General features: G+C 37.2%; 4 protein-coding genes across 4 annotated transcripts; 2 read left to right on the plus strand and 2 right to left on the minus strand.

The window, feature by feature from the left end:
- Positions 1-27,425: 27,425 nt before the first annotated feature.
- Positions 27,426-31,896, minus strand: dimt1l (DIM1 dimethyladenosine transferase 1-like). Its single transcript, XM_083905409.1, has 12 exons — positions 31,723-31,896; positions 30,911-30,984; positions 30,535-30,621; positions 29,800-29,861; positions 29,589-29,682; positions 29,455-29,504; positions 29,254-29,377; positions 29,047-29,139; positions 28,897-28,961; positions 28,748-28,811; positions 28,185-28,291; positions 27,426-27,703 (listed from the first exon to the last, which is right to left on the minus strand). Exons 1-12 carry the CDS (start codon positions 31,778-31,780, stop codon positions 27,661-27,663), a joined length of 921 nt encoding a protein of 306 aa, XP_083761535.1. The 5' UTR covers positions 31,781-31,896; the 3' UTR covers positions 27,426-27,660.
- A 643-nt stretch (positions 31,897-32,539) lies between these two features.
- On the minus strand, positions 32,540-34,055 carry cenph (centromere protein H). The gene is made up of 9 exons (XM_083905431.1): positions 33,956-34,055; positions 33,817-33,872; positions 33,678-33,723; positions 33,516-33,584; positions 33,356-33,412; positions 33,169-33,232; positions 32,973-33,024; positions 32,733-32,893; positions 32,540-32,642 (listed from the first exon to the last, which is right to left on the minus strand). Exons 1-9 carry the CDS (start codon positions 34,021-34,023, stop codon positions 32,550-32,552), a joined length of 666 nt encoding a protein of 221 aa, XP_083761557.1. The 5' UTR covers positions 34,024-34,055; the 3' UTR covers positions 32,540-32,549.
- A 792-nt stretch (positions 34,056-34,847) lies between these two features.
- Positions 34,848-38,968, plus strand: LOC310940189 (betaine--homocysteine S-methyltransferase 1-like; the record flags this gene model as incomplete). The annotated part of the gene is made up of 8 exons (XM_083905120.1): positions 34,848-34,868; positions 35,333-35,465; positions 36,328-36,440; positions 36,533-36,724; positions 36,804-36,951; positions 37,025-37,207; positions 38,562-38,790; positions 38,875-38,968. 8 exons carry the CDS (start codon positions 34,848-34,850, stop codon positions 38,966-38,968), a joined length of 1,113 nt encoding a protein of 370 aa, XP_083761246.1.
- A 2,733-nt stretch (positions 38,969-41,701) lies between these two features.
- On the plus strand, positions 41,702-60,669 carry LOC310940089 (junction-mediating and -regulatory protein-like; the record flags this gene model as incomplete). The annotated part of the gene is made up of 10 exons (XM_083905012.1): positions 41,702-42,469; positions 45,189-45,362; positions 52,612-52,762; positions 54,656-54,825; positions 54,908-55,073; positions 56,179-56,351; positions 57,429-57,506; positions 57,930-58,025; positions 58,110-58,608; positions 60,332-60,669. 10 exons carry the CDS (start codon positions 41,702-41,704, stop codon positions 60,667-60,669), a joined length of 2,613 nt encoding a protein of 870 aa, XP_083761138.1.
- Positions 60,670-60,948: the final 279 nt, after the last annotated feature.

Genomic DNA, 60,948 nt, shown 5'->3' on the forward strand with positions numbered 1-60,948 from the left:
AGTATAGTATGTTGTTTTTGTCCAATTTTGGACCAAATTTTTTTTCTCCAAAAATGGTCACATTTTGGAGACATAGTATAGTATAGGATACTACATAGTATAGTGTGACGTTTTTGTCAAGTTTAGGACCAAAAAAACGTTTTTCAAAAAAATGGTCAGATTTTGGACGACATAGTATAGTATGTTGTTTTTGTCCAATTTTGGACCAAATCTTTTTTTCTCTAAAAATGGTCACATTTTGGAGACATAGTATAGTATAAGGTACTACATAGTATAGTGTGACGTTTTTGTCAAGTTTAGGACCAAAAAAACGTTTTTCAAAAAAATGGTCAGATTTTGGACGACATAGTATAGTATGTCGTTTTTGTCCAATTTTGGACCAAATCTTTTTTCTCCAAAAATGGTCACATTTTGGAGACATAGTATAGTATAAGGTACTACATAGTTTAGTGTGACGTTTTTGTCAAGTTTAGGACCAAAAAAACGTTTTTCAAAAAAATGGTCAGATTTTGGACGACATAGTATAGTATGTCGTTTTTGTCCAATTTTGGACCAAATTTTTTTTCTCTAAAAATGGTCACATTTTGGAGACATAGTATAGTATAACGTACTACATAGTATAGTGTGACGTTTTTGTCAAGTTTAGGACCAAAAAAAGTTTTTCAAAAAAATGGTCAGATTTTGGACGACATAGTAAAGTATGTCGTTTTTGTCCAATTTTGGACCAAATCTTTTTTTCTCCGAAAATGGTCACATTTTGGAAACATAGTATAGTATGAAGTACTACATAGTATAGTGTGACGTTTTTGTCAAGTTAAGGACCAAAAAAAGTTTTTCAAAAAAATGGTCAGATTTTGGACGACATAGTATAGTATGTCGTTTTTGTCCAATTTTGGACCACATTTTTTTTCTCCAAAAATGGTCACATTTTGGAGACATAGTATAGTATAAGGTACTACATAGTATAGTGCGACGTTTTTGTCAAGTTTAGGACCAAAAAAACGTTTTTCAAAAAAATGGTCAGATTTTGGACGACATAGTATAGTATGTCGTTTTTGTCAAATTTTGGACCAAATTTTTTTTCTCTAAAAATGGTCACATTTTGGAGACATAGTATAGTATAACGTACTACATAGTATAGTGTGACGATTTTGTCAAGTTTAGGACCAAAAAAACGTTTTTCAAAAAAATGGTCAGTTTTTGGACGACATAGTATAGTATGTCGTTTTTGTCCAATTTTGGACCAAATTTTTTTTCTCTAAAAATGGTCACATTTTGGAGACATAGTATAGTATAACGTACTACATAGTATAGTGTGACGATTTTGTCAAGTTTAGGACCAAAAAAACGTTTTTCAAAAAAATGGTCAGTTTTTGGACGACATAGTATAGTATGTCGTTTTTGTCCAATTTTGGACCAAATTTTTTTTCTCCAAAAATGGTCACATTTTGGAGACATAGTATAGTATAAGGTACTACATAGTATAGTGTGACGTTTTTGTCAAGTTTAGGACCAAAAAAACGTTTTTCAAAAAAATGGTCAGTTTTTGGACGACATAGTATAGTATGTCGTTTTTGTCCAATTTTGGACCAAATTTTTTTTCTCCAAAAATGGTCACATTTTGGAGACATAGTATAGCATGAAGTACTACATAGTATAGTGTGACGTTTTTGTCAAGTTTAGGACCAAAAAAACGTTTTTCAAAAAAATGGTCAGATTTTGGACGACATAGTATAGTATGTCGTTTTTGTCCAATTTTGGACCAAATTTTTTTTCTCTAAAAATTGTCACATTTTGGAGACATGGTATAGTATAACGTACTACATAGTATAGTGTGACGATTTTGTCAAGTTTAGGACCAAAAAAAGTTTGTCAAAAAAATGGTCAGTTTTTGGACGACATAGTATAGTATGTCGTTTTTGTCCAATTTTGGACCAAATTTTTTTTCTCCAAAAAAGGTCACATTTTGGAGACATAGTATAGTATGAAGTACTACATAGTATAGTGTGACGTTTTTGTCAAGTTTAGGACCAAAAAAACGTTTTTCAAAAAAATGGTCAGATTTTGGACGACATAGTATAGTATGTTGTTTTTGTCCAATTTTGGACCAAATTTTTTTTCTCCAAAAATGGTCACATTTTGGAGACATAGTATAGTATAGGATACTACATAGTATAGTGTGACGTTTTTGTCAAGTTTAGGACCAAAAAAACGTTTTTCAAAAAAATGGTCAGATTTTGGACGACATAGTATAGTATGTTGTTTTTGTCCAATTTTGGACCAAATCTTTTTTTCTCTAAAAATGGTCACATTTTGGAGACATAGTATAGTATAAGGTACTACATAGTATAGTGTGACGTTTTTGTCAAGTTTAGGACCAAAAAAACGTTTTTCAAAAAAATGGTCAGATTTTGGACGACATAGTATAGTATGTCGTTTTTGTCCAATTTTGGACCAAATCTTTTTTCTCCAAAAATGGTCACATTTTGGAGACATAGTATAGTATAAGGTACTACATAGTTTAGTGTGACGTTTTTGTCAAGTTTAGGACCAAAAAAACGTTTTTCAAAAAAATGGTCAGATTTTGGACGACATAGTATAGTATGTCGTTTTTGTCCAATTTTGGACCAAATTTTTTTTCTCTAAAAATGGTCACATTTTGGAGACATAGTATAGTATAACGTACTACATAGTATAGTGTGACGTTTTTGTCAAGTTTAGGACCAAAAAAAGTTTTTCAAAAAAATGGTCAGATTTTGGACGACATAGTAAAGTATGTCGTTTTTGTCCAATTTTGGACCAAATCTTTTTTTCTCCGAAAATGGTCACATTTTGGAAACATAGTATAGTATGAAGTACTACATAGTATAGTGTGACGTTTTTGTCAAGTTTAGGACCAAAAAAAGTTTTTCAAAAAAATGGTCAGATTTTGGACGACATAGTATAGTATGTCGTTTTTGTCCAATTTTGGACCACATTTTTTTTCTCCAAAAATGGTCACATTTTGGAGACATAGTATAGTATAAGGTACTACATAGTATAGTGCGACGTTTTTGTCAAGTTTAGGACCAAAAAAACGTTTTTCAAAAAAATGGTCAGATTTTGGACGACATAGTATAGTATGTCGTTTTTGTCCAATTTTGGACCAAATTTTTTTTCTCTAAAAATGGTCACATTTTGGAGACATAGTATAGTATAACGTACTACATAGTATAGTGTGACGATTTTGTCAAGTTTAGGACCAAAAAAACGTTTTTCAAAAAAATGGTCAGTTTTTGGACGACATAGTATAGTATGTCGTTTTTGTCCAATTTTGGACCAAATCTTTTTTCTCCAAAAATGGTCACATTTTGGAGACATAGTATAGTATAAGGTACTACATAGTTTAGTGTGACGTTTTTGTCAAGTTTAGGACCAAAAAACGTTTTTCAAAAAAATGGTCAGATTTTGGACGACATAGTATAGTATGTCGTTTTTGTCCAATTTTGGACCAATTTTTTTTTCTCCAAAAATGGTCACATTTTGGAGACATAGTATAGTTTAAGGTACTACATAGTATAGTGTGACGTTTTTGTCAAGTTTAGGACCAAAAAAACGTTTTTCAAAAAAATGGTCAGATTTTGGACGACATAGTATAGTATGTCGTTTTTGTCCAATTTTGGACCAAATCTTTTTTTCTCTAAAAATGGTCACATTTTGGAGACATAGTATAGTATAAGGTACTACATAGTATAGTGTGACGTTTTTCTCAAGTTTAGGACCAAAAAAACGTTTTTCAAAAAAATGGTCAGATTTTGGACGACATAGTATAGTATGTCGTTTTTGTCCAATTTTGGACCAAATTTTTTTTCTCTAAAAATGGTCACATTTTGGAGACATAGTATAGTATAACGTACTACATAGTATAGTGTGACGTTTTTGTCAAGTTTAGGACCAAAAAAAGTTTTTCAAAAAAATGGTCAGATTTTGGACGACATAGTAAAGTATGTCGTTTTTGTCCAATTTTGGACCAAATCTTTTTTTCTCCGAAAATGGTCACATTTTGGAAACATAGTATAGTATGAAGTACTACATAGTATAGTGTGACGTTTTTGTCAAGTTTAGGACCAAAAAAAGTTTGTCAAAAAAATGGTCAGATTTTGGACGACATAGTATAGTATGACGTTTTGTCCAATTTTGGACCACATTTTTTTTCTCCAAAAATGGTCACATTTTGGAGACATAGTATAGTATAAGGTACTACATAGTATAGTGCGACGTTTTTGTCAAGTTTAGGACCAAAAAAACGTTTTTCAAAAAAATGGTCAGATTTTGGACGACATAGTATAGTATGTCGTTTTTGTCAAATTTTGGACCAAATTTTTTTTCTCTAAAAATTGTCACATTTTGGAGACATAGTATAGTATAACGTACTACATAGTATAGTGTGACGTTTTTGTCAAGTTTAGGACCAAAAAAACGTTTTTCAAAAAAATGGTCAGATTTTGGACGACATAGTATAGTATGTCGTTTTTGTCCAATTTTGGACCAAATTTTTTTTTGTCTAAAAATGGTCACATTTTGGAGACATAGTATAGTATAACGTACTACATAGTATAGTGTGACGTTTTTGTCAAGTTTAGGACCAAAAAGACGTTTTTCAAAAAAATGGTCAGATTTTGGACGACATAGTATAGTATGACTGTTTGATCTACTGACTTCCAGCAGCTTGTATAGCTTAGTGGTTTAGTTGACGGATTTTGATGTGAACAGCTGGGGTTCAAGTCCCTGTAAAGGCAGGTTTCCAACACTGTGGGCAAGGGCCTCAATATAATAAAGTGTAAGCTTAATGCCACGTAATAATGAAATGTTGGACCTCAAAATTGGGACCACAGTATGACGTTTTTGGACGACTATGATGTTTTTGACCAACTTTGGATGACATAGTATAGTATGACGTTTTTGTCCAATTTTGGACCAAAATTTTTTTCTCTAAAAATGGTCACATTTTGGAGACATAGTATAGTATAAGGTACTACATAGTATAGTGTGACGTTTTTGTCACGTTTAGGACCAAAAAAACGTTTTTCAATAAAATGGTCAGATTTTGGACGACATAGTATAGTATGTCGTTTTTGTCCAATTTTGGACCAAATCTTTTTTTCTCCAAAAATGGTCACATTTTGGAGACATAGTATAGTATAAGGTACTACATAGTATAGTGTGACGTTTTTGTCAAGATTAGGACCAAAAAAACGTTTTTCAAAAAAATGGTCAGTTTTGGGACGACATAGTATAGTATGTCGTTTTTGTCCAATTTTGGACCAAATTTTTTTTCTCCAAAAATGGTCACATTTTGGAGACATAGTATAGTATAAGGTACAACATAGTTTAGTGTGACGTTTTTCTCAAGTTTAGGACCCAAAAAACGTTTTAAAAAAAATGGTCAGATTTTGGACGACATAGTATAGTATGTCGTTTTTGTCCAATTTTGGACCAAATTTTTTTTCTCCAAAAATGGTCACATTTTGGAGACATAGTATAGTTTAGGGTACTACATAGTATAGTGTGACGTTTTTGTCAAGTTTAGGACCAAAAAAACGTTTTTCAAAAAAATGGTCAGATTTTGGACGACATAGTATAGTATGTCGTTTTTGTCCAATTTTGGACCAAATCTTTTTTTCTCTAAAAATGGTCACATTTTGGAGACATAGTATAGTATAAGGTACTACATAGTATAGTGTGACGTTTTTTCTCAAGTTTAGGACCAAAAAAAGTTTTTCAAAAAAATGGTCAGATTTTGGACGACATAGTATAGTATGTCGTTTTTGTCCAATTTTGGACCAAATTCTTTTTTCTCTAAAAATGGTCACATTTTGGAGACATAGTATAGTTTAAGGTACTACATAGTATAGTGTGACGTTTTTGTCAAGTTTAGGACCAAAAAAACGTTTTTCAAAAAAATGGTCAGATTTTGGCCGACATAGTATAGTATGTCGTTTTTGTCCAATTTTGGACCAAATTTTTTTAATCCAAAAATGGTCACATTTTGGAGACATAGTATAGTATAAGGTACTACATAGTATAGTGTGACGTTTTTGTCAAGTTTAGGACCAAAAAAAAGTTTTTCAAAAAAATGGTCAGATTTTGGCCGACATAGTACAGTATGTCGTTTTTGTCCAATTTTGGACCAAATTTTTTTTCTCCAAAAATGGTCACATTTTGGAGACATAGTATAGTATAAGGTACTACATAGTTTAGTGTGACGTTTTTGTCAAGTTTAGGACCAAAAAAACGTTTTTCAAAAAAATGGTCAGATTTTGGACGACATAGTATAGTATGTCGTTTTTGTCCAATTTTGGACCAAATTTTTTTCTCTAAAAATGGTCACATTTTGGAGACATAGTATAATATAAGGTACTACATAGTATAGTGTGACGTTTTTGTCAAGTTTAGGACCAAAAAAACGTTTTTCAAAAAAATGGTCAGATTTTGGACGACATAGTATAGTATGACTGTTTGATCTACTAACTTCCAGCAGCTTGTATAGCTTAGTGGTTTAGTTGATGGATTTTGATGTGAACAGCTGGGGTTCAAGTCCCGGCAAAGGCAGGTTTCCAACACTGTGGGCAAGGGCCTCAATATAAAAAGTGTAAGCTTAATGCCACGTAATGATGAAATGTTGGACCTCAAAATTGGGACTACAGTATGATGTTTTTGGACGACTATGATGTTTTTGACCAACTTTGGATGACATAGTATAGTATGACGTTTTTGTCCAATTTTGGACCAAATTTTTTTTCTCTAAAATTGGTCACATTTTGGAGACATGGTATAGTATAAGGTACTATATAGTATAGTATGTCGTTTTTGTCCAATTTTGGACCAAATTTTTTTTCTCTAAAAATGGTCACATTTTGGAGACATAGTATAGTATAACGTACTACATAGTATAGTGTGACGATTTTGTCAAGTTTAGGACCAAAAAAAGTTTTTAAAAAAAATGGTCAGTTTTTGGACGACATAGTATAGTACAGGGGTCACCAACGTGGTGCCCGCGGGCACCTGGTAGCCCGCGGGCAGCCAATACGGTGCCCGCGGGCTCACTTCACTTCACCTCACTTGCATGTATCCGTATGATCTGTCAGTAAAATATCTTTGATATTGTTTATAAAAACTGGTAATCGTTAGGAGTAAGCACTGGAAGGAATGTGTATGCAGTTGAATGCATAATATTAATCATTTAAATGGTAAACAAACAAAAACATTTTATATGGTAGCCCTCCATATTATTTTTTACCCTTAAGGTAGCTCTCTGACTCAAAAAGGTTGGTGACCCCTGGTATAGTATGTCGTTTTTGTCCAATTTTGGACCAAATTTCTTTTTCTCCAAAAATGGTCACATTTTGGAGACATAGTATAGTATAGGGTACTACATAGTATAGTGTGACGTTTTTGTCAAGTTTAGGACCAAAAAAACGTTTTTCAAAAAAATGGTCAGATTTTGGACAACATAGTATAGTATGTCGTTTTTGTCCAATTTTGGACCAAATTTTTTTTCTCTAAAAATGGTCACATTTTGGAGACATAGTATAGCATAAGGTACTACATAGTATAGTGTGACGTTTTTGTCAAGTTTAGGACCAAAAAAACGTCTTTCAAAAAAATGGTCAGATTTTGGACGACATAGTATAGTATGTCGTTTTTTCCAATTTTGGACCAAATTTTTTTTCTCTAAAAATGGTCACATTTTGGAGACATAGTATAGTATAACGTACTACATAGTATAGTGTGACGATTTTGTCAAGTTTAGGACCAAAAAAAAGTTTTTCAAAAAAATGGTCAGTTTTTGGACGACATAGTATAGTATGTCGTTTTTGTCCAATTTTGGACCAAATCTTTTTTCTCCAAAAATGGTCACATTTTGGAGACATAGTATAGTATAAGGTACTACATAGTATAGTGTGACGTTTTTGTCAAGTTTAGGACCAAAAAAACGTTTTTCAAAAAAATGGTCAGATTTTGGACGACATAGTATAGTATGTCGTTTTTGTCCAATTTTGGACCAAATTTTTTTTCTCCAAAAATGGTCACATTTTGGAGACATAGTATAGTATAAGGTACTACATAGTTTAGTGTGACGTTTTTGTCAAGTTTAGGACCAAAAAAACGTTTTTCAAAAAAATGGTCAGATTTTGGACGACATAGTATAGTATGTCGTTTTTGTCCAATTTTGGACCAAATTTTTTTTCTCTAAAAATGGTCACATTTTGGAGACATAGTATAGTATAAGGTACTACATAGTATAGTGTGACGTTTTTGTCAAGTTTAGGACCAAAAAAAGTTTTTCAAAAAAATGGTCAGATTTTGGACGACATAGTAAAGTATGTCGTTTTTGTCCAATTTTGGACCAAATCTTTTTTTCTCCGAAAATGGTCACATTTTGGAGACATAGTATAGTATGAAGTACTACATAGTATAGTGTGACGTTTTTGTCAAGTTTAGGACCAAAAAAACGTTTTTCAAAAAAATGGTCAGATTTTGGACGACATAGTATAGTATGTCGTTTTTGTCCAATTTTGGACCAAATTTTTTTTCTCTAAAAATGGTCACATTTTGGAGACATAGTATAGTATAACGTACTACATAGTATAGTGTGACGATTTTGTCAAGTTTAGGACCAAAAAAAGTTTTACAAAAAAATGGTCAGTTTTTGGACGACATAGTATAGTATGTCGTTTTTGTCCAATTTTGGACCAAATTTTTTTTCTCCAAAAATGGTCACATTTTGGAGACATAGTATAGTATAAGGTACTACATAGTATAGTGTGACGTTTTTGTCAAGTTTAGGACCAAAAAAACGTTTTTCAAAAAAATGGTCAGATTTTGGACGACATAGTATAGTATGTCGTTTTTGTCCAATTTTGGACCAAATTTTTTTTCTCTAAAAATGGTCACATTTTGGAGACATAGTATAGTATAACGTACTACATAGTATAGTGTGACGTTTTTGTCAAGATTAGGACCAAAAAAACGTTTTTCAAAAAAATTGTCAGATTTTGGACGACATAGTATAGTATGTCGTTTTTGTCCAATTTTGGACCACATTTTTTTTCTCTAAAAATGGTCACATTTTGGAGACATAGTATAGTATAAGGTACTACATAGTATAGTGTGACGTTTTTGTCAAGTTTAGGACCAAAAAAACGTTTTTCAAAAAAATGGTCAGATTTTGGACGACATAGTATAGTATGTCGTTTTTGTCCAATTTTGGACCAAATTTTTTTTCTCCAAAAATGGTCACATTTTGGAGACATATTATAGTATAAGGTTCTACATAGTATAGTGTGACGTTTTTGTCAAGTTTAGGACCAAAAAAACGTTTTTCAAACAAATGGTCAGATTTTGGACGACATAGTATAGTATGTCGTTTTTGTCCAATTTTGGACCAAATTTTTTTTCTCCAAAAATGGTCACATTTTGGAGACATAGTATAGTATGAAGTACTACATAGTATAGTGTGACGTTTTTGTCAAGTTTAGGACCAAAAAAACGTTTTTCAAAAAAATGGTCAGATTTTGGACGACATAGTATAGTATGTCGTTTTTGTCCAATTTTGGACCAAATTTTTTTTCTCTAAAAATGGTCACATTTTGGAGACATAGTATAGTATAACGTACTACATAGTATAGTGTGACGATTTTGTCAAGTTTAGGACCAAAAAAAGTTTTACAAAAAAATGGTCAGTTTTTGGACGACATAGTATAGTATGTCGTTTTTGTCCAATTTTGGACCAAATTTTTTTTCTCCAAAAATGGTCACATTTTGGAGACATAGTATAGTATAAGGTACTACATAGTATAGTGTGACGTTTTTGTCAAGTTTAGGACCAAAAAAACGTTTTTCAAAAAAATGGTCAGATTTTGGACGACATAGTATAGTATGTCGTTTTTGTCCAATTTTGGACCAATTTCTTTTTTTCCAAAAATGGTCAGATTTTGGACGACATAGTATAGTATGTCGTTTTTGTCCAATTTTGGACCAAATTTTTTTTCTCTAAAAATGGTCACATTTTGGAGACATAGTATAGTATAACGTACTACATAGTATAGTGTGACGTTTTTGTCAAGTTTAGGACCAAAAAAACGTTTTTCAAAAAAATGGTCAGATTTTGGACGACATAGTATAGTATGTCGTTTTTGTCCAATTTTGGACCAAATTTTTTTTCTCTAAAAATGGTCACATTTTGGAGACATAGTATAGTATAGGGTACTACATAGTATAGTGTGACGTTTTTGTCAAGTTTAGGACCAAAAAAACGTTTTTCAAAAAAATGGTCAGATTTTGGACGACATAGTATAGTATGTCGTTTTTGTCCAATTTTGGACCAAATTTTTTTTCTCTAAAAATGGTCACATTTTGGAGACATAGTATAGTATAACGTACTACATAGTATAGTGTGACGATTTTGTCAAGTTTAGGACCAAAAAAAAGTTTTTCAAAAAAATGGTCAGTTTTTGGACGACATAGTATAGTATGTCGTTTTTGTCCAATTTTGGACCAAATCTTTTTCCTCCAAAAATGGTCACATTTTGGAGACATAGTATAGTATAAGGTACTACATAGTATAGTGTGACGTTTTTGTCAAGTTTAGGACCAAAAAAACGTTTTTCAAAAAAATGGTCAGATTTTGGACGACATAGTATAGTATGTCGTTTTTGTCCAATTTTGGACCATTTTTTTTTTTTCTCCAAAAATGGTCACATTTTGGAGACATAGTATAGTATAAGGTACTACATAGTTTAGTGTGACGTTTTTGTCAAGTTTAGGACCAAAAAAACGTTTTTCAAAAAAATGGTCAGATTTTGGACGACATAGTATAGTATGTCGTTTTTGTCCAATTTTGGACCAAATTTTTTTTCTCTAAAAATGGTCACATTTTGGAGACATAGTATAGTATAAGGTACTACATAGTATAGTGTGACGTTTTTGTCAAGTTTAGGACCAAAAAAAGTTTTTCAAAAAAATGGTCAGATTTTGGACGACATAGTAAAGTATGTCGTTTTTGTCCAATTTTGGACCAAATCTTTTTTTCTCCGAAAATGGTCACATTTTGGAGACATAGTATAGTATGAAGTACTACATAGTATAGTGTGACGTTTTTGTCAAGTTTAGGACCAAAAAAACGTTTTTCAAAAAAATGGTCAGATTTTGGACGACATAGTATAGTATAACGTACTACATAGTATAGTGTGACGATTTTGTCAAGTTAAGGACCAAAAAAAGTTTTACAAAAAAATGGTCAGTTTTTGGACGACATAGTATAGCATGTCGTTTTTGTCCAATTTTGGACCAAATTTTTTTTCTCCAAAAATGGTCACATTTTGGAGACATAGTATAGTATAAGGTACTACATAGTATAGTGTGACGTTTTTGTCAAGTTTAGGACCAAAAAAACGTTTTTCAAAAAAATGGTCAGATTTTGGACGACATAGTATAGTATGTCGTTTTTGTCCAATTTTGGACCAAATTTTTTTTCTCTAAAAATGGTCACATTTTGGAGACATAGTATAGTATAACGTACTACATAGTATAGTGTGACGTTTTTGTCAAGTTTAGGACCAAAAAAACGTTTTTCAAAAAAATGGTCAGATTTTGGACGACATAGTATAGTATGTCGTTTTTGTCCAATTTTGGACCAAATTTTTTTTCTCTAAAAATGGTCACATTTTGGAGACATAGTATAGTATAAGGTACTACATAGTATAGTGTGACGTTTTTGTCACGTTTAGGACCAAAAAAACGTTTTTCAAAAAAATTGTCAGATTTTGGACGACATAGTATAGTATGTCGTTTTTGTCCAATTTTGGACCAAATTCTTTTTTCTCCAAAAATGGTCACATTTTGGAGACATAGTATAGTATAAGGTACTACATAGTATAGTGTGACGTTTTTGTCAAGATTAGGACCAAAAAAAACGTTTTTCAAAAAAATTGTCAGATTTTGGACGACATAGTATAGTATGTCGTTTTTGTCCAATTTTGGACCAAATTTTTTTTCTCTAAAAATGGTCACATTTTGGAGACATAGTATAGTATAAGGTACTACATAGTATAGTGTGACGTTTTTGTCAAGTTTAGGACCAAAAAAACGTTTTTCAAAAAAATGGTCAGATTTTGGACGACATAGTATAGTATGTCGTTTTTGTCCAATTTTGGACCAAATTTTTTTTCTCCAAAAATGGTCACATTTTGGAGACATATTATAGTATAAGGTACTACATAGTATAGTGTGACGTTTTTGTCAAGTTTAGGACCAAAAAAACGTTTTTCAAACAAATGGTCAGATTTTGGACGACATAGTATAGTATGTCGTTTTTGTCCAATTTTGGACCAAATTTTTTTTCTCCAAAAATCGTCACATTTTGGAGACATAGTATAGTATGAAGTACTACATAGTATAGTGTGACGTTTTTGTCAAGTTTAGGACCAAAAAAACGTTTTTCAAAAAAATGGTCAGATTTTGGACGACATAGTATAGTATGTCGTTTTTGTCCAATTTTGGACCAAATTTTTTTTCTCTAAAAATGGTCACATTTTGGAGACATAGTATAGTATAACGTACTACATAGTATAGTGTGACGATTTTGTCAAGTTTAGGACCAAAAAAAGTTTTACAAAAAAATGGTCAGTTTTTGGACGACATAGTATAGTATGTCGTTTTTGTCCAATTTTGGACCAAATTTTTTTTCTCCAAAAATGGTCACATTTTGGAGACATAGTATAGTATAAGGTACTACATAGTATAGTGTGACGTTTTTGTCAAGTTTAGGACCAAAAAAACGTTTTTCAAAAAAATGGTCAGATTTTGGACGACATAGTATAGTATGTCGTTTTTGTCCAATTTTGGACCAAATTTTTTTTCTCTAAAAATGGTCACATTTTGGAGACATAGTATAGTATAACGTACTACATAGTATAGTGTGACGATTTTGTCAAGTTTAGGACCAAAAAAAGTTTTACAAAAAAATGGTCAGTTTTTGGACGACATAGTATAGTATGTCGTTTTTGTCCAATTTTGGACCAAATTTTTTTTCTCCAAAAATGGTCACATTTTGGAGACATAGTATAGTATAAGGTACTACATAGTATAGTGTGACGTTTTTGTCAAGTTTAGGACCAAAAAAACGTTTTTCAAAAAAATGGTCAGATTTTGGACGACATAGTATAGTATGTCGTTTTTGTCCAATTTTGGACCAATTTCTTTTTTTCCAAAAATGGTCAGATTTTGGCCGACATAGTATAGTATGTCGTTTTTGTCCAATTTTGGACCAAATTTTTTTTCTCTAAAAATGGTCACATTTTGGAGACATAGTATAGTATAACGTACTACATAGTATAGTGTGACGTTTTTGTCAAGTTTAGGACCAAAAAAACGTTTTTCAAAAAAATGGTCAGATTTTGGACGACATAGTATAGTATGTCGTTTTTGTCCATTTTTGGACCAAATTTTTTTTCTCTAAAAATGGTCACATTTTGGAGACATAGTATAGTATAACGTACTACATAGTATAGTGTGACGTTTTTGTCAAGTTTAGGACCAAAAAAACGTTTTTCAAAAAAATGGTCAGATTTTGGACGACATAGTATAGTATAAGGTACTACATAGTTTAGTGTGACGTTTTTGTCAAGTTTAGGACCAAAAAAACGTTTTTCAAAAAAATGGTCAGATTTTGGACGACATAGTATAGTATGTCGTTTTTGTCCAATTTTGGACCAAATTTTTTTTCTCTAAAAATGGTCACATTTTGGAGACATAGTATAGTATAAGGTACTACATAGTATAGTGTGACGTTTTTGTCAAGTTTAGGACCAAAAAAAGTTTTTCAAAAAAATGGTCAGATTTTGGACGACATAGTAAAGTATGTCGTTTTTGTCCAATTTTGGACCAAATCTTTTTTTCTCCGAAAATGGTCACATTTTGGAGACATAGTATAGTATGAAGTACTACATAGTATAGTGTGACGTTTTTGTCAAGTTTAGGACCAAAAAAACGTTTTTCAAAAAAATGGTCAGATTTTGGACGACATAGTATAGTATGTCGTTTTTGTCCAATTTTGGACCAATTTCTTTTTTTCCAAAAATGGTCAGATTTTGGCCGACATAGTATAGTATGTCGTTTTTGTCCAATTTTGGACCAAATTTTTTTTCTCTAAAAATGGTCACATTTTGGAGACATAGTATAGTATAACGTACTACATAGTATAGTGTGACGTTTTTGTCAAGTTTAGGACCAAAAAAACGTTTTTCAAAAAAATGGTCAGATTTTGGACGACATAGTATAGTATGTCGTTTTTGTCCATTTTTGGACCAAATTTTTTTTCTCTAAAAATGGTCACATTTTGGAGACATAGTATAGTATAACGTACTACATAGTATAGTGTGACGTTTTTGTCAAGTTTAGGACCAAAAAAACGTTTTTCAAAAAAATGGTCAGATTTTGGACGACATAGTATAGTATAAGGTACTACATAGTTTAGTGTGACGTTTTTGTCAAGTTTAGGACCAAAAAAACGTTTTTCAAAAAAATGGTCAGATTTTGGACGACATAGTATAGTATGTCGTTTTTGTCCAATTTTGGACCAAATTTTTTTTCTCTAAAAATGGTCACATTTTGGAGACATAGTATAGTATAAGGTACTACATAGTATAGTGTGACGTTTTTGTCAAGTTTAGGACCAAAAAAAGTTTTTCAAAAAAATGGTCAGATTTTGGACGACATAGTAAAGTATGTCGTTTTTGTCCAATTTTGGACCAAATCTTTTTTTCTCCGAAAATGGTCACATTTTGGAGACATAGTATAGTATGAAGTACTACATAGTATAGTGTGACGTTTTTGTCAAGTTTAGGACCAAAAAAAAATGGTCAGATTTTGGACGACATAGTAAAGTATGTCGTTTTTGTCCAATTTTGGACCAAATTTTTTTTCTCCAAAAATGGTCACATTTTGGAGACATAGTATAGTATAAGGTACTACATAGTATAGTGTGACGTTTTTGTCAAGTTTAGGACCAAAAAAACGTTTTTCAAAAAAATGGTCAGATTTTGGACGACATAGTATAGTATGTCGTTTTTGTCCAATTTTGGACCAATTTCTTTTTTTCCAAAAATGGTCAGATTTTGGCCGACATAGTATAGTATGTCGTTTTTGTCCAATTTTGGACCAAATTTTTTTTCTCTAAAAATGGTCACATTTTGGAGACATAGTATAGTATAACGTACTACATAGTATAGTGTGACGTTTTTGTCAAGTTTAGGACCAAAAAAACGTTTTTCAAAAAAATGGTCAGATTTTGGACGACATAGTATAGTATGTCGTTTTTGTCCAATTTGGGACCAAATTTTTTTTCTCTAAAAATGGTCACATTTTGGAGACATAGTATAGTATAACGTACTACATAGTATAGTGTGACGTTTTTGTCAAGTTTAGGACCAAAAAAACGTTTTTCAAAAAAATGGTCAGATTTTGGACGACATAGTATAGTATAAGGTACTACATAGTTTAGTGTGACGTTTTTGTCAAGTTTAGGACCAAAAAAACGTTTTTCAAAAAAATGGTCAGATTTTGGACGACATAGTATAGTATGTCGTTTTTGTCCAATTTTGGACCAAATTTTTTTTCTCTAAAAATGGTCACATTTTGGAGACATAGTATAGTATAAGGTACTACATAGTATAGTGTGACGTTTTTGTCAAGTTTAGGACCAAAAAAAGTTTTTCAAAAAAATGGTCAGATTTTGGACGACATAGTAAAGTATGTCGTTTTTGTCCAATTTTGGACCAAATCTTTTTTTCTCCGAAAATGGTCACATTTTGGAGACATAGTATAGTATGAAGTACTACATAGTATAGTGTGACGTTTTTGTCAAGTTTAGGACCAAAAAAACGTTTTTCAAAAAAATGGTCAGATTTTGGACGACATAGTATAGTATGTCGTTTTTGTCCAATTTTGGACCAAATTTTTTTTCTCTAAAAATGGTCACATTTTGGAGACATAGTATAGTATAACGTACTACATAGTATAGTGTGACGATTTTGTCAAGTTTAGGACCAAAAAAAGTTTTACAAAAAAATGGTCAGTTTTTGGACGACATAGTATAGTATGTCGTTTTTGTCCAATTTTGGACCAAATTTTTTTTCTCCAAAAATGGTCACATTTTGGAGACATAGTATAGTATAAGGTACTACATAGTATAGTGTGACGTTTTTGTCAAGTTTAGGACCAAAAAAACGTTTTTCAAAAAAATGGTCAGATTTTGGACGACATAGTATAGTATGTCGTTTTTGTCCAATTTTGGACCAAATTTTTTTTCTCTAAAAATGGTCACATTTTGGAGACATAGTATAGTATAACGTACTACATAGTATAGTGTGACGTTTTTGTCAAGTTTAGGACCAAAAAAACGTTTTTCAAAAAAATGGTCAGATTTTGGACGACATAGTATAGTATGTCGTTTTTGTCCAATTTTGGACCAAATTTTTTTTCTCTAAAAATGGTCACATTTTGGAGACATAGTATAGTATAAGGTACTACATAGTATAGTGTGACGTTTTTGTCACGTTTAGGACCAAAAAAACGTTTTTCAAAAAAATGGTCAGATTTTGGACGACATAGTATAGTATGTCGTTTTTGTCCAATTTTGGACCAAATTCTTTTTTCTCCAAAAATGGTCACATTTTGGAGACATAGTATAGTATAAGGTACTACATAGTATAGTGTGACGTTTTTGTCAAGATTAGGACCAAAAAAACGTTTTTCAAAAAAATTGTCAGATTTTGGACGACATAGTATAGTATGTCGTTTTTGTCCAATTTTGGACCAAATTTTTTTTCTCTAAAAATGGTCACATTTTGGAGACATAGTATAGTATAAGGTACTACATAGTATAGTGTGACGTTTTTGTCAAGTTTAGGACCAAAAAAACGTTTTTCAAAAAAATGGTCAGATTTTGGACGACATAGTATAGTATGTCGTTTTTGTCCAATTTTGGACCAAATTTTTTTTCTCCAAAAATGGTCACATTTTGGAGACATATTATAGTATAAGGTACTACATAGTATAGTGTGACGTTTTTGTCAAGTTTAGGACCAAAAAAACGTTTTTCAAACAAATGGTCAGATTTTGGACGACATAGTATAGTATGTCGTTTTTGTCCAATTTTGGACCAAATTTTTTTTCTCCAAAAATGGTCACATTTTGGAGACATAGTATAGTATGAAGTACTACATAGTATAGTGTGACGTTTTTGTCAAGTTTAGGACCAAAAAAACGTTTTTCAAAAAAATGGTCAGATTTTGGACGACATAGTATAGTATGTCGTTTTTGTCCAATTTTGGACCAAATTTTTTTTCTCTAAAAATGGTCACATTTTGGAGACATAGTATAGTATAACGTACTACATAGTATAGTGTGACGATTTTGTCAAGTTTAGGACCAAAAAAGTTTTACAAAAAAATGGTCAGTTTTTGGACGACATAGTATAGTATGTCGGTTTTGTCCAATTTTGGACCAAATTTTTTTTCTCCAAAAATGGTCACATTTTGGAGACATAGTATAGTATAAGGTACTACATAGTATAGTGTGACGTTTTTGTCAAGTTTAGGACCAAAAAAACGTTTTTCAAAAAAATGGTCAGATTTTGGACGACATAGTATAGTATGTCGTTTTTGTCCAATTTTGGACCAATTTCTTTTTTTCCAAAAATGGTCAGATTTTGGACGACATAGTATAGTATGTCGTTTTTGTCCAATTTTGGACCAAATTTTTTTTCTCTAAAAATGGTCACATTTTGGAGACATAGTATAGTATAACGTACTACATAGTATAGTGTGACGTTTTTGTCAAGTTTAGGACCAAAAAAACGTTTTTCAAAAAAATGGTCAGATTTTGGACGACATAGTATAGTATGTCGTTTTTGTCCAATTTTGGACCAAATTTTTTTTCTCTAAAAATGGTCACATTTTGGAGACATAGTATAGTATAACGTACTACATAGTATAGTGTGACGATTTTGTCAAGTTTAGGACCAAAAAAAGTTTTACAAAAAAATGGTCAGTTTTTGGACGACATAGTATAGTATGTCGTTTTTGTCCAATTTTGGACCAAATTTTTTTTCTCCAAAAATGGTCACATTTTGGAGACATAGTATAGTATAAGGTACTACATAGTATAGTGTGACGTTTTTGTCAAGTTTAGGACCAAAAAAACGTTTTTCAAAAAAATGGTCAGATTTTGGACGACATAGTATAGTATGTCGTTTTTGTCCAATTTTGGACCAAATTTTTTTTCTCTAAAAATGGTCACATTTTGGAGACATAGTATAGTATAACGTACTACATAGTATAGTGTGACGTTTTTGTCAAGTTTAGGACCAAAAAAACGTTTTTCAAAAAAATGGTCAGATTTTGGACGACATAGTATAGTATGTCGTTTTTGTCCAATTTTGGACCAAATTTTTTTTCTCTAAAAATGGTCACATTTTGGAGACATAGTATAGTATAAGGTACTACATAGTATAGTGTGACGTTTTTGTCACGTTTAGGACCAAAAAAACGTTTTTCAAAAAAATGGTCAGATTTTGGACGACATAGTATAGTATGTCGTTTTTGTCCAATTTTGGACCAAATTCTTTTTTCTCCAAAAATGGTCACATTTTGGAGACATAGTATAGTATAAGGTACTACATAGTATAGTGTGACGTTTTTGTCAAGATTAGGACCAAAAAAACGTTTTTCAAAAAAATTGTCAGATTTTGGACGACATAGTATAGTATGTCGTTTTTGTCCAATTTTGGACCAAATTTTTTTTCTCTAAAAATGGTCACATTTTGGAGACATAGTATAGTATAAGGTACTACATAGTATAGTGTGACGTTTTTGTCAAGTTTAGGACCAAAAAAACGTTTTTCAAAAAAATGGTCAGATTTTGGACGACATAGTATAGTATGTCGTTTTTGTCCAATTTTGGACCAAATTTTTTTTCTCCAAAAATGGTCACATTTTGGAGACATATTATAGTATAAGGTACTACATAGTATAGTGTGACGTTTTTGTCAAGTTTAGGACCAAAAAAACGTTTTTCAAACAAATGGTCAGATTTTGGACGACATAGTATAGTATGTCGTTTTTGTCCAATTTTGGACCAAATTTTTTTTCTCCAAAAATGGTCACATTTTGGAGACATAGTATAGTATGAAGTACTACATAGTATAGTGTGACGTTTTTGTCAAGTTTAGGACCAAAAAAACGTTTTTCAAAAAAATGGTCAGATTTTGGACGACATAGTATAGTATGTCGTTTTTGTCCAATTTTGGACCAAATTTTTTTTCTCTAAAAATGGTCACATTTTGGAGACATAGTATAGTATAACGTACTACATAGTATAGTGTGACGATTTTGTCAAGTTTAGGACCAAAAAAAGTTTTACAAAAAAATGGTCAGTTTTTGGACGACATAGTATAGTATGTCGTTTTTGTCCAATTTTGGACCAAATTTTTTTTCTCCAAAAATGGTCACATTTTGGAGACATAGTATAGTATAAGGTACTACATAGTATAGTGTGACGTTTTTGTCAAGTTTAGGACCAAAAAAACGTTTTTCTAAAAAATGGTCAGATTTTGGACGACATAGTATAGTATGTCGTTTTTGTCCAATTTTGGACCAATTTCTTTTTTTCCAAAAATGGTCAGATTTTGGACGACATAGTATAGTATGTCGTTTTTGTCCAATTTTGGACCAAATTTTTTTTCTCTAAAAATGGTCACATTTTGGAGACATAGTATAGTATAACGTACTACATAGTATAGTGTGACGTTTTTGTCAAGTTTAGGACCAAAAAAACGTTTTTCAAAAAAATGGTCAGATTTTGGACGACATAGTATAGTATGTCGTTTTTGTCCAATTTTGGACCAAATTTTTTCTCTCTAAAAATGGTCACATTTTGGAGACATAGTATAGTATAGGGTACTACATAGTATAGTGTGACGTTTTTGTCAAGTTTAGGACCAAAAAAACGTTTTTCAAAAAAATGGTCAGATTTTGGACGACATAGTATAGTATGTCGTTTTTGTCCAATTTTGGACCAAATTTTTTTTCTCTAAAAATGGTCACATTTTGGAGACATAGTATAGTATAACGTACTACATAGTATAGTGTGACGTTTTTGTCAAGTTTAGGACCAAAAAAACGTTTTTCAAAAAAATGGTCAGATTTTGGACGACATAGTATAGTATGTCGTTTTTGTCCAATTTTGGACCAAATTTTTTTTCTCTAAAAATGGTCACATTTTGGAGACATAGTATAGTATAGGGTACTACATAGTATAGTGTGACGTTTTTGTCAAGTTTAGGACCAAAAAAACGTTTTTCAAAAAAATGGTCAGATTTTGGACGACATAGTATAGTATGTCGTTTTTGTCCAATTTTGGACCAAATTTTTTTTCTCTAAAAATGGTCACATTTTGGAGACATAGTATAGTATAACGTACTACATAGTATAGTGTGACGTTTTTGTCAAGTTTAGGACCAAAAAAACGTTTTTCAAAAAAATGGTCAGATTTTGGACGACATAGTATAGTATGTCGTTTTTGTCCAATTTTGGACCAAATTTTTTTTCTCTAAAAATGGTCACATTTTGGAGACATAGTATAGTATAAGGTACTACATAGTATAGTGTGACGTTTTTGTCACGTTTAGGACCAAAAAAACGTTTTTCAAAAAAATATGTGGACGACATATGAGGACGTATGTCGTTTTTGTCCAATTTTGGACCAAATTTTTTTTCTCTAAAAATGGTCACATTTTGGAGACATAGTATAGTATAAGGTACTACATAGTATAGTGTGACGTTTTTGTCACGTTTAGGACCAAAAAAACGTTTTTCAAAAAAATGGTCAGATTTTGGACGACATAGTATAGTATGTCGTTTTTGTCCAATTTTGGACCAAATCTTTTTTTCTCCAAAAATGGTCACATTTTGGAGACATTGTATAGTATAAGGTACTACATAGTATAGTGTGACGTTTTTGTCAAGATAAGGACCAAAAAAACGTTTTTCAAAAAAATTGTCAGATTTTGGACGACATAGTATAGTATGTCGTTTTTGTCCAATTTTGGACCAAATTTTTTTTCTCTAAAAATGGTCACATTTTGGAGACATAGTATAGTATAACGTACTACATAGTATAGTGTGACGTTTTTGTCAAGTTTAGGACCAAAAAAACGTTTTTCAAAAAATGGTCAGATTTTGGACGACATAGTATAGTATGTCGTTTTTGTCCAATTTTGGACCAAATTTTTTTTCTCTAAAAATGGTCACATTTTGGAGACATAGTATAGTATAACGTACTACATAGTATAGTGTGACGATTTTGTCAAGTTTAGGACCAAAAAAAGTTTTTCAAAAAAATGGTCAGTTTTTGGACGACATAGTATAGTATGTCGTTTTTGTCCAATTTTGGACCAAAATTTTTTTTCTCCAAAAAAGGTCACATTTTGGAGACATAGTATAGTATGAAGTACTACATAGTATAGTGTGACGTTTTTGTAAAGTTTAGGACCAAAAAAACGTTTTTCAAAAAAATGGTCAGATTTTGGACGACATAGTATAGTATGTCGTTTTTGTCCAATTTTGGACCAAATTTTTTTCCTCCAAAAATGGTCACATTTTGGAGACATAGTATAGTATAGGATACATCATAGTATAGTGTGACGTTTTTGTCAAGTTTAGGACCAAAAAAACGTTTTTCAAAAAAATGGTCAGATTTTGGACGACATAGTATAGTATGTTGTTTTTGTCCAATTTTGGACCAAATTTTTTTTCTCTAAAAATGGTCACATTTTGGAGACATAGTATAGTATAAGGTACTACATAGTATAGTGTGACGTTTTTGTCAAGTTTAGGACCAAAAAAACGTTTTTCAAAAAAATGGTCAGATTTTGGACGACATAGTATAGTATGTCGTTTTTGTCCAATTTTGGACCAAATCTTTTTTCTCCAAAAATGGTCACATTTTGGAGACATAGTATAGTATAACGTACTACATAGTATAGTGTGACGTTTTTGTCAAGTTTAGGACCAAAAAAAAATGGTCAGATTTTGGACGACATAGTAAAGTACGTCGTTTTTGTCCAATTTTGGACCAAATTTTTTTTCTCCGAAAATGGTCACATTTTGGACGACATAGTATAGTATGAAGTACTACATAGTATAGTGTGACGTTTTTGTAAAGTTTAGGACCAAAAAAACGTTTTTCAAAAAAATGGTCAGATTTTGGACGACATCGTATATGTCGTTTTTGTCCAATTTTGGACCAAATTTTCTTCCTCCAAAAATGGTCACATTTTGGAGACATAGTATAGTATAGGATACATCATAGTATAGTGTGACGTTTTTGTCAAGTTTAGGACCAAAAAAACGTTTTTCAAAAAAATGGTCAGATTTTGGACGACATAGTATAGTATGTTGTTTTTGTCCAATTTTGGACCAAATTTTTTTTCTCTAAAAATGGTCACATTTTGGAGACATAGTATAGTATAAGGTACTACATAGTATAGTGTGACGTTTTTGTCAAGTTTAGGACCAAAAAAACGTTTTTCAAAAAAATGGTCAGATTTTGGACGACATAGTATCGTATGTCGTTTTTGTCCAATTTTGGACCAAATCTTTTTTCTCCAAAAATGGTCACATTTTGGAGACATAGTATAGTATAACGTACTACATAGTATAGTGTGACGTTTTTGTCAAGTTTAGGACCAAAAAAAAATGGTCAGATTTTGGACGACATAGTAAAGTATGTCGTTTTTGTCCAATTTTGGACCAAATTCTTTTTTCTCCGAAAATGGTCACATTTTGGAAACATAGTATAGTATGAAGTACTACATAGTATAGTGTGACGTTTTTGTCAAGTTTAGGACCAAAAAAAGTTTTTCAAAAAAATGGTCAGATTTTGGACGACATAGTATAGTATGTCGTTTTTGTCCAATTTTGGACCACATTCTTTTTTCTCCAAAAATGGTCACATTTTGGAGACATAGTATAGTATAAGGTACTACATAGTATAGTGTGACGTTTTTGTCAAGTTTAGGACCAAAAAAACGTTTTTCAAAAAAATGGTCAGATTTTGGACGACATAGTATCGTATGTCGTTTTTGTCAAATTTTGGACCAAATTTTTTTTCTCTAAAAATGGTCACATTTTGGAGACATAGTATAGTATAACGTACTACATAGTATAGTGTGACGTTTTTGTCAAGTTTAGGACCAAAAAAACGTTTTTCAAAAAAATGGTCAGATTTTGGACGACATAGTATAGTATGTCGTTTTTGTCCAATTTTGGACCAAAGTTTTTTTTCTCTAAAAATGGTCACATTTTGGAGACATAGTATAGTATAAGGTACTACATAGTATAGTGTGACGTTTTTGTCAAGTTTAGGACCAAAAAGACGTTTTTCAAAAAAATGGTCAGATTTTGGACGACATAGTATAGTAAGACTGTTTGATCTACTGACTTCCAGCAGCTTGTATAGCTTAGTGGTTTAGTTGACGGATTTTGATGTGAACAGCTGGGGTTCAAGTCCCGGTAAAGGCAGGTTTCCAACACTGTGGGCAAGGGCCTCAATATAATAAAGTGTAAGCTTAATGCCACGTAATAATGAAATGTTGGACCTCAAAATTGGGACCACAGTATGACGTTTTTGGACGACTATGATGTTTTTGACCAACTTTGGATGACATAGTATAGTATGACGTTTTTGTCCAATTTTGGACCAAATTTCTTTTCTCTAAAAATGGTCACACTTTGGAGACATATTATAGTATAAGGTACTACATAGTATAGTGTGACGTTTTTGTCAAGTTTAGGACCAAAAAAACGTTTTTCAAAAAAATGGTCAGATTTTGGACGACATAGTATAGTATGATGTTTTTGTCAAATTTTGGACCAAATTAATTTTTTTCAAAAAATGGTCACATTTTGGAGACATAGTATAGTATAAGGTACTACATAGTATAGTGTGACGTTTTTGTCAAGTTTAGGACCAAAAAAACGTTTTTCAAAAAAATTGTCAGATTTTGGACGACATAGTATAGTATGTCGTTTTTGTCCAATTTTGGACCAAATTTTTTTTCTCAAAAAATGGTCACATTTTGGAGACATAGTATAGTATGACGTACTACATAGTATAGTGTGACGTTTTTGTCAAGTTTAGGGCCAAAATAAGTTTTTCAAAAAAATGGTCAGATTTTGGACGACACAGTATAGTATGACGTTTTTGGCCAATTTTGGACCAAATTTTTTTTCTCTAAAAATGGTCACATTTTGGAGACATAGTATAGTATAAGGTACTACATAGTATAGTGTGACGTTTTTGTCAAGTTTAGGACCAAAAAAACGTTTTTCAAAAAAATGGTCAGATTTTGGACGACATAGTATATAGTATGTCGTTTATGTCCAATTTTGCACCAAATTTTTTTTCTCCAAAAATGGTCACATTTTGGAGACATAGTATAGTATAACATACTACATAGTATAGTGTGACGTTTGTGTCAAGTTTAGGACCAACAAAACGTTTTTCAAAAAAATGGTCAGATTTTGGACGACAGTATAGTATGTCGTTTTTGTCCAATTTTGGACCAAATTTTTTTTCTCCAAAAATGGTCACATTTTGGAGACATAGTATAGTATGAAGTACTACATAGTATAGTGTGACGTTTTTGTCAAGTTTAGGACCAAAAAAACGTTTTTCAAAAAAATGGTCAGATTTTGGACGACACAGTATAGTATGACGTTTTTGTCCAATTTTGGACCAAATTTTTTTTCTCTAAAAATGGTCACATTTTGGAGACATAGTATAGTATAAGGTACTACATAGTATAGTGTGATGTTTTTGTCAAGTTTAGGACCAAAAAAACGTTTTTCATAAAAATGGTCAGATTTTGGACGACATAGTATAGTATGTCGTTTTTGTCCAATTTTGGACCAAATTTTTTTTCTCTAAAAATGATTTTGGACGACATAGTATAGTATGTCGTTTTTGTCCAATTTTGGACCAAATTTTTTTTCTCTAAAAATGGTCACATTTTGGAGACATAGTATAGTATAAGGTACTACATAGTATAGTGTGACGTTTTTGTCAAGTTTAGGACCAAAAAAACGTTTTTCAAAAAAATGGTCAGATTTTGGACGACATAGTATAGTATGTCGTTTTTGTCCAATTTTGGACCAAATGTTTTTTTCTCTAAAAATGGTCACATTTTGGAGACATAGTATAGTATAACGTACTACATAGTATAGTGTGACGTTTTTGTCAAGTTTAGGACCAAAAAAAGTTTTTCAAAAAAATGTTCAGATTTTGGACGACATAGTATAGTATGTCGTTTTGTCAAATTTTGGACCATTTTTTTTTTTTTTTAAATGGTCACATTATGGACGACATAGTATAGTAGGACGTACTACATAGTATAGTATTACGTTTTTGTCATGTTTTGGACCAAAAAAACGTTTTTCAAAAAAATTGTCAGATTTTGGACAACATAGTATAGATTGTCGTTTTTGTCAAATTTTGGACCATTTTTTTATTTCAAAAAATGGTCACATTATGGACGACATAGTATAGTAGGACGTACTACATAGTATAGTATTACGTTTTTGTCATGTTTTGGACCAAAACAACGTTTTTCAAAAAAAAATTCAGATTTTGGACGACATAGTATAGTATGTCGTTTTTGTCAAATTTTGGACCTTTTTCTTTTTTTTCAAAAAATGGTCCCATTATGGACGACATAGTATAGTAGGACGTACTTCATAGTATAGTATTACGTTTTGTCATGTTTTGGACCAAAAAAACGTTTTTCAAAAAATTGTCAGATTATGTACGACATAGTATAGTAGGACGTACTACATAGTATAGTATTACGTTTTTGTCATGTTTTGGACCAAAAAAAGTTTTTTTAAAAAATGGTCAGATTTTGGACAACATAGTATAGTATGTCGTTTTTTTCAAATCTTGGACCATTTTTTTTTTTTTCAAAAAATGGTCACATTATGGACGACATAGTATAGTAGGACGTACTACATAGTATAGTATTACGTTTTTGTCATGTTTTGGACCAAAAAAACGTTTTTCAAAAAAATGGTCAGATTTTGGACGACATAGTATAGTATGTCGTTTTTGTCAAATTTTGGACCATTTTTTTATTTCAAAAAATGGTCACATTATGGACCACATAGTATAGTAGGACGTACTTCATAGTATAGTATTACGTTTTGTCATGTTTTGGACCAAACATTTTTTTCAAAAAAATTGTCAGATTTTGGACGACATAGTATAGTATGTCGTTTTTGTCAAATTCTGGACCATTTTTTGAAATAAAAAAATGGTCACATTGTGGACCACATAGTATAGTAGGACGTACTTCATAGTATAGTATTACGTTTTGTCATGTTTTGGACCAAAAAAACGTTTTTCAAAAAATGTTCAGATTTTGGACGACAGTATAGTATGTCGTTTTTGTCAAATCTTGGACCATTTTTTTATTTCAAAAAATGGTCACATTATGGACCACATAGTATAGTAGGACGTACTTCATAGTATAGTATTACGTTTTGTCATGTTTTGGACCAAAAAACGTTTTTCAAAAAATGTTCAGATTTTGGACGACATAGTATAGTATGATGTTTTTGTCAAATCTTGGACCATTTTTTTTTTTCAAAAAATTGTCACATTATGGACCACATAGTATAGTAGGACGTACTACATAGTATAGTATTACGTTTTTGTCATGTTTTGGACCAAAAAAAGTTTTTGAAAAAAATGGTCAGATTTTGGACGACATAGTATAGTATGTCGTTTTTGTCAAATTTTGGACCATTTTTTTTTTCAAAAAATGGTCACATTATGGACCACATAGTATAGTAGGACGTACTTCATAGTATAGTATTACGTTTTGTCATGTTTTGGACCAAAAACACGTTTTTCCCAAAAAAAATTCGATTTTGGACGACATAGTATAGTATGTCGTTTTTGTCAAATTTTGGACCATTTTTTTTTTTCAAAAAATGGTCACATTATGGAACGACATAGTATAGTAGGACGTACTACATAGTATAGTATTACGTTTTTGTCATGTTTTGGACCAAAAAAACGTTTTTCAAAAAAATGGTCAGATTTTGGACGACATAGTATAGGATGTCGTTTTTGTCAAATTTTGGACCAACGTTTTTTTCAAAAAAATTGTCACATTTTGGACGACATAGTATAGTATGATTACATACACATAATAAACAGCAACCAAAGAAGCCTGTGGATAATGGGTTTATTTTAAAGATACTACACACACATATGTTAAAAGTTCAGTTGTTAAATAGATTTTTGAGACTCTATTACAGGTTACTTTCAATAAATGACAAATTCAGGCTCACTCACTCACAGTCCATGGTTGCCCAGTGACACTCCATGTTTACGCACACTCAATATGAGTTCTTTAAATGTGTCCTCCACATTTACTTCTCGTGTTTCACGTGCAGTGGAGGATTCAGTTCCTCCAAGCAAATCTTGAAAAGCAGAAATACGAGTCAGTCTCTTTAACTCCACCACGTCCTCACAAAGCTCAGTCCCCTCAGTCGTTTATGAGAAGTGGATTCCTGCAGAGTTGAACGCGTGCAAAAGCCTGAAGATGAAGAAAATAGAGGCATGTCAAATCAATCATCCATTTTACACCAATGTAGTATCTGTTCTGCATGAGCCGAGCGTGTGAGAGAGAGAGAGGACAGAAGTGGCTCTTTTCCACTCAACGGTTCCAGCTCGGCTCGGCTCTACACAATTTGGCATGGCTTTCCATTACTATCGTACCTCTTCAACGTAGGCATCCAAAAAGTCATACATTAGTATGTCGTCCAAATTTTGACAAAACATTATATAAAAAAATGTGTCCAAATTTTGACAAAAAAAGTTGTACATTAGTAGGTCGTCCAAATTTTGACCCAAAAAAAATTGATAACTATTTTCTGTCCAAATTGTGACAAAAAAAGTCATACATTATCCAAATTTTGACAAAATTAAAAATCTCAGTTTTTGAGACAAGACACCTGTGAAATGTAATACACTATTTTAAATATGGTCATGTTGTCTGATGCCGACATTAAACTTACACCATGAAGTCGTCGATGTCCATGGTCCTCGCTCTTTTCTCGCTGAACTCCACCTCCTGCAACACGCTCTCGATCTTCTTGGTGATGCTGAAGTCTGCTGGCACTTCCTGTTTGTGTCAAACACAAGAGTTTCAATATGAAAAAAATATTATATAAATATATATAAAATAACGTTTGTAAAAAAAAGTTTTTTGAAAAAACTTTCGTAAAAAAAAGTTTTTTGAAAAAAACTTTCGTAAAAAAAACTTTCATAAAAAAAACTTTTTTGAAAAAAACTTTCGTAAAATTTTTTGGGGGAAAAAGCTTTTAGAAAAAAACACATTGAAAAAAAACTTTGAAAAAAAACTTTTAGAAAAAAACTAGAAAGAGATTAAAAATTTGGAAAAAAAATATATGAAAAAATACAACTTTTTGAAATAATACAACTTGTTAAAATATAAAATATTTTTTGTAACTACAAAAAAAATTTTGTTAAAAAACTTTTTTTGGATGAAAAAAAACTTAATGAAAAAGTTTTGGGAGAGTCTGCAAACCCTACAAAAATGAGAGAAATATTGCCTCACCACATTGTGAAGAGAGCAGTGGATTCTGTAGTTCTTTTCCAGCAGCTGTTCCACTGCATTCGACCTGGAATTCACACACAGCAGCATTTTATCACCGACTCTTTTCAGACTCGAGTGAGGAAACATCTCTGCAGCAGACACATACTCACTTAAAAGCAGCGTTGAGGGTTTTGTTTTTCCTTACGAACGCTATTCTCACCAGGCCGTCCCACTCCTTTACAACAAAAACATATTTAAGCAGGACTAAAAAAAAAATTCCTCTGCTGTTCTGAGCGACGACATCCGACAATCAAATGTACCTGGAAGTTTATTGGAGGTGGAGGATTCTTTGGTTCTATCCTCACGACGCTGGACTCCACTTTTGGAGGAGGACGGAAATTATTCTTTCCCACCTGAAAAAAAAAGACAGAAACATCACACACAATTAACTTGGTATAATACGTATGAGAACTACTGCAATGATACGTTTTAAAGACAATATCGATACAGATATCGTGCACACCAACCTTCATGAGGTGGTCCACACGGGCCAGTAGTTGTGTGTTGATGGACAGTCTGCAGAACAGCTTCTCTCCGGGTTTGGCGACCAGACGCATGGCGAACTCTCTCTGGAACATCAGCACGGCACACCTGAATAAAAAGAAAGATGCTGATTAAATCAATATGGACGTGGGAATTAGAAAGCACGTTTGAAGTGTTTTACGTACCTGAAGAAGGGCCGATGCAGCAGGAGCTTGAAGACAAACGGTGATGAAATCTGCACGAGACACGTAATAAAAGTATCAGTGAATGTGATACGATCGGCTGTGAGCAGCAGTGTCGAGGAAAGCGTGTCGTTTACCTGGTAAGGTAAATTAGCCACACAGACGTCAAAGAACGGAAGGTCCGTTTTTAACACGTCTCCGACTAATATCTGAAGTTTGGCCTGCATGGGTCTGGGGGGGGGGGAACAATGACATTTAATTTCATCACATTTGTGACATCAGTATTTCAGATACTTGGTTTGGAAGGTTTGGTTTCACTGTGTTGTTGTTGTTGTTGTCCTCACTCACGTGCACTGCACTCTTTTCTGAAGTTCGGCCACCAGTCTGCAGTCCAACTCACAGGCCACCACCTGTAAAAACAGCAGTTAACTTCTGTCTCTTCAAGCCTCTAATGATTAAAGGTGCATTATGTAATAAATCTAAAGCAACTGGCCATAAAATCCTCCTAATATGTCACAGAGACTCAGGAATAATGTTCATATAACAAACTGAACTCACCAACAACAACAGTACAGACAAAATATTTGCATTAAAAAAATGTTTTGCAGACTGCAAATCATGTTTATGTTTTGAAATCATGTTTTGGCATGTGGCGCCACCTACCGCCATCTACCAATCATTGCAGTCAGTAGAGTCTCAGCTACCGAGCAATCACGGGTTGCCAGTTACGTCAGAAAACGAAACCTAAAAGACCTCTGTATTTTTGAATTTGAAAGTAGTAACTGTTTTTGGCCACATTCTTACATATGGCACCTTTAAGTCACTATGTGAAAAGATAAATCCTGACTTGGTACGTCTTGATCTTTAGGCTGAAATAATATTATTAGATCACGTGTAAATTACTAAAAAGACTGGGAGCAGAAAACTGAAATAGCGTTTGGCAATAATAGGAAAACTGTTGAAAAGCACCAAACAAGCATTGATTAAAAATATTAAAAGCAAATTAACAACGATGAAAAAAACAACAGAACAACCTAAGAACCCTGAGAATAAAGGGGCAAGAAAACTCTTTGACCGTCTCACCTTCTTGGCTTTCTCCAGCAGCTTCACCGTCATGTTACCAGTACCAGGTCCAACCTCCAGAACCACATCTGTCGGCCTCAGAGCAGCCTGAAACACACACACACACACGTTTCTCTGTGATTGTCCGTAAACAGGCCTCTGTGAGTGAGAAATGATGCATGTGCGTCGTGGATGGGCATGAATATTCGATTATAAAAACAACTTCGCACTGATCTGAAAAAATCTTTCTGCATGTGTCTGAAGAAGTTATCACATTTACGAGTTTCCTTGAATGCATCTCATGAGCTGTTTCCTCTTTGCTTAACATGCTGTGAACACTGCATTAATCATCGCTAATGTGTACATTAACGACTCAGTGACAGTGTGAAATGCCAACCTTTTCAATGATACTGTTGACGACCAGAGGATTCTTCAGGATGTGCTGACCGATGCCGGTGTTGAACATGACGCCTGCAACACACACAAGACACTCTGAGACTGTGTACAACATTCCTTTTTTACAATCTTTATTTATTTAACGATAATATAATGCAAAATACTTTTTATTTGCATTAAGCAATATTGTATGAATCTCAATTGATTATCCCCCAAAACATAAGATTTAACGTTACACATCACAACCCTCATATAAAAATGATAGTAATAATAATGTCTATTTCAGTAATGTATAAATAAAGTTGTTATCGATAATTTGATAAATCTGTAACTAAATCAATTGTTAACTCTTCTTAATCGATTCATTGGTTTTAAAGTTTATTTCGAATACTTAAAACAATACTTTCAGCTTCTTAAATGTGAATATTTTCAAAGAATCAAAAAAGTTTCAGCTTTTCTTTAATATATTGTATTTAAATGTTTTGAGATGTTAACAGATCAGTGAAGCTGCTCCCTGTTCCTGTATAATGTCAATGTACTTTTTGTACGTTTTCAATAAAGATTTAAAGGTCTTGAATTCAGGTTTTTTCTAAATGTTTTGTAAAATGTGCTTCGTTAAATCATCAAAAAAAAACGTGACAATGAAAACGTCAGCTCTCATTTAAACATGCGGTTCGACAGCAACATTGTTTAGTGAAGTTTTCTGTCGACACGGTGATAAACTTTGTCTTAAGTCCATAATAGCTTCCCTGCGTGACAGCAGCTGAGCGTGTTGTTAGCTGTCATGCTAATGCTAACGCCGTAGCGACATACCTTGGCTCCTGACCTCCTGGTGCTGCCTGCTCTTCTTCTCCGCCTTCACCTTCGGCATTTTTACTCCGCTGTGTATTCCGGTGATTATAACGTCCAGAAACTCACGTTAGACGCGAATTTATTCCAAATCCAGTCGCCTAAGCTCCGAAAACCAAAACACGTGTAAACCCTACTTTCTTCTTCGCTGACAGAACGATAGGACATTTCGCTTACCGTTCCACTTCGCCCCCTAGCGGCAGCAGAACATAGACTTACATACTCGAGAGCAACTCCTGGTGGGCCATGCGGGTACTACAGGTTGGTCGTTTGAGGAATTGTATTTTGTTGTTAGTAAATGAGTTTCAAATAGTGTCAACGTTTTTATTACTAATTTGATAAAACAACACATATGCAATTCCCCATGTTTATATGGACACATTATTACTTTTATGAATTTCCATATTTGACCTAGTTTCTGTTAATTTGGTTGTGCTTGTTTTAGTGGATTTAATCTTAATATATATTCTCTTTATTATTATTTGATTACCATGTTTATATATATTTGTGTTCTTATTTTATGTCTTTTGAGCTTGGCATTTATGTGTGCAATATAAATTGTGGTAAAGTAAAGTAAATGTGTTTTGCATCCTGGAGTAAAATGTGTAAATGTTATGTTCTGCATTTTAATTATTGAAGGAATGACAGAATTGAATATTAAAAAAATATTGTTTGTGCTTGTAGATATTGCACAGTCACCAAAATTGTTAATTAAAAACGAATTATTGCAAAGTTGGGTTTAGATTTTATTTAAAACAGTTTAAAAAAACAGGAACATAAATATGAGTGAATTAGTCCGACACAGGATACTCTTCCAGTGTCATGACGAGATCTCGAAGATTGGGATCATCCAGCCAGTGGACTTTACAGGCCAAGAGGATTCCCTGAGCAGAAACACACCGACACACCACATTAACTACAAATTCAGATCCTGTACTGACATTAAACTGTATATTTAAAGTAGTATAAATTACCCTGAGGACGTTCTGCGTCATGATGGTCATCTTTTTATATTTCTCCAGGTTGGCCTGACCTTTCTCCAGCACTGCTTTGTACTTCTCTGTGTCTGGATGCTCTTTCTTAGACATCAACTCCTCGATCTCTTTCATTTTTTCATGCGTGAGACGTTTCATCTCTAAAAACACAAAAACAGACAATATAAGAATGACATTCTTAGAAATCATTTGTGAATTAAACTGTGCCACAGAACATACCAAGTCTCTTCTTCTGTACATCTGTGATTTCGTTTTGAAGATCTCTCGACTCCTGTTCAAAAAAAACAAAAGGGATTAACTCTCTCTTGCCATGTCAGTCATATTAAAAAATGTTTTACCTAAGCATACCATAAAAATACTTTACACACAGGAGAGCAAAGAGTCAGCAACTCAGAGAAACAACGAGGCGGCTTACTTTCTGAATTTGTTTGATATGTGCACACATGCCCATGCAGCGATCGCTCACAGCTTTCAGTGCGCTAAAAGAAGAGAAATGTGCAAAACTGTCTATTAATTTGGTCCATAAAATGTCAGAAAATGTTAACAATTAATTGATTATTTGAAGATTCGTTGCAGCCATACTGTGTAGGGAGTCTACTTACTCGGCCTCTGCATCATTTTGTTTCAGCTTTTCTCCAATGGCATGCCACATCTGCATTCTGAAGGACACCAGTCGAATCATAAACAATACTGTATATGATCAGTTATAAAGAGAAATCCAGCCTCTATCACAGGTACTAGTTTGTTTATTAATCTGTTTACCTGTGCAGTGCCAGTGTGCTGTTAAAATGATTGGTCCTGACTCCTTCGAGCTCACTGACATAATCTGGTCTGGAAAGAAAGATGAAAAACATCAATAAGCAGACTAAATTCTGCACATAACTTAGTCTTGCACTTCAATCTAGATCTGCATCAAACACTCACAACTCTCTCTCCGCTTCAGATGTGCTGCATGACCTCTTATTCTTTCCTGTCAGCACAGGAAATGTGATTTAAATGCTCAGATTGTGTGAAACACATTTGATGCAAAGTGAAGAAAAACAAAGAACGCAGAGTTGTATACCTGCATTGAGCTGCACGGCCATCTCAAAGCACTGGTTGGACATCTGCTGCTTTATTCTGCCAAGAAAGCAAAGCATTCTGATTCTATGACAGTGGTTCTCAAACATGTTTATATTATTATTATTATGTGTAAGAGTAACCTCAGCATGTCCACAGGTGACATATCCTTCTGTCCACCAGAGCCATCAGGAACAGGATCAGCCTCCATGGTGTGTGTGTGTGTGTGTGTGTGTTCGAGGTTCTCCAATCCCCACGCTGTCAGAACAAAGAACAATGAAGGTGCCCAGAGGGACCTTCACAAGAGAAAGTCTTGATTAAGTATTGTTCTCCTGAAGGTGCCTGTGAATTAATACAGAGTTTTTAGTGTCCAAACAGGAAGAATAATAACTGTGGGGAACTTTATTTTAAGAGAAACAACAGTAGCTGTGGGATGAGACAATGGAAGAAACTGTTAAAATAGTATAAACTCTGATAACATAATACAAAATACGATGATTCGTCCTAAAATAAATATGCAATTCAACAACAGCACTCGTCCAGTTTTGTCACCCAATATATATGGAGTTTGTGTCGAGTTAACAGGATAGTAACTTCACTTTATAATACAAAACACGTTTATATATATTATATAGCGCCACATAGACATGAGTAAAAGAAACTCCTCATACGAACATAAGAAATAAGCTAACACAGAGTCTTACCTTGCCGGTTTCGTTTAACGTGGTCTCTAATTCCGAACGATTTATTTAAGGATAAATGATAAAGTAATCCTTCATAATAATGTTGTCGAAAGCTTTTAAACGGCTAATATATGAACAGTTTTGCTCTCTGTCTCTTGGACGCTGGTTTTGTTTACATCAGTTCGTTTGAGAAGGAGGAAACCCCGCCAGGAAGTGACGTCACTACCCGAACGAGCCGCGGCCGCGCAGCAGCTCCCCCTGCTGGTGCGGAGTTAGAAGTGTCTGCATAAGTTCATAAAGTACAAGGGTAGATTGTCGCTGTCATAAATACAGGCGAGTCCAGTCGTGACGGATGGAAAACAAGAAGAGCAAGGTATGAGACTCTGCCATGATTATAACACTCTTTCTAGTGTTTATTATCAATGAATACATGAGACATTGCGTTAAAAACAGACTCTATAATTTATTGTTTAATTTATTAAAGTTTCTGCTTTTGCAATTTAAAAAAAATACAGTTTTTTAAATGCGTTTTAATTTTAAAACTGCCACTGTACTAAATAAATACAGGTATTAGTTTTCTCATGTTGGGAGACCTTACCTGGTTAAATAAAGTCCTGGTTAAAGTTAGTAGTAAGATGTGAGTTAATGTTTCATTAAAGCTGTAGTATGCCGGAGGGGAAAATAGTTGTTTGTCAAATTGCAACTCCAGTTTATAAAAAAAAAAAAAAAAATTTTGGTGTCACGATCATCTACCCTTTCTCTTGTGTGTGTGTGTGTGTGTGTGTGTGTGTGTGTGTGTGTGTGTGTGTGTGTGTGTGTGTGTGTGTGCGTACTCAGGGTATCTTGGAGCGGCTCAATGCTGGGGAGGTGGTCATCGGCGACGGCGGTTATGTGATGCAGCTGGAGCGCCGTGGCTACGTGAAGGCAGGACACTGGACGCCCGAGTCTGCCGTTGAACACCCTGAAGCAGGTGCATGTTATTTACATTTATCAACATATTGCATTAGACTGGCTACACACACTAGAGCTGTCACTCTATTTGAAAATGTGATATTATTTGTAAACTTGCGATGTGAAGTTAACAATTACTCAGTAAAAAGGCAGAACCAGGATCCAGCAGAGGGCGCACGTTTCCTAACATATCATATGACACTCAGTGCGTTTACGTGCTTGTTAAAAGTCCGATTCTAGTCGGACTAAGACAATGATTTGATTTTCTTAATGTCATGTAAACACGATAATCTGACTAAAATCGTGCTAGTCTTAGTCGGACTAACATACCTGGATAATGAGATTCATAGTCAGATTACTCCTGCATGGATACACTTAGTTGGACTGGAGTTGGACTTTCTGTGCATGCAACAAAGACTCAGAAGTCTAAGGAGATAACGTTTTTCTTCGGACAACACAGCAACCACTAGAGCCATGCTCCATGTTATTTGTCTCTCGCTGTTTAAAACTATGAGGTTCTACCGAGATTTGAACTCGGATCGCTGGATTCAAAGTCCAGAGTGCTAACCATTACACCATAGAACCATATGATTTATTGCCTCCCCTTTCAGGTAACAATCTGACTGCTCAGATTAGAACATTACAAAACATACACAACCACACTTACTTACAGACAGAGCGCGATCCGTCTCGCCTTTGGATTCGCTGTTTGTTTTTCTGTGACGTAAAGCTCGACAGGAAAACTGATTCAATGCGCGCTAGCTCATAGAGAGATACAGCGCCACCTACAGAGGTGGAGTCGATTGTCTCCTCTGCACGCATTTCATCTCTTTGCCTGTGTTTTTCGATGAAGTGCAGCCTTCTCTCTTCTCTACGCTCAGTGCGGCAGCTGCACAGGGAGTTCCTGAGAGCGGGAGCCAACGTCATTCAGACGTTCACCTTCTACTGCAGTGAGGATAAACTGGACATCAGCGGCAACGTCACAAACATCACTGTCGGTGAAAGAAAATCTTACTTTATTATCTCAGTCATGATTATCTCACCAGGACTCTGGTTTACAGTCCAGTCTTTTGCTTCTCGACTCAGGGAGCTCAGATCAACGAGGCGGCCTGTGACCTGGCCAGAGAAGTCGCCAATGAGGGCGACGCGCTGGTCGCCGGCTGCGTCTCCAAGACTCCCTGTTACGAGGAGAGTCGCAGCGAGGCCGAGGTGAAAGCCATCTTCAAGAAGCAAATGGACGACTTCCTCAAAAAGGACATTGACTTCTTGATCATAGAGGTATGAGCGTCGCTCCGCGGGTAATCGATGCGCTGCAGATGCAAAGCAAATTCCTCGTTCTCCTTCCCTTCCCCTGCAGTTTGTTGATCACGTGGAGGAGGCTGTGTGGGCAGTGGAGGTGCTGAAGACCAGCGGAAAACCAGTGGGCGCAACACTGTGCATCTCCCCTGACGGAGACGTGGTGGGAGTCCCGCCCGGAGAGTGCGCGGTCAGGCTGGTCAGAGCCGGTACGTTCCGACCTCCTGTGACAGCGTGGTTCGGATGTACAGTCTCCTCATGTGTTTCCTAACGTGTGTGCAGGAGCTGACATCGTCGGGATAAACTGCCACCTGGATCCGATGACTTGTGTCCGCACAGTGAAGCTGATGAAAGAGGGATTAGACAAAGCTGGTCTCAAAGCCCATCTCATGATCCAACCGCTGGGCTCCCACACGCCTGAATGCAACTTCGGCGGATACATGAGTCTGCCTGAGTTCCCCTTTGGTAAGCATGAATAAAGAAAATGTTAATGTTTCACTTTTTTTTTAGTTCTGAGCTACATACCCACAACAAACACGTCAGGGGAACATCTAAAAAACCCAAACTGGGCCTTCATCAAGACCTCCAAAAAGAGCAAACATCTGACAAAGAAGAGACAACTTTGTTCCGTAATTTTCGCTGGAGTCTCAGAGAAACTCGGTGAAACCAAACAACCAACTGCATAAATGCATGACACAGCACAGTAGAGCCAGCTCATCTGGACCGGACTCAGCTGTGTCCACCTACATCTTGAAGGACAATGGACACGCATTCACCGAGACACCAAATATCAGCCACCTACATCGCTGTCCTGAGCTCTCTTTTCCTGAAAAGGATCAACAGTCACACACAGAACAAGGGTGACCCTAACGACGCTCTGCCACACCTTGACTAACAATCTGAGTCGCCTACAGCTAACAGCAGAAACATGCTGTATATGTATAAGCTCACTATGATCTATCTAATAGAACTAAGGGCCAATTCCAATTCCTATCTTAACCCTCAAGCTCAACCCTTAATCTTAACTGTCCCTCAAAACCAAGTGTTGAGGGTTATTTTGTCACTTAGAAATGGGACACCCCTTAAATGCAGATACGTCTTCAGACTGTGGGGGGCAGAATAACGCGAAAGCTGCGTCCAGTCTGTCAACTCCAAAAAAGAAGAAGAAGAAGAACACATTTGCGTCATGATTATTTATTACGATCCGTTTGTCAGTCAAGTTATTAGGTTGTCAGTTAGTTATAAGATGATACTCATACAAATACCACAACCACGGACATATTCAGCTGACAGTTACCACACACCACGACTTATTGAAAAGTAAAAGATAGCAGCAAACGATCGCTTGTCCGCACCGGCCGGCTATTGACAAAAGATCGTAAAATAAAAAAAAAATGTAAGGCAACAATGACGTCAGTAATCCATAATATGGGCCTAAACTAAGATAATACAATGGTTTTCATCATTTTTATATCTCTATTAACAAAGAAAATGCTTAATTGGTAGCGTACTCGTTTCGCTGCTTTCGGTGCCATCTTTTTTCTGTCAAAACACGCAATGCATTCTGGGTAGCCCAAGAGTGGTCTCGGAAAATCTCAATATCGAGGACGATACACAACTTAAACTTGCCCCTCAACTTAATTTTTCTGTGAATCGGGACAGCACTTGCACTAGAGGGAGCGTGCATTTTTGAGATTGAGGGTTAAGCAAGGAATTGGAATTCACCCTAATAAACATGGAAGGTATTTGTGCTGCATCTTTTCAGATCTCTCTGATGTTTTCTCTCTCTCTCTCTCTCTCTCTCTCTCTCTCTCGTCAGCGCTGGAGTCCAGAGCAATGACCCGCTGGGACGTTCACAAATACACCAGAGAGGCGTACAACGCGGGGATCCGCTACATCGGCGGCTGCTGCGGCTTCGAGCCGTACCACATCAGAGCTATAGCCGAGGAGCTGGCGGCAGAGAGAGGGTTTCTCCCTCCAGCCTCAGACAAACATGGACAGTGGGGGGCTGGTCTGGAGCTGCACACCAAACCCTGGGTCAGAGCCAGGTGAGGCTGAGTAGGAACGCAGAGTAAATACATTTGAGTCTGAGACACCCTGCTTTAAACCCACTTATTTCCACTTTGTTTCAGGGCTCGCAAAGACTACTGGGAAAACCTCTTGCCCGCGACTGGACGTCCCAACTGTCCGTCCATGGCCGCGCCGGTCGACAATTATGGGAAGTAGCTTAAGCCAAAAAAATATTGACATCATCACTGTATGAATGGTTTTGGATCAGATTAAATAAATGATTTGTCTTCTTCCATCTTTGTATTGTACTTCATATACTTTTTATATAAACCTATGAGCAAAAGTACACACAATTAGTGTTTTTACTTTTTTTTAGAAGTGTACATAATCCAAGCTACGTAACGTTAACTTTTAACTGTTATTTCATGAGCAATCATTCTTTAGCGAACGTGACTGCTCGTGTTTGTTAAGAGTCCCTGAACGCGTCTGTAAAGTTGGAGCCTTTCGGAGAGTTTAGAGCACAAAGTAAGAATTGGACATTGGACGTATACGATTGTTTTTAGAAGGTTTACGATCATCGGTGTATTATTAACCTGGATTAGCGTTAAGGTCAATTCAGAGGACACCGGTGATAAAATAGCTGTTCATTACATAAACATACACACTTTTGACTTAGAGTCAGATCATAATCTGGTTTACCGCCATGTTTTGAAGACAAGGAATTTGCCCCATGTTTAAAAAATAATAATAATAATATATATATATATATATATGTATATATATATATATATATTGGATTCAGAGTCCAATGTATGATCTGCACACAGTATGAATGCACTGTGTGATACAGCAATTATTTATACATTAACGGAAACCATATATGCTTTATACATAATGCGTATATTTTAGCTAATATTGTCTGAGCCGATCGCAAGTTTTTAGTGAAAACGTGAAAAAAAAAAGTTCAGGTTCCACCGAGATTTGAACTCGGATCGCTGGATTCAGAGTCCAGAGTGCTAACCATTACACCATGGAACCGCTTGGCTCCACACATATCACCCTTAGCTATATAAACGGGTATCAGACCTAGTATACGAATTTATGTTGTAATCTGGTCACTGATCGAGTCATAAGGGTGAAAATAACGTTCTATTCACATTCAAAACACACACACAAATCCCAAAACACATGCAGAAGCGAAAACACCAGCATATTCAAAAACGGAAGACCAGGAAGCCGTTACGATACTCGAGGACTACTTCATTCTTAGTTTTAGTTTAGTTTATTAAAATGCCTTAATAGTCAAGCTATCCGACACTTGTTTTTGTGTTGTCAAACTATCTGACGCTGTATTTTAACGCCTGAATTACAAAGGGATTTACGGTATTTAAAAAAAAAAAAGAAGCCTGCAGTCAAGCTGATTTTTAAGGACATCAATATCCGGTTTTCAAAATAAAACATTCAGATATCACCGTATCCGTGTACACGTTTGAAACCACATGTCGTCGCAGCTATGTTTCAGAGACCTATTAATCGTATATAAGCATCTTTACAAAGTACTATATCGTAAAAACGGCGTTGTTACAGGATTAAAATGTAAAAATATCATGTGCAAAACAGCAGGGGACAACGTGTTTTAGGGGTTCGATGAGTGTTTCTGATTCACGTAGTCACAACATGTGTGTATAAGTGAAGATACAGGCGAAAACCGCTTTTATACGTGCGATAATAACAATGTCATTTGTCTACTCGTATGGCTCTCGTGGTTGAAAACGACGAGGTTCTACCGAGATTTGAACTCGGATCGCTGGATTCAAAGTCCAGAGTGCTAACCATTACACCATAGAACCGCACGTCTCTCCAGCGCCCCTTCAGGTAGAAGTTCGTGTTCTCAGAGTAGATTGACGCACGCATTGTATTGTAACACAACATGTTAGCATCTTTAGAGCCCCTAGGGGAAACCACTTTTATATGCGGTCATTCAGGGTTATTTGTGCGTACTTTGCTTACGTTTAAATGTCCACACATGTAAAATGAATGAAGATAAACGTAGCCTTTCTATGCTATGCTATGCTATCTGCTTGTGTGTCTACGCTAGCACGTCCTTACGTGCCCTCAACTTCTCGATGTTGCTTTCAAACGCCCTCGGAAAAAGAAGAGCAACATCGATATATTGCCCACCGCCCAGTCTGTTGTTAAAAAAATACAGATTTGTTCGTAGCTTCTGTTAATCAGCGAAGCCTTTAGTAACGTAAAAAAAAACCACATAATAAATTCCGAGTAATTAATTGCAGTTCAAGTGCTGCCGTGTTCGGTGATAGCTTATCTTACGGCTGTCAAGTCAAGGCGACGTTCGGAGTAAATTCACGATATTTCTCGGAGCACTTGAACGCGGCATCGTAATTCTGCGTATGTACGGTGCGTGTGTTTTGCTGAGCGGACAAATGGAGAGAAAACACGGTCATACTGTTGTTATGACTCTGGGAGGATGTTGTTGACTTCTGTGAAGACTCACAGGTGATAGAACATCCTGTCCGCGACTCCAGCGTCCGTGTGCGTGTGTTTGAACGATGCTGCTGCTGCGTTCGCGTCCCGTCGTTACTTTGAGGTGCGGATGACGGAATAACAACAATAACGGAGCACAGCTGATTGTGAACACACGGTGTCCGCGTCACTGTCGGCGGAGGATGACATGAGCGGGAGGCTGCGGTAGATAGTTGCACAGAGATGGGAAACGACACCGCGCTGCTCCAAAATCATCCGCCCGAGTGCAGGAGGAGGAGGAGGAGGAGGAGGGAAGAACCTCGGGCTGAACATCCTCCGAGCGAAGTCGGTGTTTAGTAAAGACGCACCGTTTTACTGACTCACCCCCTCCCCTTAAAAAAAACAACAACAACAACAAAAAAACGGTGGTGCAGCTGATTTAATTCATAAATTCCCCCCGCAGAAATGTCCTTCACTATGGAGGATAACGTGGAGTCCGGCTGGGTGGCGGTTCGTCCGAACGCGTTCGAGGAGAAGGAGAAGCATAAATTCGTGTTTATCGTGGCGTGGAACGAGGTGGAGGGCAAATTTGCCGTGACGTGTCACGACAGGACGGTGCAGCGGAGAAGCTTCGGCCGGGAGAGTCTGGCGGAGGCGACCGGACAAGATGGGGACCAAACAAAATGGCACGATTTAAGTCCTGCGAGGGACAAAGTGTCGAGGAGCCCCGGCAGAACCAAGTCCCACAAAGAGACCAAAGCGGGTTTGGTCAAGATTCAAGCGGTGCTGAGACCCACAGCGTCCCCCGTAACAGAGGAGCCGCTGTCCCCGTCACTGGACAGCCTGGACCTGGAGGAGCTGGACAGTCTGAGCCGGGAGGACTGCAGCTGGGCCGGACTCTTCTCCTTCCAGGACCTCCGCGCCGTCCACCTGCAGCTGTGCTCGGTCAACTCAGACCTGGAGCCGTGTCTGCCGGTGTTCCCGGAGGAGCCGGCCGGGATGTGGACGGTGCTGTTCGGCTCCGCGGAGGTGCCCGAGGCCGAGATGGACGAGCTGTGCCGCCGGCTGCAGGTGTACCTGGGCTACGCGCTCGACACGTGCGGATGGAAGATCCTGTCGCAGGTGCTGTTCACGGAAAACGACGACCCGGACGAGTACTACGAGAGCCTGAGCGAGCTGCGGCAGTCCGGCTACGAGGAGGCGCTCAGCCGGGCAACAGGACATCTGCAGGAGGTGAGAGTTTGACCCTGAACGCAGCAGCAGCTGCAGCCTCCTCTGTGTAATTCATGATAAAGTCCTCATGTGGAGCTTCCACAGCAGTGTCCTCACTATATCTGCACTGTACTGGAAGCTGTGTCATTACCTAATGGTAGTGAGGAAGTAGACATGATGGATGCATCCCATTAAGAACAAAACAAAGCAGTATACAGGTCAATAACAAGGAGACTGCTGCGTGACACACACGTCACTCAACAACAACAACAACACAAACAAGTGTGTTCCAAACCTTACTTTAAAGATATTGTGTTGTTGTCTGAGAGATTATGATAATAATAATAATAATAATAATCCAGTGTATTCACTAACAAAGATACAGTTTATCATTGACTGTGAGCTTAATATAAACAGACATGATATTGATACTCACTCACTCTCACATTGTTCCACTTATCAGTGGAAGTAGATTAATGCATCCTTGACTCCTGGAGCCAGACACAGGAAGAAGTCTTCAGATAAAAGAGGTGAGAGAGTGATAATGGAAGAGTTTTTTTTTTTAATATATCTGGTCAATGTAGTAGATGAACAATTATATATATATATATATATATATATATATATATATATATATATATAATATGATTATTTGGGTAATTGTTTGGTCCATAAAGTGTCAGGAAATGTTGATCGGTCTTTCCCAAACCTTAAAATTATGATGTTTTCAAATGTCTTGTTTTGTCCACAGCCCAAAACAATTTAAGCCTCATTGATTTGTTCTTATATGGAGCAAAGAAACCAGAAAATATTCACATTTAAGAAGCTCAAATCTCAATCATTCATTCATCTTATAGAACACGTGTCAAACTCAAGGCCCGGGGGCCAGATGTGGCCTGCCACGTCTATTTATGTGGCCCGCGAGTGATTAATTGGTGTTGAAAATCTGTGTTAAAATAAGTCTATGCTGCTTTAAGGCGTGCGTTGACCATAAACTACATTTCCCACAATGCACGGCGATGGCGTTACCCCGCAAAGGGACGGCACCGCCACTAGATCGCAGTGTATCATGGTAAATGCATCATGCGACGAGTGAAATTGAATAAGTAAATACAGAAAGTTATTTAGCAATATGTTACGGAGTAGTTACCTTTATTTTACATTATATTTGGTTACATTTATTCTGTATGACAGTTACATCTGGCCCTTTGAGGGGAACCATTACGCTGATGTGACCCTCAGTGAAAATGAGTTTGACACCTCTGTTTTAGAAGATCAGATGTTTACCTGTCATTTGGGACTAAAAAAAAACTTGCGTGATCCATCCATCCATATTCTACCGCTTTATCCTAAAGTAATAACAAGATACAGGACAGGTTTTTAATGATAAAAGTGTGTTTACGGTTGCTGTCATTTAAAAAAGTAACAGAGAGCGTGAGAGGCTGGATGTGTTTGTATGATTTTCTGACCAAGGTGTTTCCTCTCTGCTGTGAGCAGAAAATAATCCACGTCATTCCCACACCCACTCTTGTTAGCACAGACTAGAGACACACACACACACACACACACACACACTTATGATTAATAAACCCAGACACAGGAAATGTCACTGTGCAAACCGAACATGAAACCCCTCATTTTGAAGGCGTTTCATGAGAATGCTTCAGATCTTATATCTGTCTCTTTATCACAGGCCTGTTTCTTCTGTCTGCAGTGCTCTGTCTGTGTAATTCATTTAAACACAGCACGCAGTTTGTTGGTTTGTGGAATCTCTCCATCGCTCCCTATCACTCTCTCACACACACACACAGAGACATTGATCGCATCACTCCATTTGTGGGCTGGGTTAATGGCTGTTTCAGTGCTTGCTTGTAACCTACAGGATTGTTCAGTCTGGCAAAAGAAAAAAAAAGAGTGCATATCGATCATATTCCCAGCAGCAGAAAGGACTGTGCTCATTGAGTGAGCTCAGACGCACTCCTATTACTTACTCTTACACGAAGCATCCCGATAGTCTGATTGCAAGGTGCAAGTATCCGTGGTTGTTTGACACGGCTTTGCTGCCTTTCGTTTACAAAGACGACAGACACTTGGTATCCGTGTCTGTGTAGCTTGTTCTCGCACATGCTCGGGACTCTGGGAGGATTTTTTGTGAGATCCCAGAGATTCTCCTGCCAGCTCGTTGGTTTAATCTCGGAGTTAATGACGGAGTAAACTCTGAAAATCCACAGCACGAGAAATGCCAGATCATTTCAGAGTGACTGTGTGGACGAGTGCATGCTGCATTCACAAGCCATGGTACCACCCTCATCATATCTGGATCCCGCAGTGCTTCTTCTGCAGTCGTGAAAGGCTCTCGCCCACACATTTCCCCTGCTGCATTCATCATATATGAGGTCTGGAGGAGGATAATGGTGGGACCAAAGTCTCCAGATATTACCTTTCTGTGTGAAATGGCCTCCAGAACCAAAGTTTAAACCGTACATGTTGGTTCGGAACCTGAAAAATAGTTGGTTCTTCAGTGAGCTTGTCCTAGGGTTAGGGTTAGGGTTAGGGTTAGCTACACGGGATGACGTCCTCCCACGTTGGTTCCTCTTAAACTGGTGAGGGCAAGATAGCACCAAGGTTCTGAGGCTCCAGAACGGAGCCAGAACCAGAACTGCGTCAGTCTGAAAGTTGCACAGTTAGATTGTAATGGACTTTGTTTACATGATGACTGTAATGTGTGTGCACCATGCAGCTCCTGGAGAAGCACAAGACCATGGAGAGCATGGTGGAGCTGCTGAAGCTGTATGACGAAGAAGACCAGGCCTATGGAGGTTTGCTGGAGGCGTCCACGCAGCTGTACCAGTACCTGCTGCAGCCTTTCAGAGACATGAGGGAACTAGCAATGCTTCGCCGACAGCAGATCAAGGTAAGAGAAGAAGTATGATTTATTTTTTACATCTGTAGATGTTTGGTTTTTCCTAAAGAGGAATGATTTAGTGTTATTTGTATGCTGTTAGACCTGACTGGGGGAGTGTTTGTGTGTGTGTGCAGTTGCAGCACATGAGGGAGGGGCATGATTTACGATGACAGTAGGCGTTTGTGACGGCTCACTGACTGAAAGTGAGAGTGCAAGAGTATGTGGTGCCATGGTGTAATGGTTAGCACTCTGGACTCTGAATCCAGCGATCCGAGTTCAAATCTCGGTGGGACCTACTATTGACAACTTATTTAATTGTTCGCAATGTAAATGTATAAATTGTCGTCCACATTTAAAAGCCATCATGGTGTTAAAATAACTCTGTTTGAATGGAAGTCTATGAGAACTGCCCATACTTTCACTTGAGTAATGACAGCAGGATAGCAGTGAAAGTGAAAGGGACGGTCTACAATAAAATAATGAGACCTGCAGGTGGCGCTGGAGCTAAAGGTGGAAGAGCTGAAGATGCTGAGATGTTTGGATGGTAATGACCAGGATGGACCAGATTAAGTCTCCAGATATTACCTTTCTGTCTGAAATGGCTTCTGCTCAGTTAGCCCTTTCACACCGACAGGACTCCATTCCAGAAGCTAAGTTTTAACCGTGCAAGTTGGTTCAGAACCTGAAAAGTTGGTTCTCAAGCCAAAAAAATAGTTGGTTCTTCACAGAACCGAGGGTGGGGCATGTTTTACGACAACAGTAGGCTTTTCTCACGGCTAACTCACTGAAAGTGAGACCACAGGAGTATGTGGTTCCATGGTGTAATGGTTAGCACTCTGGACTCTGAATCCAGCGATCCGAGTTCAAATCTCGGTGGGACCTACTATTGACAACTTATTTAATTGTTCGCAATGTAAATGTATAAATTGTCGTCCACATTTAAAAGCCATCATGGTGTTAAAATAACTCTGTTTGAATGGAAGTCTATGAGAACTGCCCATACTTTCACTTGATTAATGACAGCAGGATAGCAGTGAAAGTGAAAGGGACGGTCTACAATAAAATAATGAGACCTGCAGGTGGCGCTGGAGCTAAAGGTGGAAGAGCTGAAGATGCTGAGATGTTTGGATGGGAGTGACCAGGATGGACCAGATTAAGTCTCCAGATATTACCTTTCTGTCTGAAATGGCTTCTGCTCAGTTAGCCCTTTCACACCGACAGGACTCCATTCCAGAAGCTAAGTTTTAACCGTGCAAGTTGGTTCAGAACCTGAAAAGTTGGTTCTCAAACCCCCAAAATAGTTGGTTCTTCACAGAACCGAGCGTGGGGCATGATTTACGACAACAGTAGGCGCTTCTGGAAGTTCACTCACTGAAAGTGAGACCACAGGAGTATGTGGTGCCATGGTGTAATGGTTAGCACTCTGGACTCTGAATCCAGCGATCCGAGTTCAAATCTCGGTGGGACCTACTATTGACAACTTATTTAATTGTTCGCAATGTAAATGAATAAATTGTCGTCCACGTTTAAACGCCATCATGGTGTGAAAAGAACTCTGTTTGAATGAAAGTCTATGAGAATTGCCCATACTTTCACGTGATTAATGACAGCAGGATAGCAGTGAAAGTGAAAGGGAAGGTCTACAAGACGATCGTAAGACCTGGAGGTGGAAGAGCTGAAGATGCTGAGATGTTTGGTTGGGAGTGACCAAGATGGACTGGATTAAGTCTCCAGATATTACCTTCCCATCTAAAATGGCCTCTGCTTAGTAAGCCCTTTCACACAGACAGGAATCCGTGCCGGTTCAAGAAGCTAAATTTAAACCGTGCAAGTTGGTTCACAACCTGAAAAGTTGGTTCTCAAACCCCCAAAATAGTTGGTTCTTCACAGAACTGCGGGTGGGGCATGATTTTACGACAACAGTAGGCTTCTGACGGGTCAGTTACTGAAAGTGAGACTGCAGAAGTATGTGGTTCCATGGTGTAATGGTTAGCACTCTGGACTCTGAATCCAGCGATCCGAGTTCAAATCTCGGTGGGACCTACTATTGACAACTTATTTAATTGTTCGCAATGTAAATGAATAAATTGTCGTCCACGTTTAAACGCCATCATGGTGTGAAAAGAACTCTGTTTGAATGAAAGTCTATGAGAATTGCCCATACTTTCACGTGATTAATGACAGCAGGATAGCAGTGAAAGTGAAAGGGAAGGTCTACAAGACGATCGTAAGACCTGGAGGTGGAAGAGCTGAAGATGCTGAGATGTTTGGTTGGGAGTGACCAAGATGGACTGGATTAAGTCTCCAGATATTACCTTCCCATCTAAAATGGCCTCTGCTTAGTAAGCCCTTTCACACAGACAGGAATCCGTGCCGGTTCAAGAAGCTAAATTTAAACCGTGCAAGTTGGTTCACAACCTGAAAAGTTGGTTCTCAAACCCCCAAAATAGTTGGTTCTTCACAGAACTGCGGGTGGGGCATGATTTTACGACAACAGTAGGCTTCTGACGGGTCAGTTACTGAAAGTGAGACTGCAGAAGTATGTGGTTCCATGGTGTAATGGTTAGCACTCTGGACTCTGAATCCAGCGATCCGAGTTCAAATCTCGGTGGGACCTACTATTGACAACTTATTTAATTGTTCGCAATGTAAATGAATAAATTGTCGTCCACGTTTAAACGCCATCATGGTGTGAAAAGAACTCTGTTTGAATGGAAGTCTATGAGAATTGCCCATACTTTCACTTGATTAATGACAGCAGGATAGCAGTGAAAGTGAAAGGGAAGGTCTACAAGACGATCGTAAGACCTGGAGGTGGAAGAGCTGAAGATGCTGAGATGTTTGGTTGGGAGTGACCAAGATGGACTGGATTAAGTCTCCAGATATTACCTTCCCATCTAAAATGGCCTCTGCTTTGTAAGCCCTTTCACACAGACAGGAATCTGTGCCGGTTCAAGAAGCTAAATTTAAACCGTGCAAGTTGGTTCACAACCTGAAAAGTTGGTTCACAACCTGAAAAGTTGGTTCTCAAACCCCCAAAATAGTTGGTTCTTCACAGAACTGAGGGTGGTGCATGATTTTACGACCACAGTAGGCCTTTCTGACGGCTTACTCACTGAAAGTGAGACAGTGGGAGTATGTGGTTCCATGGTGTAATGGTTAGCACTCTGGACTCTGAATCCAGCGATCCGAGTTCAAATCTCGGTGGGACCTACTATTGACAACTTCTTTGATTGTTCTCAATGTAAATGTATACATTGTCATCCACATTTAAACACCATCATGGTGTGAAAAGAACTCTGTTTGAATGGAAGTCTATGATAAAATACCTGTACTTTCACTTGATTTAAGACACCAGGGTAGTAGCAAAAGTCAAAGGGAAGGTCTACAATATGGTATTGAGACCTGCTGTGATGTATGGCTTTGCGGGGGGGGGGGAGCTAGAAGTGGCAGAGCTGAAGATGCTGAGATGTTTGGTTGGGAGTGACCAGGATGGACCAGATTTGAAATGAACACATTTGAGGAAGGGACAAGCTCAGGTTGAACGGTTTAGCGATGATGTAAGAGCGTCAAGGTTGAGATGGCTTCGTCATCATTGAAGATGGAGCTGCCTGCCGGGCAGGAGGAAAAGAGGAAGACCACCAGAGAAGGTTCATGGATGTTGTGAAGGAGGACATGAGGACAGTTGGTGTAACAGAAGAGGCAGATGATCGACTGTGGCGATCCCTAAAGGGAAAAGCCAAAAGACGAAGAAGAACTCGACTGTATATACAAATGGACTTAGAATCTCAAGGCTTCAAAAGAGGGGTTTGTTTTGCAGCTGGAAGACTTTCTAGTCTAAGAACGTGAACAAAGTCGGGGCCCAAATCCTGAACTGACCCTGTAATTTGCATCGATGGCATTTGACCAAGCCTCATGATTCTGCACTGACAAGAACACAGCGTACACACCACAACACAGACGATAGTTCAGTCGTAGGATAAACATCTACAAGCCGTACATGGTGATGATGATTTTCATCTATGAGAAAATAGAAATATGACACCGTGTTTTGTGTTGTGTTCCTCTCCTAAATCAGATGCTTATTCACATTATTATGAAGGAAACCGCTTCCTGTTCAGACCCATATACATAGATGAATCCTCTATTTCTTTACCAGCTTTGACATTGAATAATTACAAAACACTGGATGCTCAGTGAGTCTTTGTGTTTTGTTGTGCGTTGTGAAAAGCTGCCATTTAGGTCAGTAAAGCAATCGGGAGGAGGAGGGGGTTGTGGGTTGTATATGTGTGCGACTGCAGAGAAGAAGAAGAAGAAGAAGACAGAGGAGAGTGAATGGATAAACGGTAGGAAAGGCTTTGTTCAATCACTGCAGTGCCGAAGACACGTTTATATTTAGCTCCCTGACTCATACGCAGCACATGAGTATAAAAAAAAAAGGTGTTACATTAGCAACCAAAGAACACAAATAGCTTTTTAACCAACCTTGATTGTTGTGAACACCTTCCTGTCGAGTGTCTGGGTTGTGAGAGACATCTCTGGCCTGCTGACACACTGAAAACAACAGAGAGGGAAAGAAATTAGAGTGAAATTAAGAGGGTTTTGTTGTTGTTGTTGTTGTCTTTTTTCCTGTGAGGAAGGAAGAATCACCAGTGTCGGCTGAAGACACAACTGTGAGCACAGTGTGATTGTACTCATTGGTATGAATTATGGAGATAAAGGCCAATGAGGGAGATCACACTCTTTCTGTCACATCTTATTTTTCAACACAAGCACATTTTCCCACAGTTAGTACTGAATTGGACACCAGGATCTAAAAATCAGAAGATCTACTAACTAAAACAAAGGAAATATAGGGTTGAATAAAGTTGTATTCTTCACTAGGTTCTGAAACTAAAGACTATTTTCATAATTGATTAATCTGTTGATTATTTTCTCTTTAATCGAGTACTCGATTGATTCCATTAAATGTCAGAATATTCTAGAAAATGTTGATTTGTATTTCCCAAACCCAAATTATTCACTTTTGAGGATTTCTTTGTTATATGGAGCCAAAGAAACCAGAGAATATTCACACTTAAAGGTGCCATATGTAAGAATGTGGCCAAAAACGGTTACTACATTCAAATTCAAAATACCGAGGTCTTTTAGGTTTCGTTTTCTGACGTAACTGGCAACCCGTGGTTGCTCGGCAGCTGAGACTCTACTGACTGCAATGATTGGTAGACGGCGGTAAGTGGCGCCACATGCCAAAACATGATTTCAAAACATAAACATTAACAGCGTTAGCGGCGTCAACGCTAACCCACATTAACGCTAGAGCGTTTTCATGACGACTGACCGGAAAAAGACACGTGTGACATCATGTTTACGTGCTGCGGCGCTGTTTACCAGTTAGCTCCGTTAGCTCCTTTAGCCGTTAGCTCCTTAGCCGCTAACGCCGTTAATGCGTTAGCTTTCCCAGCACAAGTCTTCTATATTATCACATAATAATAATAGCAATAATAACAAGGTTGAGTCATGATATAGTTGCTGTATCCATGTACACTTTTTACAGACTGTATAAATTACCTGAAGTTTCTGTCTGGCTTTACTAGCGCAATGTTGCTGTTGCTGCCTCCGCATGTGCTGGGAATGTCGCCAAGCAACCTGAGATTTAAACGCTAAAGGACATTAGTTTGTGTTTTAAAGTTGCGCACTACAGCTTTAAGGTTAAACATCAGATGCTAGGTTTTATTGCTGCACACGCTATAAGTTACAACAACACAAATCACCGGTTGTAATAAGACGCAGTGAAAAAGGCTTCCAGGACAAGGAGGAAGGAGAAAGACGACGGCAGCGAGTGTAAAAATGTGGAGACTCACTGACAGCAGGAAATTGCAGTGGTAAATGATACGGCTGGTGAGTGCAACGTGAGCCGACGTGCGGCAGAGTTTTCCTGGGGTCGAACACAGAGACGCTGTGTAATTCTGCAAACATCGCTGCTCACTTTCATTCTCGTGTGTGCTGAATAGACAACTTCGGTACTTAGGCGTTGATTTTTCCTGATTTCTGTGCAATTTAATATCATTTAATACGGATTATCACGTGTGTGTATCTATAACAAAGGAGACAGGGGAATTATCTCATTGAAGCTCCTTTCAAATGGTGCATTAGCGACGTATTAAATATGAAGAGACGATCATTTAGAGGATTTAAAGATCCTGTGTGTGATATTTATTCATATTTTATGACGCTACCGGTGTTTTACATGACATTTTACAGACCGTAAAGTACTTGATTGATCGAACGATGGATTAATTACTTTATACTAAAAACAATTTAGGTTTTTTAGGTTAATTTTAGCCTTAGAATAAGCCTTTTATATGTCCTCTAGGCAAAGTCCTTGCTTTACAGAGGTTACAGTGTTTTCAATCAGTATCTCTTACCATGTTAACTTAATAATAAACCAATGAAGAAAAAGGAGGAAGCCACTGCCGCTGAGTGAAAATAATTCATTTATTCTTATTAAATTAGGAGTTATTTAGTTATTATTATTACATTATTAGTTATTAAAATGTGTTTTGTTATTGATTCCCTGCTGTGTTCCTACTTCTTGAAGGGAGATGATACTTTTATAGGTTAAAGTGTTTTTTTTCTAGATGTAAATATTTACAGAAGATTTGGTTCTAGTGCACGAATCTCTGTTTTAGTGACTCGTTTGTAAAAGAATAGTATAGCATATTAACTCGTGTCTTGTGTGTGAGGATGTACACAATGGTCCCAGGACGGTGAAAGGACTACAAACTGCAGTTTGTTTGTCTTTAATTACTCTGTTCCATATATGATCTCTCTGTGCATATGTAGATTTTAACCTGTTCTGTCGGGTAAACAGAACTTAACAGCTCCTAATTAGGTTTTATGAAGGGAAACAGGTGATTGTTTTTGTTCTCTAGCCACTGAGTGGCAGTAATGTGCGACTCTGAGTCACGAACAGAAACAGTGTCATAAGTATTAATGAGGCTGATATCATAGCAACTACAACACTTCATTAAAAAAAAATTCCACTTCACATAATTAAGCCGAATCCAAGGGAGGAGATGTTTAAAGGAGTGTGCTGAGATGCATTTAGACCAAGAGTTTCAAACTCCTTATATATAAATCTGGTAATAATGACATTTGTGACAATATTTCACATCATTTATCACGGTAAATGTGTTCCTTTTATATCAAAAAGCTTTGATTCCTTAGACTTCTCACACTTTCCTCCTCTCGACAGATCTCCATGCAGAACGACTACCTGGGCCCGCGGCGGATCGAGGCTCTTAAAAAGGAAGACTCGGACTGGCAGAAGAAAGCTCAGGAGGCGGTCCTCAACATCCAAGAGTTCACCGTCAAATACTTTGAGATCACGGCCAGAGCTCAGAAAGGTACAACAACACCGTGCTCTCGCTGACTGTTCCTGCCAAAGACAGGGCCAATAAAACACAACAGAGGACTCAGGTTACTAACCCTAACCCTTAAACCAGGTCTTAACCCTGGCACGGACAAAATGTCCCCACAAAGATAGTTTTATACAGGAAGTACACACATACATACGCAAATAGTGACAGCGTTGGCCTTCTATTGACCTGACGTCAGGGCTAATGCGATTGGTTAGTAATGAGGCAGCACACACAGCCAGACAAGGACAATCTATTGATCGCACAGCCTCGGCAGCTCTCTCTCTCCATCTGCTTATCCAATTTTTCCCCTAATTAATGCCGCGTTCCAGAGCCCATCCAAACCAGTTGGACGTGGGACTTATCCTACCTCCAACTAGAAAAAGTGCACTGGAATACCTGTCGAAGTGGGACCTCCTACTCGCCGGAGAATAATGGCGGCGCCCATGGAGTCACACGAATAGGCTATAAACTTTACTTTTCTGTGTATAGACTTGTTTTAAAGGTACAATATGTAGTATTTATGGGTTTATATAACCCAAAATCCACTCTTTTATACATATTATGTGCTCCTGCATTGTCTAGTCGCTGTATAATAGTTTTTGTTTCATTTTCGTAGTGTTTCAAAAAGTCATGTTAAATAACATGACCGCGGACCGCGGTTGCATAGCCACTGTTAGCAGCGAGACGCCATGTTTCTACCGGAGCCTGTAAGGACAAACGCGAGAGAACAAAACAAGCGTCTCTTTACTTGTAGCGGAAGTCCCGCCTCCTCTCTCTCCGCTTCGTCTGCTACGGCCGCGGTAGCTCCGCCCTCTCCCTCGCCTCACGAACCTCATCTGCTGACACGGAGAAAGACGACGAGGACGACATTTGACCGGCTGAGGATACCGTAGCGCTCAGGGAAGGGAGGGGGTGAGCAGAGCAGCAGGTCTTTGTTGTAAATTTCAGCCTCTCCTCTAGATGGCACTATAAACTACTTATTTCCCCTTTAAACACAGGGATTTTATCACAACCTGTTTGCCATGTTATGGCGTGAAATTGTGTCGTTGTTGTTATCTGTCAGCATGAAGATACGTAGGGCTACGGTAAAAGTACACTCATGACGTTACATATCGATATGTAAGGCTTGTGTATGTAAGTAGAGAGTGAATTGCTGACAGTCAAAATGCCTCTTCAAACATAAATCGCGATGATCGTCCATGTTTTCTAACATTCGACTTCAATTGCTGGAACGCTTTAAAGGGGAAATAAGTAGTTTATAGTGACATCTAGAGGAGAGGCTGAAATTTACAACAAAGACCTGCTGCTCTGCTCACCCCCTCCCTTCCCTGAGCGCTACGGTATCCTCAGCCGGTCAAATGTCGTCCTCGTCGTCTTTCTCCGTGTCAGCAGATGAGGTTCGTGAGGCGAGGGAGAGGGCGAGCTACCGCGGCCATAGAAGACGAAGCGGAGAGAGAGGAGGCGGGACTTCCGCTACAAGTAAAGAGACGCTCGTTTTGTTCTCTCGCGTTTGTCCTTACAGGCTCCGGTAGAAACATGGTGTCTCGCTGCTAACAGTGGCTATGCAACCGCGGTCCGCGGTCATGTTATTTAACATGACTTTTTGAAACACTACCAAAAATGAAACAAAAACTATTATACAGTGACTAGACAATGCAGGAGCACATAGTATGTATAAAAACGTGGATTTTGGGTTATATAAACCCATAAATACTACATATTGTACCTTTAAAGTAGGAGCTAGTACAATTCAGGTAGGATTATGTCCCACATCCCCATTTGTTTGTATGGGCTCTGGAACAACGCAGCATAAATGATCCATTCCATTTCCGGGAAGTGTCGTCACTCGTCTGCTCTTGCTTTTTCGCAAACGTACAGGAGTGTACGAGCGCATGAAGGTGGACCAGCGCAAGTTTGGCAAGTCCTCGTGGACGACGGCCGTGGAGCGCATGGAGCGCCTGCGCTACACCGTCGCCAAGGAGACGCTGCAGCTCCAGAGAGCCAGGGAGATCAGCCTGGAGCAGCGGAAGCACACGCTCCGAGACGAGGTGCGGCGCTAACACACAAACAAACACAAACAAACACATGCACCGTTGCGAACACAGTTGTCCCCGTGTGTGTCTCCTGCAGATGCAGAGTCTGTGCAGCAGTGACGATGCCATCGCCCTCTTAGACTACATGGAGACTCAGTACTATGAGCTCCAGCTGCAGCTGTACGACATCCAGGCCGATATACTACAGTGTGAGGAGCTGCTGCTCACTGCGCAACTGGACAGCATCCGCAGGCTAATGACAGGTGTGGCTTTCCTTTTTTTTTTTTGAATGTATGTCCCTTGAATTATTATACAATATAAAAAAAACTCTATAATAAAATCATCCTCCTTACTTTTAAATCCCTCGATGCTCTGACCGTGGAGAACGCATGGAGAAATTATGATTTCTTCTCCTTAATCCTGATTTATTAAAGGTGCATTATGTAATAAATCTCAAGCAATTGGCCATAAAATCCTCCTAATATGTCACAGAGACTCAGGAATAATGTTCATATAACAAACTGAACTCACCAACAACAACAGTACAGACAAAATATTTGCATTAAAAAAAAAATCTTTTGCAGACTGCAAATCATGTTTATGTTTTGAAATCATGTTTTGGCATGTGGCGCCACCTACCGCCGTCTACCAATCATTGCAGTCAGTAGAGTCTCAGCTGCCGAGCAACCACGGGTTGCCAGTTACGTCTGAAAACGAAACCTAAAAGACCTCGGTATTTTGAATTTGAATGTATTAACCGCTTTTGGACACATTCTTACATATGGCGCCTTTAAACAAATAAATTGACTTCGAAACGTAAATAAAAGACGTAATAATAGTGTGCGGAACGTGGAAAAAAACCTCTAACCCAACAGCTAATAAATAAAGCTACGGTGCTCTGCTTGTACGCAGCCCGCAGGATCGCATCACAATCACTGAGAACAGGTGAGCGTCATCTGATCCATAAACCTACATTTCCATCAAGAAATTCAACATAATAATATCATAATTTAAATAAATCAGAACAGGCAAAATTCTAAACGCTTATTATTATGGCTCCAAAAGCTCAAATCTGAATCACAAATTAAAACAGGACTATTCGCAAATCACAAAGGCTGTAGTTTACGGGGAAGAAGTGAACATGCAAACTCCACACAGGACTCCAACCAAACTTGTTATTAAAGTAAAGCAAAGTAAAGTCTAAATGATTATTATGTGTATTATGTGTTGGTTCTGCATGGTCATTTGCATTTGCACTGGTGTAATGTAATGTAATGTGTGTGTGTATGTGTGTGGTGTCACACTTATTATTTCGCATCTATTGGAGTCCATCCATGTATGTGCATGTGTGTGTGTGTGCGCCTTCAGAGCACCAGGATGAAGTGGTGTACTATGACACCTTTGAAAGTGCCGATGATATTACAGAGGATGACTCTGCTGCTGAGAGGGAAGAGCTGCGCCGACTGCAGCTCAGCGCTCGACAGCTGGAGGCCAGAAGGGGGCGCATCACTGCCAAACGCTCCTACCTGAGGAAGAAGAAGGTGTGTATCCATCCTTTAGTTCTGGTTTAAACGCCCTGTCAGTGTGTAAGAGTCAATGTATTGTGCGCTTTTTTCTTTTGTCAAAATTTGGACGACATACTAATGTATAACTTTTTTTCACATTTTGGACAAAAAATTTCAAAAAAAAAAATTCTCAAAATTTGGACGACATACTAATGTATGATTTTTTTGGTCAAAATTTAGAAAAAAAAAATTCTCAAAATTTGGACAACATACTAATGTATGACTTTTTTTGTCAAAAACAAGGAGAAGATTGATGACGGTATGTTGTCCAAATTTGGAGAATTTTTTTTCCCAAAATTTTGACAACATACTAATGTATGACTTTTTTTGTCAAAATTTCCCCAAAAAATTCTAAAAATTTGGCAACATACTAATATTTTTTTTTGTTGTCAAAATGTCGGAAAAAAAATTGTTCTAAAAATCTGGACAACAAACTAAGGTGTGACTTTTTTGTCAAAATTTTGGGGAAAAAAATTCTCAAAATTTGGAAAACATACTAATGTATGACTTTTTTTGTCAAAATTTAGAGAAAAAAAATCTAAAAATTTGGCAACATACTAATGTTTTAATTTTTTTGTCAAAATGTTGAGAGAACATTTTTTTTTTTAAATTTGGACGACATACTAATGTGTGACTTTGTCCAAATTTTGGAAAAATAAATTTTTTTCTCAAAATTTGGACGACATACTAATGTATGACTTTTTTTGTCAAAATTTCGAAAAAAAAAATTCTCAAAATTTGGACAACATACTAATGTATGATATTTTTGGTCAAAATGTAAAAAAAAAAAAATTCTCAAAATTTGGATGATATACTAATGTATGACTTTTTGTCAAAATTAAAAAAAAAAATTTTTGGACGACATACTAATGTGTGACAACATTTTTTGACATTTTACACTAATGTATGACTTTTTTTTTCACATTTTGGACAAATAATTTCAGAAACATTTTTTCTCAAAATTTGGACAACATACTAATGTCTGACTTTAGATTCAATATTGCCCAACATGAGAAAATGATCAAAACAGACCTTTTCTGGCTTTTCCTGCAGGAGATCTGTGTGTCCAACCACTTTCAGAAACAGCAGATGCCTCAGTCCATCCACAAAGATTCTCAACAGCTCCTACAGGTAAACAACAACAACAACAACAAAGTAAAGGCAAGGCAGTTTCCCCTCAGTATCCATACACTCCCTGATCTCAAAAGGTTAATAATAGTATAACATTTCATCATTGGAGTTAAGCTGCTCACAAAAAGACATTGAAAAAAGCCGCCTTTACACCTGACATTAGAATGTGTTTTTCTGTGATCGGACAACGCTAAATCAACAACAACAACAACATTATCCGCACTAATGTAAGGTGAAGAAGTATGGTGGCTCACGTAGCCGTTGTAGGTGACACAGATCGGATAACAGTCCGTCCTCGCTGCATCTCAGGTGTATTTACACCCTTAATTAGAAGTGGTCAGGCGTTAATCTGGGTGCAATCTGATGACAGAAAACACATTTTAATGCCAGGCGTAAACTCCTCTAACTCGCTTCACTTTCCAGCTGAAAAACATAGACGAGGAAGACGAGGAGAGGAGGAGCAGTCGAGTGAGTCAGGAGAGACAGAAGACTCTGGACAGACTGCGCACGTTCAAACAGGTGTGTTTCTGCATCGCATTATTATTATTACCTGACAGCATCTTCTCACTCATCGGCGTCCGTTTTTTTTACCTCTTCCTGTAGCGGCATCCAGGTCAGGTCATTCTCAAGTCCACTCGGCTGCGCGCGGCCCACGCCAGGAGACGAGAGCGAGGACGGAGCGCGGACACGAGCGACCGGGACGGGGAGCGTGTCCAGACCAGAGGACCCCCGCTGTGCCTCAGCACCAGCGTGCAGACGGAGCCCAGCTCCACGCTCACCACGCAGCCCGTCAGGTGCCTGAACGTCTGCCTTCCTCCGCTGCCCGTGTCCAGTCCCGCAGACTCCTCCTGCTCCCCCTGCTCCCTGTCGTCGCTGCTGGCGTCCCCCGTCTCTCCTCCGCCTCCGCCGCCGCCGCCGCCTCCTCCTCTCCCTCCTCTACCGGTCAGGGAGGATGTTTCGCCGTCTGAGGGGAAGAGCGCAGAAGAAGAGCGCTCCCTGTCCCCGCTCGGCCCTTTCATCCCTCGCTTCTTTGACAGCAGCCAACTGATGAGCGCTCGCAAGAAGCTGAGGAAAACTCCAGAGTTTGACACGCACAGACGAGGTACTAGAGCAACTAGGGATGTCCTAATCTCTATTTATACACACACACACATGTGTAAACGCCCTGTCAGTGTGTAAGAGTAAGGAGACATTCTAATGTATGACTTTTTTGTCAAAATTTCGAAAAAAAAACATTTTCTTAAAATTTGGACAACATACTGATATATGACCTTTTTCACATTTTTGACCAAAGATTTAGACAACATTTTTTTTGTCAAAATTTGGATGACATACTAATGTATTACTTTTTTGTCAAGATTTCGAAAAAAACATTTTTTTCTCAATGTTTGGACTATATACTAATGTATGACTTTTCGTCAAAAAAAAAAAAAATTGTTCTCAAAATTTGGACGACATACTAATGTATGACTTTTTTTTCACATTTTGGACAAAAAATGTAGACATTTTTTTCGTCAAAATTTTGAAAAAAAAATTATAATATAATATAATAATATAAAAATAATATATTACATTTTTCTCAAAATTGTGACTTTTTGTCACATTTTGGACGAAAAAATTTTTTTGGGACAACATACTAATGTATGAACTCTTTTTCTCAAAAAGTTTAAAGAGGAATTTCAGGAGTTTTGGCTCAAAGTATATAACGTGTGGGTGTTAGTGAATAGTTCTTAACTTTTAGACATAGATTAATCGATGATGATTTGCCGCTTTGTCTTCCTGCAGAATTCAGAGTGAGAGCTAAGACGCTCTTAACGTAACGTTTAGATTTCCACAAGTGCTGGATCCTTGATTAATGTGAGCAGATCCTTCATGGAGCTCAGCTCAGCTCAGCTTGGACAGATTTGTAGTGACATCATCATCCTTTTTAGGACACCACGTTTACAGCCTACACAAAGCGTTAAACCTAACTTAAACCATTACCAGTTACTGCCTAACCCTCATCTTAACATAAACACGAACTACTAGTCTTGATAAGGTCAATGTTTATGCCTGAAAAGGTCTTAAAAGGCAACAAATATAAGAACATTTGAACTGAGGACAATCATAGACATAATGCATCCCCGAGCCCCTTACACTCTTAGAAATAAAAGTGCTAAGTAGAACCATATAAGGTTCTTCGGCTTGTCCACCCTTTTTGGCATAACCTTTTTATAAAGGTTCCACCTGGAACCCTTTTGGAGGGTTCCACTAAGAACCCTTTTAAAACCCTTTATTCACGAAAGGGGTTTTAAAGGGTTCTCTGGATCAAAATGGTTCTTACTGGAACCATTAGTGTTACCAAGAACCCTTGAAAAACCCTTTCTTTGGGAAAGGGTTTTTCAGAAGCAAGTGGTTCCAGGTAGAACCTCAGCCCTTGTTGAAGGACCCTTTTGGAACCCTTATTTCCAGGCGTGTACCCTAACATTAACCATCAGAACTTAATACCTAACTCTTACCCTAACCCTTTATCTCGACCTAATTCTATCCCTAAGCCTAGAACTTAACATTTTTACCAGCCAAAATGTCCTCTCTCCCATATATACGTTTTTGTTGGATCCCTATAAACGTATCCATACTAGAACACACATTCACGCTTTAGTGGGGACCAAAGCAGGTGAACGACAACAGAGCGGAAAACTCAGAGCGCTACTCAGACGTTGTATAAGAGGTGTGCGTCGAGATAAACTCAAAGCCTCTCTCTTTTAAATGTAAACGTAACAAAAGTTCCACTGTTTTCGTTGTTGTTATTGAGTTACCGTCATCAATCTTCTCCTTGTTTACAGTCAGCTCACCTATGGACGAGGTGCTGGCCTCCCTGAAGAGAGGAAGCTTCCACCTGAAGAAGGTGGACCAGCGGTCGCTGCCTCCGGCTCAGGGCGGCGGCGGCGGCGGCGGCGGCGGCGACGACGACGACGACGCCAACAGCATCCTGGCTCAGATCCGCAAGGGCGTCAAACTGAGACGCGTGCCCCGTAGAGAGAGGAGAGAGCAGGGCGAGCTGCCGGCCTCCACTGACCCTCTGACCCGGAGCATTCACGCCGCGCTGCGCCGCATCAAGGAGGCCTCGCCCGAATCGGACTCTGACGACGAGGCGCTCGCCAGCCACGAGTGGGAAAGTTAGAGCTCACACACGAACGCCTGCCCTGCGCCCTCTGGCACTGCATGCACTGCAACATAGAGAGCTGCGCTGTACTGTAAACACACACACACACACACACATATATATATATATACACACAGCTCCTAGTGTCATAACTGAACATCAACAACTCACCAAAGGATCCAAAAGGTCTGCGTTCATCACAGTCGTGTTTTAATTCTACTGTTATCATGTCGCTGTGGTTTTATTCCTGTAATCGTGTTCTGTAACGATGCCAATGTTTATTTTATATTTACTTAT

The sequence above is a fragment of the Microchirus variegatus genome (genome assembly GCF_963457635.1).
Source record: "Microchirus variegatus genome assembly, chromosome: 18".
Lineage (NCBI taxonomy): Eukaryota > Metazoa > Chordata > Actinopteri > Pleuronectiformes > Soleidae > Microchirus > Microchirus variegatus.

Excerpts from the sequence above, each read along its gene's own strand:
- cenph (XM_083905431.1), bottom strand. The coding sequence starts at position 34,023 with ATGGAGGCTGATCCTGTTCCTGATGGCTCTGGTGGACAGAAGGATATG. Across the intron at positions 33,413-33,515 it reads AGCACACTGGCACTGCACAG|AATGCAGATGTGGCATGCCA; the intron begins GTAAACAGATTA and ends GGTGTCCTTCAG. Across the intron at positions 32,643-32,732 it reads TGACGCAGAACGTCCTCAGG|GGAATCCTCTTGGCCTGTAA; the intron begins GTAATTTATACT and ends GTTTCTGCTCAG.
- dimt1l (XM_083905409.1), bottom strand. The coding sequence starts at position 31,780 with ATGCCGAAGGTGAAGGCGGAGAAGAAGAGCAGGCAGCACCAGGAGGTC. Across the intron at positions 29,862-30,534 it reads TGCTGGAGAAAGCCAAGAAG|GTGGTGGCCTGTGAGTTGGA; the intron begins GTGAGACGGTCA and ends CTGTTTTTACAG. Across the intron at positions 29,505-29,588 it reads TGGCTAATTTACCTTACCAG|ATTTCATCACCGTTTGTCTT; the intron begins GTAAACGACACG and ends TGTCTCGTGCAG.